The sequence below is a fragment of the Eptesicus fuscus genome, chromosome 6, assembly GCF_027574615.1.
Source record: "Eptesicus fuscus isolate TK198812 chromosome 6, DD_ASM_mEF_20220401, whole genome shotgun sequence".
Classification (NCBI taxonomy): Eukaryota; Metazoa; Chordata; class Mammalia; order Chiroptera; family Vespertilionidae; genus Eptesicus; species Eptesicus fuscus.
Genome location: NC_072478.1, coordinates 62,760,791 through 62,832,879, shown reverse-complemented (window position 1 = coordinate 62,832,879; position 72,089 = coordinate 62,760,791).

Here is a 72,089-nt window from a genome sequence, read left to right as displayed (position 1 = left end):
CTGGAACAAAGGAAATATCACCTTTTAATACAAAGTTATAATTTAATTTTCTTAACTGATGTAAACTAGTTTGCTGACTTTTAATGAACCCAGGAAAATGCTTAATGTGCATATATGTCTTCTGATGTTATAATGTTCATAACCTGAGCCAGTAAAAATGGGTTGCAGGATTGGATACACATTCAATAGGATTAGTTTTTCCTTTCATTTTATGTAAAGTATTTTAGATAAATAATATAAATAACGTTTATTGGAGGAAAAGGAGAAGCAAGAGTCATTTTTATCCTTTGCTAGACTATATACAAATTGATGTGGCAATATGGATATAGGGTACCAGCTGATTAAAAGTATGAGTCTGGAAATATCCACTGGAGTAATGGACCTAAATATCGTGAGATCCATGACATATACCATCTCCCTTGGTCAGTTTCAAAATAGTCTGTTTATTGCCACAAATATTTATATTAAAGTATGTATAAGTGCTTAGGTGCAGCCACTGTGGAAAACAGTATGGCATTTCCTCAAAAAATTAAAAATGGAACTCCCATTTGACCCAGTAATCCCACTTCTAGGAATATACCCCAAGAAAACAGAAACACCAGTCAGAAAGGATATATGCACCCCCATGTTCATAGCAGCACAATTTACAATAGATAAGATTTGGAAACAACCTAAGTGCCCATCAGCAGATGAGTGGATTAAAAAACAGTGGCACATCTACACAATGGAATACTACTCTGCTATAAAAAGGAAGAAACTCCTACCATTTGTAACAGTAAAATAAGCCAGTCAGAGAAAGATAAATATCACATGATCTCACTCATTTGTGGAATATAATGAACAACATCAACTGATGAACAAAAACAGAGAAGCATTGATCAGCTGCTCAAACCACAGAGGGAAGGTAGGGGAGGGTGGGGGTAAGGGGGAGAGATCAACCAAAGGACTTGTATGGATGCATATAAGCCTAACACAGTGGTCGGCAAACCGCGGCTCGCGAGCCACATGCGGCTCTTTGGCCCCTTGAGTGTGGCTCTTCCACAAAATACCACGTGTGGGCGCGCACGTACATTGTGATTGAAACTTCGTGGCCCAAGCGCAGAAGTCGGTTTTCGGCCTGGGCGAGTCTATTTTGAAGAAGTGTCCTTAGAACACTCAAGGGGCCAAAGAGCTGCATGTGGCTCACGAGCCGCGGTTTGACGACCACTGGCCTAACCAATGGACATAGACACCAGGCGGGTGAGGGCATGAGTGGGGGCGGGGGCAATGGGAGGATAAGGACACATATGTAATACCTTAATCAATAAAGAAAAAAATTAAATGAAAAGCAAAGCAAAAAAAACACTTTTTAGTGCTAGTATCTTATGCATAAAAAAATGCACTTCACACTTTTTTAAAAATAAGGATATCCTGTGCTAATTTTCAAATATTTTTTATTAAATTTTAATATTGTTTAGACATAAAATGAGTAAAAAAAAATCCTCTCCTATTCAGTAAACAAATATTGTAACACAAAATATGAAAAAGGATGGATATTTATCTTTATTCTTAATAAAGTTTATTGTTTTGGCAATCACTAATTTGAAGCACAATCCCTAGCGTTTTATCTTACTCCAAGAGAAACCACTCACAGGATAAAAGTAACAATAAGCAAGCAAAATTTATTTTGTATGAAAACTAGATATTTGTACATAGAATATGTGATATGAATTCTGGGAGAATATTACTTACATCCAGTGAGTATTAGCTTGTCCAATTAGAAATTGGCCTTGTTTCCCATTAAACACTTAGGGAAAACCAGATGAGCATAATGCCAGAAGAAATTGGGTCAATCAAATTCCAAAAGTAGGATTTATGAAATTTGAAATTAGTGTTTACAAAGACTCTGGGGTTCTTTATTATTAAGAATTACAGGCTGCTCCCTGGCTGGACCCTGGTTGGGGCACATGTAGGATACAACCAATCAATGTGTTTCTCTCACATCAATATTTCTCTGTCTTTCCCTCTCTCTTCCACTCTCTTTAAAAATCAATGGAGCCCTAGCCAGTTTTGCTCAGTGGATAGAGCATCGGCCTGCGGACTGAAGGGTCCCAGGTTCTATTCCGGTCAAGGGCATGTACCTTGGTTGCGGGCACATCCCCAGTAGAGGGTGTGCAGGAGGCAGCTGATCGATGTTTCTCTCTCATGGATGTTTCTAACTCTCTATCTCTCTCCCTTCCTCTCTGCAAAAAATCAATAAAATATATTTTAAAAAATCAATGGAAAAATATCCTCATGTGAGGATTAAAAAAGAATGATAATAAATAAATGTGATCTCTTTATAAGGATAAAGCCTACCTCTCTAACCTCTCTCCCAGGAAGTAATATTATTCATGATCACATAGAAATACTTGTTTGACAACTTATGCTGATTGGCCCTGGGGAAGTTTGCCAATTTTGATCCCAATTATTATTAAAATCATTTGTTCTTATTACTCTACTAATTAGCTTCCTATGATTGTTCCTTGTGCCTCTCACACTACCCCATGCCTTCTTAGAGAGACTGTTTTTCCTTGAACTGAGCTATAGGGAATCTTTATGCATATAGATATCGATATTTGAGACACTTTCTATAATACAGTGTGCATCAACTCTTACTCATTTATATGGCACTTTATGTGAATTAAGAATATTCTCATGTGCAGACCTGTGTAGTGGCTACAATCTCCATTTACAAAACCTGAAACTCATAGAGAGTAGGTCAACTTCTCAGTATCATACATCTATTGTATAAAGTGGCATTGAACATTTCTTATCCATCCCCACACTTCATGTACCTGATCTCCCCATGAAACAGCACAGAAATCATATACTCCACAATGTCACCTCATCTCTGTGGCTGCAGCAACTCAAGAGGATATACAGATAAGTAAGGGCTTCTAAGGTAAATTTTCACAAAATACCTGCTAAAAAGGGGTGTTCTTTACAAGATAATATTTATCAGAAATAATCAAATAATTTTCTATGGGTTTTGATTTTTTAAAATATCCAATTCAGAGACCATAGGAGTTATAGTTTAAATACACACTCCCACACATTTGGCAGGAGGTTGAGGTAGTTAAAATGGAGTCCTTTTCTTTTCTCTGTAAATTGGGAGGCACATTAATTTGCAAATAATAAGGACAAGGTGGCTGGGTCAAATATTTCAAAATAATAAATACTAAAAATATTGCAGAGAACCAGAGAGTTAACCAGTTAACAGATTTAGAGAATGCTTGTGGAATTTCTGAGCAGTTTGATGGGTCCTGTTAAACAGAATGGGATAACTTTATAGTTGCCTGGTTGAGTGATGATCTTTAGTAATCCCTGGCAGCCCAAACATAAGTGTGAACTAAGGAGAACTAGGGAATCATCTAGAATTCAGGTTTTAGCTCTATAGAAATGATTCATGAATTAAAAGATACAATGATTTATCACATTGATAAAATAATAAATGAACCTATGGACAACTTAATATAAGGATAATTCAATAGAAGCTGCAAAATTAGATCTAATTTCTCTCTGGATAAAAAAAAATGTCTAATTATTTCTTTGTTTTTTTGTTAATTTATTTATTTTGCCTGAAATGAGTAAGGAATTAGAGGGCAATGAATGACACTAAGCATGAAAATGTTTTCAGGCTTCCATGCCCCTATCAAATACATTGCACTGTAATACAAAGGTCCACAGTAGTTTCTGAATGTGTCTCATCTCCAGAGTTGGCGTGAATCTACTAACCATGTAGTCACATGTCATCTCTCTTTCTGAGCCTTTAAGCCAGTTCTGTTTAAGCTATTAGACATGGGACCAGGAGTAGCCTGAGTATTCACATCCATTTTATAGTTTACCCCAGGGTATACAATGTGGTTCCCTGGTGATCTTCTGTCAAATGTTTTATATATCCTTAGAAAAAGAAGGTATATTTTCCTTATATTTTATAGCAACTTGAAAAGTGGGAAAGTACAATTTGTAAAAACAAGGTTTTTGGCACTGAAATTTAAATAGCTTAGATGTTTCTCCTAAATTTTCTCAGCAAAGAAACATATATCTTGGTTGTCTGTGTCCATTGGTTAGGCCTATATGCATGCATACAAGTCCTTTGGTCGATCTCTCCCCCTCACCCCCACCCTCCCCTACCTTCCCTCTGATTGATGTTTCTCTGTCTCTGGATCTGTTTTTGTTCATCAGTTTATGTTGTTCATTATATTCCGTAAATGAGTGAGATCATGTGATATTTATCTTTCTCTGACTGGCTTATTTCACTTAGCATAATGCTCTCTAGTTCTATCCATGTCTTGAAGCTATCGAGATTTATGGTGATTCTTAAGATTTAAAAAAATATCTAAGCCAATATATTCATTGAGTAAATAAATGAATGAATGAATAACATAGCCATTCTGAAACTTCAACTGGGATGATATCAGCTGAATAAATATACATTTTATTTATTGAGTAACAAATATAATTAATTATCTGAATGATTCTAATAGCCTCCTAAATGGACTATGTCCAGACTTTTAGCTCTTTCCAACATTTCCCCAAGCTGGCATCAATTATTTTCACAATGTGCTTTCTTACAAGATGACTTCCTGCTTTCAAAAATAAAACAAATGCCCTCCACAATCTAGTTCTAATTTAATTTTCCATTATCATAGTCTCCCTTTCCTGTATCTCCATTAAACATCCATTACTTGTTCTTCATTCTCAGGGGACCAGGCAATATTTTATGTATTTTACACAATCTGTATCTTTGTCCTCCTGGTATTCCTGGAACATTCCTCTACCTGCATGCATGCATTCAATCAAATGTCTATGACATTCAAGTGCTCAACAATAAAGGTGATTACTTAACAATACAGATATTTCCAAGAAATAAGTAAAAACAAGTGAACAGATCAATCATTACTTATGATAGGGCCTAGCAAAAAAAATAAAAGAAAATAAAAGAAAGAAAGGAATCATTATATACACTATACCCACTCGCCACATTTGAAAGTAGTGATCTAGAGACCAAATTTTGGTAGAATTTTAGGAAAGACTTCTCACAGAGGTGAACTGGCTCAAATATGAAGCTAAGGGTATTTAAAGAGTGGGAATCAAGCGTTATGAAATGCCAAAGAAGCCCTGAAGAAAAAAGAGGACCTGAAAAGAATCTGATGATCAGACTGATAAGATGAGCTCAGGAGATGGCTGGTTTAGGAAGAGGCAGTTGGATTTTATTAAAATGGAAATAGGGAGTACGTGAGGTGATTTAACAAGCAATATGAACTGATTGACTCTTTTTCTTATGCTCCCTACACAGTGCAGAATGGATTGATAGATACGGGAGAGGCATAACCAGCCATAGCAGTGAAAAGGGCACATCTTCACTGTGTGGAGAATGGGCACGTTATTTGAAGAGCACATCAACAGTGCTTGCTGTTGCCTGATATGTTGGGGTTAGAAAAGGAAAGAATCAAATATATGTAGTTTCTCACTTGAGCAGCTGGATATCTAGTGGTGTCAATTAGTGAGAAAGTAAGACTGATGGAGGGGAATCTGTTGGAGCCAATATAACTCAAAGGCTCAGCTTGGACCTGTTAAATTTGAGATGTCTGTGAGCTATCTAAGCTATCTCCTGTAAGCAATTGGGAATGACCCTTTAAAGCTCAGAGGAAACACTGTATCTGGACATGGATATGGATATGGGATTTGTATATGAATATGAATATGTAAAGATATAGCTAAAGACATAGAAATAGGTACATGTACATACATATATACATACTAGAGGCCCAGTGCATGAAATTCATGCATGGGTAGGGTCCCTAGGCATGGCCAGCGATCAGGGCCTATCTGCAGGGTGACCGGCGGGGAGATTGGAGGGCCCCTGCTGGCTCCCGCCTTGGCTGGCCTGGCGCTTCCCGCTTGCCAGGCCTGCCCCTCCCCCCCCCCCCACTGGTCAGGACCTGTGGGCTGGGGGCAGCTCCTGCATTGAGCATCTGCCCCCTGGTGGTCAGTGTGCATCATAGAGACCTGTCATTCTGCTGGTAGTTCCTCCGTTCGGTAGATTTGCATATTAGGCTTTTATTATATAGGATATACTTTAATATAAATGCATTTACTGGATATGTGCATGTATATGTGTGTACCTATGTACACTATCTGTATATACATATGCATATATGTGTATATATGTATGTGTATATGTATGCATGTATGCATGTTAGTGGTCACCAACATTTCGGACCTCACGGACCACCAGTGGTCTGCAGACCACTGGTTGGCGACCGCTGATCTAGATGGCATTTATGTCCATGATATCTAACATTTCCACCTCTGTGCTACTATTATCCATTGTAACATTTTTATAGCACTAATAGCACTAATAGTTTACCTCCTGTGTAATGTATTGTATGCATGTTTGTTACCTCACATTATAACAAACTTCTTTGGAGAAAGTTTGACGTGCATTTATTTTCTCTATCTTCTATATTATTTAAACTGTGTTTTCTACACTACACATGACTGAATTAAGTTTCCTGAAACTTTCAGTCTTGAACACTTCTGTTTTTTTCTGCCAATAGTAAGATTTTTGGTGAAAGCCTAAAAAAAAAAGTCATCTTTGCTACTATAAAAATAGCCAGTTACATTCAATTTTTTAAAAAATGTATCTTTATTGGTGAAAGTATTACACATGTCCCTTTTGTTTGTTTGCTTGTTTGTTTGTTTCCCCATTGACCCCCTACCCCACACCAGTCCCTCCCAGGCCTTCACCACTCTATTTTCTGTTATGCATATATGCATGTAAGTTTCCCAGTTAATGAATCCCCAACCACCCTCCACCCACACCTTCCCTCTGAAATTTGTCAGTTTGTTCCATGCTTCTATGTCTCTGGATCTATTTTGTTTATCAGCTTATTTTGTTCATTAGACTCCACATATGAGTCAGATCATGTGATACTTGTCTTTCTCTGACTGGCTTATTTCGCTTAGCATAATACTCTCCAGACCACCAACTTACACCATACACAAGAATAAACTCAAAGTAGATAATGTAGGTCGTGAAACCATAAAAATACTAGAAGAAAACATAGGCAACAAAATCTCAGACATCTCTTGTAGCAATATGTTTACGGATATATTTCCAAGGGCAAAGGAAACTAAGGCGGAAATAAACAAATGGGACTACAACAAAATAAAAAGCTTCTGCACAGCAAAAGAAACCATTAAAAAAAAACAAGAAAGCCCATTTTTGCCAATGATACATCTGATAAGGGGTTAATTTCTAAGATATATAAGGAACTCATACAACTTAACAAAAAGAAAACAAACAATTCAATTAAAAAATGGCCAAAAGACCTAAATAAACACTTCTCCAAGGTGGACATACCGAAGGCCAAGAGACATATGAAAAATGTTCAGTCACTAATCATCAGAGAGGTGCATATTAAAATGACAATGAGGTACCATCTCATGCCTGTCAGAATGGCTACCATCAACAAATCAACAAATGACAAGTGTTGGCAAGGATGTGGAGAGAAGAGAACCCTCGTGCACTGCTGGTGGGAATGCAGACTGGTGAACTACTGTGGAGAACAGTAAGGAGTTTCCTCAAAATATTAAAAATGCAAAACTACCATTTGACCCAGTGATCTCACTTCTAGGAATATATCCTAAGAAACCAGAAACACCAATCAGAAAGGACATATGCATCCCTATGTTTGTAGCGGCACAATTTACAATAGCTAAGATTTGGAAACAGCCCAAGTGCCTATCAGCAGATGAGTGGATAAAAAAGCTGTGATACATTACACAATGGAACACTTTGCAGCTGTAAAAAAAGAAAGAACTCTTACCATTTTCATTCAATGTTTTAGAGTTGCAAAAGAGGAAAGTAAAAGTTTAACCACACTGTGCAAATCAAAGAACCTAAGATAGAATTATTGTCCTGGGTTATAGGGCACCAACATAGGTTGAAATGAGATAAATAAGATATTTTGGAGCAAATAGATCAGCAATAAAACAGAGGCTGTAAGTGATTTCTCTATGAGTAATGTGCACATGTTTTCACCTCCTGCCTAAAAAGTCTTTCCTAAGGAACAACAAAAGCAGTCCTACATCCTTTCTGTTATTTGGGGGGCTTTTTGTCTACATACTATCTCCTTGCATGCCACTCTCCTACTTAATAATTCAAATAATTTCCCATATTTTAGAGATACTTATATTGTTTACTCCCATGGCAATCTGCTTTTAATATAAAATATCAGTCTCTTTTTATATATTCTTCAGCTGCTTTCATCGGGTTTGTCACTCCATGACATGTAGAATTTGATCATGCTTTGGCAACCTTTATCTTTAACTAAATGACATAGAACATAACTGTTTAGGTAAATGACCATGAGAAAAAACCCCACAAACAAATAAACAAACAAAAACAGAGGTTCAACAACTTTAGGACCAAAGAGATAAACTGTGGTCATAAAACAATTTATCTTAAAGTAACTAGATAAATAAGAAATGAAAGTTTTGGATAGATGATAACCAATTTAAAATAACCCTCCACTTACAATAAGTAACACTAAGTTAAAAGCTTACATAAATATATTTATGCTTATACCAAGCACAATTATTATTAAACCATGTTCATGCATATCATTTTTCTCATCAAGGCATAACATATTCCTGACCTTTGCCATGAATGGAATAATGAGCATCAAAAGCACGCACATAAAAATAACAGACGTGGGCTGCTTTCTCTTCTCGCTAATATCACCTGTGAATGTGTCACACGTTGTGTATTTAAAGGATCTAAAAAGAAAGTGGTTATTTAAACAGAAAATGAAACCGGTGTTTCTAAGACATTAGCTTTCTCTATTGCTCAGCTTTAAAAAATGAAAAGAAAATATTAGAAAGGATGGCATGGTGGGTTAATGCTGGTCAGTCTCCTGGAAAACAAAATTATTCATAGTTGTTTAACTCTGATAAAACAAAGACTGTGGTGACAGGAAAATACTAACTGGGGTCCCAGAATTAGCAGGCTGAATTTTCTATACAGAGATAGACTTAATAGCACTTAAAATTTTTGCATCATCTAAAAGTGACAGTAATGATTCATGGGTGGATGTGTGTGTGTGAGTGTGTGTGGCCTTTTTTCCCTTAATTCATGTGATGAAATATTCCATTGAGTTACTGAATGTGATGACAACTAAGATCCATGAAAAATCATAGTAATTCTAAAATTTAATATTAGACAATTTTTATAAAATGATTTATATTTGTGATAGCTTTTCCAGTGACAGGTTTTTAAAGTTAAAATATAAGAAAAACAAATTATTGAAATGACCAGAAAGATGCACTTGAACAAATGAATATAAAACCTGATATTAGTATTATTTTTATCTTCTCATTTTTTCATTGAAAGTTGTTTTTAACCTGCAGACTTGTTATGCTTAAACTATTATAATATTATTTCATAGTGAATACTACTTTTGGAAATAATAGATTCAACTATGAAAAAAACACACACATGTGGTCACTATGCTGTTTCAAAATATCTGGGAAAATATTCTTTGCCTTTAAATCAGCCTCCATTTCGAATTACACAGTGGGAGTTAGAAATCAGGATTTGTTCGCTTACTTCTACCTTAACTATTTTTATCGGATGCCATACTTCACAGTCTAAGAAGTGTCCTTCAGGAGTCTGTCACCTCTCAGATGTCACCTTATACAGTTTGCTATTAAACCCAGAGCAATGTTTCTCTTTCATTGGTAATTTGCATTTGGCACTCTATCAGACATTGATTTTCACTTCTGTTCCCAATACAGCAGTAAGACCTGGAATGTCTAAGTTGTGTTTGATATTTCATTTGGGAGTTCTTATATTCTTTCATTGCTGTTAAAATCTATTTTTCAGAGGACTAGAGGTAACTCTTCAGAGTAAATCTAAGATCTTTAATGCTTTAATTTGGGAGTGAAAGGTACTGTAAAAATTAACTTAGCATATGAACTAGGAAGAAGGTTGCCCAATCCTTTTGATTAAAAAAACGTAATCATTATATATCACAGAAAGATTCAAAAACTGTATTTACATAAAAATTGGAGGAAGCGAAAGAAGAAAGGAATAAAGATTAAATTCTGGTCCTGGCCAGTTTTCCCAATGGTTAGAGCGTCAGCCCAAGGACCAAGGGTCTCAGGTTCGATTCCTGGTCAAGGGCATGTTCCTGGGTTGCAAGTTTGATCCCAGAGCCTGTGCAGGAGGCAATCAATCCTGTCTCTCTCACATCCATCTCTCTCCCCCCCCCCCCCTTCTCTCTCTTCTACTCTCTCTAAAAATCAATGGAAAAAATATCAGGTGAGGATTAACAACAACAATGAAAAGATTACATTTTGAAAAGTTATATTTTTCTTTTAAGAAGTTTTCTTAATGTGTTAACCAAAATTTAATACATTGAAAATGAGCTTGGGACAATGAATATTATTCTGTGTTTAACCTGTATAGAACTATACATTATTAAATCATACCTAATAAGTTTTCATAGAGATATCAGTGGTCACAACATAAGGTACCACACAGGAGACTGAGAAGTGTGAGGCATATATCTCCATAACTTCTGCAAACAGACATATATAGCAATTTCTAAGGCAAGATCAAGGAACAACTAATTTTATGAGTCAAACTTCAAAGCAAGTCTTATCACTTCTATTATAGATAATTTAATCTATTCAGATTTAAGTATACATATGTCCAATAATTATTTTAAAATGTATATTCACTGAAGGCTCAGACTAGATTTATAAGAAAGAACTTGGAAGCAAAAATGTATGTTAGGAGGGACTCTTATCTGAGTCTGCTTAAGGTAAGAGCCAATAAAATAGATAGGATTGAAACAAAGTATTTTCTGAGTAGATGTGTTTGAATGCTATTTATATATGTACTTCTAACATCACAATGCTACTCTAACTCCCACCTGCTTGGTAGAAACGTGTAAAATATTTTATAAAACACGAATAAACTTAAAAAAAACCTGCATAAAAAGGCATACAGTTCTGATTCCCATTAGAGTCCCTAATGATGCTCATTACAACCCTAACTGCATTTTAATGCTGAAATATAATGCCTCTATTCATCATCAGAATGGAATACGGATGCTGACAATTGACGAAACTTAATAATAGAAGAGTTCACAAAATTCAAAACTCCATGTGTATATTTTCAGCTTGAAAGGAAATGTGTGATGGATGTTGTCAGCTCCAAGGAAAGAGAAATGGCTTCTAAAAGAGAAAAAAACAAAAATTTGATGAAGTACTCTAAAAATGTTGCTCTTTAGCATATAGGTATTAGTGCTAAAGCCTTTCTGAGAAAGTTAAAGGGAATAAAAGGAACTTCTTAATAGATTTCTCATTTTAAGGATGTGATTATAAACCATGGTTTGATAGTCCTAAATTCTCAGTCATTTTCTTATCTATCTTAGAACCCAGCTTTGTTTGTAGTTTTGTTTCTCTGTGTGTGTACAAGTGTGATTCTCTCTCTCTCTCTCTCTCTCTCTCTCTCTCTCTCTCTCTCTCTCTCTTTTAGAAAAAGGAGCTCACTTTTTTAAATAGAATCTTGGGTATAGAGACAGGATTCAGACATTTGGATGAGCATTAGTCTCAGGCCTAGAGAAATCAAAAGGTTAGTAAAAGTCAGCTACTACACTGGGATAATATATGTGTATTCTCTATTTTAACAGTTGAAGAATTGTGTTAATATCTTATTACTAGGATGGAAGGTGCTACATTTTAATTGTCACTATTAAGCAAAAAATTTAAAGATTTTTAATATTTATACTTATAAATGTTGATGATAGACAATTTTGTAAATATAGGAGCTATTAATAACAAAATAAACATTGCTCGTTATCTCATATGCAGAAATAACCCTTGCTGGGGTCTGGGGGTCCATTCCCATCCTCTTTGGGTTTGAATTAGGCTGGTCCCACTATTGTATTCTGTAATGACTTTTTCTTACAATTACATTATAAGCATACTAGAGGCCCAGTGCACAAAATTCATGCATGGGGTGGGGGTGTCCCTCAGCTCAGCCTGCACCCTCTCCAATCTGGGACATCCCTCTCACAATCCAGGACTGCTGACTTCCAACTGCTCACCTGCCTGCCTTCCTGATTGCCCCTAACCGCTTCTGCCTGCCAGCCTGATCACACCCTAACCACTCCCCTGCCAGCCTAACCACTCCCCTGCCAGCCTGATAGCCCCTAACTGCCCTCCCCTACAGGCCTGGTCACCCCTAACTGCTATTCCCTGCCAGTCTGGTCACCCCTAACTGTCCTCCCCTGCAGGCCTGGTCGTCCCCAACTGCCCTCCCCTGCTGGCCTGGGTCCCCCCCAACTTCCTCCCTTGTTGGCCTGGTCTTCCCCAACTGCCCTCCTCTGCTGGCCTGGTCACCCCTAATTGGCCACAACTTCCCTCCCCTGTAGGCCATCTTGTGGTGGCCATCTTGTGTCCACATGGGGGTAGCCATCTTTGACCACTGGGGGTGGCTATCTTGTGTCTTGGAATGATGGTCAATTTGCATATTACTATTTTATTAGATAGGATTTTTCCTGTTTATATGTCAGTTATTTTTTAAAAAGCCCCAGACATTATGTGATAAAACTATACCAGACTAACATTAACATTCAAAATGTAAAATAGTCTATCCCAAAATTTGTCTTGAAAACATGATATGTCACAGGGTCTGACACTGTGAGGTTGTTGGAAGTTTTTAATTAGTCCTCTGTGAAAATATCTTGGCTCTGTCCTTTTTTTGATGGTAGCTTCTTCATCACTCTCCTTATTTTTTTCAATGTAAATTAGTCTGTATGAGTTTTTTTTTGTGGGATAATATTGATAAGCTCTATTTCCTTAGGAAATTATTGATTTCATCTAAGTCCGTGGTCAGCAAACTGCAGCTCATGAGCCACATGCGGCTCTTTGGCCTTTTGAGTGTGGCTCTTCTACAAAATACCAGGGCCTGGGTGAGTCTATTTTGAAGAACTGGCGTTAGAAGAAGTTTAAGTTTCAAAAATTTGGCTCTCAAAAGATATTTCAATTGTTGTACTGTTGATATTTGGCTCTGTTGACTAATGAGTTTGCCAACCACTGATCTAGGTTATCAAACTATTTGGACAGGCCTGCAAAGTAGCTTCTTGTGATTAAAAAAGAAAGTTCTGCCCTAACTGGTTTGGCTCATTGGATAGAGTGTCGGCCTGCAGACTGAAGGGTCCCAGGTTTGATTCCAGTCAAGGGCATGTACCTTGGTTGCGGACGCATCCCAGTAGGGTGTGTGAAGGAAGCAGCTGATTGATTTTTCTCTCTCATTGATGTTTCTAACTCTCTATCCCTCTCCCTTCCTCTCTGTAAAAAAAAAAAATAATAAAATATATTTTAAAAAAAGAAAGTTCTAGTCCTAGCCAATGTGGCTCAGTGGATAGAGCGTCAGCCTGCAGACTGAAGGGTCTCAGGTTCAAATCCAGTCAAGGGCACATGCCTGGGTTGTGGGCTCGATCCCCAGTGTGGGGCTTGCAGAAGGCAGCCAATCAATGATTCTCTCTCATCATTGATGTTTCTCTCTCTCTCCCCCTTTCCCTTCCTCTCTGAAATCAATAAAAATATATGTAAAAAAAGAAAGTTCTATATTTAAAGGGTCATTTTCACCTGGCCAACTTGGTTCAGTGGTTGAGCCTCAACCTATGAACCAGGAGGTTAATGTTCGATTCCCAGTCAAGGCATATGACTGGATTTCACGTGATCCCCAGTGTGGGGCATGCAGGAGGCAGCTGATCAATAATTCTCTCTCATCATTGATGTTTCTGTCTCTCTCTCTCTCCCTCTCCCTTCCTCTCTAAAATCAATCCTATATAATAAGAGGCTAATATGCAAATCGACCGAATGGCAGAACTACTGGTTGCTATGGTGCTCAATGCAGGAACTGCCCCCTGGTGGTCAGTGAGCTCCCACAAGGGGAGCGCTGCTCAGCCAGAAGCCGGGCTCACAGCGGGAGAGCAGAGCAGACGTGGTGGGAACCGCTCCCACTTCTGCAGCAGCACTAAGGATGTCCAACTGATAGCTTAGGCCTGCTCCCCTTGGGCATCCCCCAAGGGCTCCCAGTCTGTGAGAGCGATCCCTCCCCCCCAGTGCATGAATTTCATGCACCAGGCCTCTATTCAAAATATATTGAAAAATAATAAATAAATGGTCATTTTCTTTTTGTCATCTCTTTACTCTGACTCTGTCTGTCTCTCTTTTCTTCATTAAATCCAATAGTGATTTGGTTAAAAAAAAAAAAGCTTATAATAAAGTTTCTTTATCCATTCTCTAACTTTCTGCTTTTTAATATTTTCTTTCTTGTACTTTCTTTCAGTTTACTTTGTTGATCTATTAAGAGAATCTAACTCACTTTTTGTAATTCTTTTATTTGTTTAAAATATATTTTTAAAATATATAACTGGGGATCGAGCCTGCAACCTGGGCATGTGCCCTGACAGGGAATTTAAGTGTGACCTGGTTTATAGGTCAACTCTCAACCACTGAGTCACACTGGCCTGGCTAATTCTTTTATTTTTAATGACAAAAGTATACATAGCTACAAATGCTCTTCAGTTCACTGTTTAAGTTTCATAAATGCTATTATTCTCATTATGTGGATATTTGCTCTATTTTTCCTTCAAGAATTTTTAAGTAGAATTTATTTTTACTTTTGACTTGATTCTTTCCAATTTTTTTTGAAATATATTTTATTGATTTTTTACAGAGAGGAAGGGAGAGAGATAGAGAGTTAGAAACTTCAATGAGAGAGAAACATCAATCAGCTGCATCCTTCACACCCCCCACTGGGGATGCGCCCACAACCAAGGCACATGCCCCTGACCGGAATCAAACCCGGGACCCTTGAGTCCGCAGGCCAATGCTCTATCCACTGAGCCAAACCGGCTAGGGCATTCTTTCCAATTGTTATTCTTTAATGGTTTATTTAGATTTTGTAATACTTCCAGTGACATATTGAAGTTCTCAAAGACTAGCTCCCTTCATTTCTAATAATTTATAAGACCATCATCAGTAGAAAATTTAAATAGCTTCTGCTCATCAAATACTTTTGAGTGATTCCTATAATAAAATGTTTGGCTTGCTTCAAAAGGGGGTTGCTATTTTGCTTTCCAATAGCAATATTTTAAATATAAGCTAATCATTGGAGTCTAATCTTTTTGTTTGTTTGTTTCTATTGTTCTTCTATATACATGATTTATTAATTCCTGATATTTCAAAAGCCCCCAAAGCAGTTTTCAGATTATATTTACATTTTATAACATATGCTTATACACTTATAATATATTTATGTATTTTTTAAAATTTCTTGGTGCCTGGCCCAAGGATTCTTACTACTTTTCTTTCACCTTTCAGTTTGCCAACATGCATGTTATCTCTTGGAATTACATCCCGAAAGAGCAGCTTTTGTTTCAGTAGAGGCACTAGTACACATGTATTTTTAATTTCAATGATTTTACTCATAATAAAGTTTGGAAAACACAATTTATAAAATTAAAAACCTTGATGTATTATCAAGCTTGAAAAAAATGTTATCTATTTCCCTTTTTCCATATATATAATGTTTCCATGTTTTTATTAAGAGGCATCCTGAAGCCATGACTCAGCCCATCACTTATACCTGCCCCACCTCATGCAGTAAAAGATTTGCTACTTAAAATATATAGATTCAAACTTTAGAGATAAAATCTCTAATGTCAAAATTCTATATTTGTTGAGTATTTTGTTTGTTTTTTACTTTGGTCCAAAAGATAATATAGCTTTAATGATTTACTCTATACTATTTTCTTGAGCAATAAATTCACTTAAAGTGCAAAGTAATACAATATAGCAATTGGCAGTACAAAGCAGTTCAGTTGAAGCAATGTTTATAAGTTAGTTTTAAAAATTGATTAAATTTTATTCAGTTATAGAACATATCAGTTTCGTTTTCTTAGCCTAAGGATTATGCATGTCTACCTTATGCTTGTAATAACAGATTTTTCCACCATTTGCCACTTTACTAAAAAAAATATATGTTTAGATGACTGAAAAATACACAGCAGACATTTAACAAATTGCTATTAGTGAAATGATATTAAAGGTCACATGTTTCATTTTGAATAATGTTACCTGTTAATTAAAAGTGGCAGGCACTGAAGTAACATCCACAAAGGTAAATGATTCTTTTAACGTCATTAGGAAAATGTGAAACATAATTTGCTTATGAGAAAAGAGAACATTGTAATATTTCCTCTGTAGGTTCCTTTTTTCCTGGACAGAAAAAATTGCTCACCTGTATACAAAGCTCTGAGGTAAAACAATTGGGGGAATTATATATATAAAAAACAAGTTAGCATGTTGCATTAAAATTATCAACCCCATTATTTAAGAATAGTCCATTAAAATTCATAAACTCTTAAAGGTCTTTATTTGGTCCTAGCAGGTTTGGCTCAGTGGATAGAATGTCAGCCTATAGACTGAAAGTTCCTGGGTTCAATTCTGGTCAAGGGCAGGTACCATGGTTGTAGGCTCCTCCCCACCCTGGTCCCTGTCAGGGCAAGTGTGGGAGGCAACCAATTGATGTGTTTCTATCACATGGATATTTCTCTCTGCCTTTCCCTCTCTCTTCCACACTCTCTAAAAAAAAATCAATGAAAAAATATCCTCAGGAGAGGATTAAAAATAATTTATTTATTTGAAAGTAACACTTGCTTTAGAACAGATTGTGCTTACAATTTTATCCATATTCTTGTTAAACTTATTTCAATAAACATTTTTTTTACTTCTTTATCTTCTTTGCCTAATTATCTTCAGATTTGAAGAGGGGTCTATAATATAGAGCTTGATAATATACTCCAGATGTCATCCATCTGACGATATTGTTCTGAGTGTATGACAGAGTTAACACTTCTCAGTTACTTCTGCAAGAGCAGAATCATAAAGTAAAATACTCACTCTAGTGTTATATAATGGCTATAGATTGGAAGAATTTCAAAAATATTAATAATAATGTGTTGCTATTTGTATACAAATAAATTCATGTTTATAATTATACCTGCTCATTTCTATGATCATATAAAACTCTTTACACCAATAACATGAAAATCAAGCAATGATATTCAGGTAGTAGACAGACCATAAACTTGTCAAATTATTAAACAAGAAGGCTTTGATGTCATGGTAGCCTACATAGTAAACAAAGCAAAACCTAAACCTATGAATGGTAAAAGGTAAAAAAATTAAAACATAAGAACAACCAATCACATATAGACAACCAGGCTTTAAGCTATAAACTACAGTCAATCAATAATTTACTTACATTGCTTCAGTCTTTTCTCTATAAAAGTCTCTCTGAGATCCTGTGGGTGACTTGTTCCTAACCACATTGGTTTGGTGCTGGCTAATTAGAATCAACTTTTGCTCAAAAATTTTAATATATTTAATATTCCTTGGGGTTATCCTATCTAATAAAAGGGTAATATGCAAATTGTCCATACCTTCGCTACACCCACAAGCCACACCCACCAGCCAATCAGGAGTGAGCATGCAAATTAACTCAACCAAGATGGCTGCAGCCACAGAGCGAGCAGGAGGCTTGGGTTTCCCTGGCAATGGAGGAAGCCAAGCTTCCTGCACACCCTGGCTGGTTCAGGCCTCCAATCAAGGATACAAAGTTTCAATTATAGAAGATCAATAAATCCCAACAAAAATGGCTGCAGCCACAGAGCTGGAGAGAGCAGGAGGCTTGGGTTGCCCCCAGCGATGCAGGAAGCCAAGCTTCCTGGCCTGCCTTGGCCTCAGCACAAGGCTACAAAGTTTCAATTATAGAAGATAAATAAATCCCAGATACCAGGGCCTTCGCATGGGTTGCTGGGGGCGTGGCCAGCCTGCAAACCACCACAGGCCCCTCTCCCAGGCCAACCTATGCCCGAAGGGAACCCCCACCCTGATCTGGGACACCCTTCAGGGCAAACCAGCCGACCCCCACCCATGCACCAGGCCTCTATTCTATCTAATAAAAGAGTAATATGCAAATTGACCATAACTCCCACACACAAGATGGATGACCCCAGGTGGATACAAGATGGCTGCCATAAGATGGCCAGCAGGGGAGGGCAGTTGGGGGGGATCCAGGCCTGCAGGGGAGAGCAGTTGGGGGGGACCAGGCCTGCAGGAGAGGGCAGTTAGGGGTGACCAGGCCTGTAGGGGAGGGCAGTTAGGGGCAATCAGGCTGGCACGGGAGTGGTTAGGGGGTGATCAGGCTGGCAGGCAGAAGCGGTTAGGGGCAATCAGGAAGGCAGGCAGGCGAGCAGTTGGAAGCCAGCAGTCCTGGATTGTGAGAGGGATGTCCGATCGGGCCTAAACGGGCAGTCGGGCATCCCTTGAGGGGTCCCAGATTGGAGAGGATGCAGGCTGGGCTGAGGGACACACCCCTCCGTACACAAATTTCATGCACCGGGCCTCTAGTCTTTAATAAACTCCAATCCATATATTCTCTAAACCTATTGATAGTGATCATATGCTACATCCTTGGTGTACTACAATTATGGTATCTACATCACCAATTTCTAAATATGTCAGTAGTTTGTTTGTTTTTTTCTCATCTTGGTAGTTTTTCACTTTTCATGAATCACCCTTTCAATATTAACTTTATTTTAGATCCCTCATCTTGTTTTGTGACTTTCAGGAAATACTCGTCATCATCATCATCATCATCATTATCATCATCTTGCAAATCTCATTGTTATGCACAGATAATAAATTTTTAAAAGGCTATTCTTAGTCTAGTAGAAGTTGAGAAATATTTTAACAAAAAATAAACCAGATGTATTTGGGGAACAGCTAATCATAAATTAAAAATCGAGGTCATATCCTTTTACTTCTAAAACCTCTCCAAAGCTAAGAACAGCATTCATATCCTTATCATATCCTGGGCCACAAAACATTACATGATTGTCTCATTATCATCTCCCATTGCTATCTCTCCTTTAGCAGCATTCGTGTCCTTGCTTTTACTTAAACAATAAGACATACTCCTATCTCAAGGCTTTTGCATTTGCTGTTTCCTCTAAGGCAGTGGTTCTCAACCTTTCTAATGCCGCAACCCTTTAATACAGTTCCTCAGGTTGTGATGACCCCAACCATAAAATTATTTTCGTTGCTACTTCATAACTGTAATTTTGCTACTGTTTTGAATCATAATGTAAATATCTGTGTTTTCCGGTGGTCTTAGGCTCTACAGCAGTGGTTCTCTACAGCAGAGAACCACTAGCAGGGTCGCCTAAGACGATCAAAAAACACAGATATTTACATTATGATTCAAAACAGTAGCAAAATTACGGTTATGAAGTAGCAACGAAAATAATTTTATGGTTGGGGTCATCACAACCTGAGGAACTGTATTAAAGGGTTGCGGCATTAGGAAGGTTGAGAACCACTGCTCTAAGGGAAATCCCCTCTTCTCCTGCCATATAGCCTTAGCCATCTCCTAAATTTCAATCAGGACTCTGCTTAAATGTCACCCCTCTCCACAGAAAACTCCTAAATAATCCTGTCTAATTAGTCATTCCTTATGCTTTTGCTCTTATTTTTCTTCAATGCATTTATCATTAATTGACATTATTCTAAAATTTTTATATTTATTATTAGTCAGCCCTATGAGAATGTAAGCTTCATGAAGACAGATATTTTATTAGTTTTGTTTATTATTGTAGACCCAGGGCGAAAGCTTTTCTTTGCAAAATAAAAGCACTTAACACATATTTTAATAAATAGATGATTTATTCATTTTTATTCATTTTTTAATTTGTTGTGTTGCTTTTCTTTCTATCAAATACATTAAAATCATTTGAAAAAAGTGGGGCATATTCAGAGTAAGAAGATTAAACTGGATTGAAGGGTGAATATATGAATATATGGAGTGACGTTCTCACAATGCTAGGTAAGGAGACAATATAAGTTTAATATGGAAGTGGAAATTATCAAATTTATTTTGTAAAACTTTTACTTTAATAGATAATAATAAACCACTTATTCCTTAAGAGCAATACAAGCTTAAATTTGAATTTCCAATTAAGTAAAGATAGCAAACTCAAGGGTCAAACTATAGAGGACAAATCATTCCCCAAAATACTGCATGAAAGTCTGCACATATCTTCTACATATGTTTACCTCGTGTCATTTTCATTCTGGGTATTATACGTTTCCAATTGTTTATTAAGTCAGGGAATGAGGAGAAAATACTATCTTTCAAAGTAATATCTCCATCAACTCTATAAAGTTGATTGTTATGCTTCCCTGAGATCATTAGGGAACCTTCTGGTAAACATATCATATATTTCACTATGGCTCTAAATAGTGCCCCTTTTAGTCTTAAGGAACACAGATTTTTAGAAACTAATGAAATAAATGCCAAATAAATAGAAATATATGAAATATATATTTTTTTAAATTAAGCTTTCATTTTTAATAACACATTTGGTATCCAGCAATATATAGTGAAGCTCTATATTCTTATGCAGATTATGTAATAATGCTACTTGCATAACATTCTGGGAAGGAGATTTAAAAAGTGTTATCTTCTAAAGATCATTTAAATATAAGACTATGGAACAATTATCCATGGATGCTTAAAACATCAGATGGTGGAAAAATTACCTCATCCTGTTCAATGGGAGCAATCTGGAGGCAAGTGGAGTGTGTTGTAGTTGTTTTATTATTTTTGGTTGAAGAGAAGATGCTTGTCAGAATTTGATTACCTGCCTAAGCCTATAGAAGTAGTTATCAAGGGGGAAAAAAATACACCTTGGCAAATGCTGCCTATTAGTCAAAGACAGGCTTACATTCAGTTTGTGTATGATGTTTGAAGACAGTTTAAAATTAGAATCTTCCAGATTCTTGACATACTTTTTAAGATTCAAAGATTACTTGAACAAAGACTCAACAGTAATTCATATTGCATCTACTAAACATATGAACATGATTTGAGAAAGAAATGAGAAAAATAATTTTTATTCTCAAGCTGCTTTATCTTTGAAATAACTTACAACTCAAAATGGGAAATATTTTTGCAATATTTTTACACCAAATACATCACAAAAGAAAGGAAAGAAAGGGAGGGAGGGAGGGAGGGAGGGAGGGAGGGAGGGAGGGAGGGAGGGAAAGGCCTGGCATCCTTCTTAGGTTTATAGATATGGCAGAAAACACTTACCAAGCTTCCATTCTAAAAGGTTCTGGTTCTCTATCTTACTTTTTCCTCTTAACTATTCCACTTTCATGATTTATTTCTATTTGACCTTTCTGTTTCTTTTTATATCACTGTTTCTAACCTAGAGACCAGTTTGGCTAGACCTCCCTTTTAAGTTTTGGCTGATAGTGAAATGTTGAGAAATCAATTAAATTATCTAAATGGTCTAATCATTTTCTTGTTCTTCTCTAAGACCTGGAAATATATCCTAATATATAAAAACCCAAGGTCTGTAATGTCCAAAATGACCAAAGGCTCGACCAACCAGAAGTCAGTCTTGCAGTTAGTGCTGGGTTGCCGTGGTGACCCAGCACTGACTGCAGAGGGGGCTGCGAATCAGGCCCAGAGAGAGGCCCAAAGAGAGAGGCAGGGTCTGATCCACAGCCTCCGTGGCAGCTGTTGATCAGCCATTGCCTCTCTCTTCTCTACAGGCTTCACCAGCAGCTGCACCTTTGCTTCTCTCTGGGCCTCCATGGGGACTGTTGAACAGCCCCGCCTCTCTGAACAGGCCCAGAGATAGGCCCGGAGATGCTGACTGGCATAAAAACCGACCAATCAGAACCAAATCTGGATGAACTGTGAGGGGCCAATGGCTACCTAGGAGGCAGAGCTTTAGATGCTGACTGGCATAGAAACCAACCAATCAGAAACAGATTGGCCGGCAGGGGAGGGCATTTGGGGCAAGATCAGGCAGGCAGGGGAGGGCAGTTAGGGGTGAGATCAGGCCAGCAAGGGGAGGGCAGTTAAGGGTGACCAGGCAGGCAGAGGCAGTTGGGGGTGAGATGAGGCCAGAAGGGGAGAGCAGTTGGGGGTGAGATCAGTCTGGCAGGGGAGGACAGTTAGAGGCGATCAGGCAGGCAGCCAGAGACAGTTAGGGGCAATTAGGCAGGCAGTCAGAGGCAGTTTGGGGTGATCTGGCAGGCAGGCAGGTGAGCAGTTAGGAGACAGCGGTCCAAGATTGTGAGGTATGTCAGATTGGAGAGGGTGCAAGCTGGGCTGAGGGAAACGCCCCCCCCTCCATGCACTAATTTCATGCACTGGGCCACTAGTATATATATATATTCATTAAACACTGAGGTCCCTAACACTTAGATCAGTCTGACATGCTCTGTACTATTTACAAAGGAGGTTTAAGAACAGCAGTCTTCTTGGAAGGGGAGGCTAGAGGTCTTGCCTTTAACTTTAATTGCATTTTCCTTGTGTCAAGCCAATATGCTTGGGCTCATAACAGTAAGACCACTTTATATAAAAGTAAGGTAGTGTTTATAACCAAAATTTACAGGCAGGCATAAAACTGGTATATTTGCATATGGATTATAGAGGAAAGAAGGAAGGTAATGGGGTAGATTTCTAAAAAGTTAAATTTGCCATTAACTGTGAGGGGGAGACAGCATCTAGATTGGTGGAGAGGAGGGAGAGATTAAGTTTGGGGTTGGATTTTAAGCATGTTACATTTGAGGTACTATTAACAAAGTAAAATATTCTGCCTCTCTGACTCTGTCTTATTCAAGCCTGCAGTGTTCTTGCACATAGACATGCTAATCATTAGAGGAACTCTGCAGCTTGACTTAACAAAACCAGCTCCCCTCATTTTCCCTTCCCTTGGCATAAAAGAAGCCTGGATTCGTACTCTGGTAAGGTAAATTTAAGGATTAGGTTTCTTATATTCTCAGTTGTTGCCTTCCTGATCAATAAATCTTTCCTTTCCAAATGTTGACATTTTGAGTTTTGGCCTTTCAGAGCATTGAGCATACATACTTTGGACCTGTAACAATACCTGTTTTGAACCTCAAGTGGAATTTTCAAGCAGGTAGTTATATACAAATTTGGAGCTAATGGGAGATACCTAGGTTTTCGATAAAAAGTAAGGTCTCAGCAATACATAGGTGACACTTTTATGTAAAAGGACTACTAAGGAGAGAATATAGATAGGAATGTCAGACAGATCTTTCAACTGTTTAGAGGCTAGAAAACTGAAGGGAAATTAGCTCACGGAGAATGAAAGGATGATTTCCTTCTGTGATAGAAAAGGACCAGGAGATTGTGATGGCCTAACACGACAAGTGAAGAACTGTTTAAAGAAGGAAAGAGTGACCCACTGAGTCAAATACTGCTCAGTCAAGTAAGATAACTGAGAACTGATCTTTGGTGCTTGCGATGTGGAAATCTGATGACCCTGCCAAATATATAGTAGTCACCCCTTATAGTCAGTTTTGTTTTCCTTGGTTTCAATTACTTGGGGTCCAAAAATATTAAATGTAAAATTCCAGAAATAAACATTTCGTAAGTTTTAAATTGTGCTGCTTTCTAATATGACAAAATCTCCCGTCCCACACTGTTCTGCCCAGGATGTGAATCATTGCTTTGTCCAGAATCTTCATGCTGTAAAAGCTCCCAGTCCATTAGTCACAACATAGCCAGCTCAGTTATCAGATCAATTGTCTCGGTATCCCAGTGCTTGTGTTCAAGTCACCCTTATTTTACTTAATAATGGCCCCAAAGCCATTCATATAACTATGATTACAGTATGTTGTTTCAATTGTTCTATTTTATTATTAGTTATTATTGCTAGTCTCTTACTGTACCTAATTTATAAATTAAACATTTACATAAGTACACATGTATAGAAAAAACATAGTATATATAGGGTTCGGTACTATTAGCTGCTTAGGACATCCATTGGGGGTCGGTATTCCCCGCAGATAAGGGGGATACATATGTTTATGAATACAAGCCTGATTCAAGTGGGCTTAAGAAAGACAAAAAAATATATATAGAAACCAGCACATATTAGACAACTCTTCTTAGAATGTTGTAATAAACAAGGATTGGGGAGGAACAGTACAGCCATTTACACACAATCTGATTTTCCTCTGCCAGTTAGATTCAGTAAGAGTTGTTTCCTGGGTATAATATTCTAAGATATTATAAAATATGCCCAGGAATAATATTCTACATTTCTTTTACTATGGAACTCATTACATTTTGTATTTTAGAGAAAACATTTTCTTTCTAAAACAAATATGACTATTTTATGGGCTTTATGCTAATTGCAACATTCAAAGCAAGGTAGATTGTTGTCTCCAAAGAAACACTGTTATAACCTCAGGCTAACCAAGTATGTGAATCTCAGAAAAAATATACTTAACCTTTCTATGCTTCAGTTTCCTCATTTACGAAAAACTGCTGACAAAATTACTTGTACAAAACCAGTATGTAAATATCCGTTACTTGGCATCCATACAATCTTTTAAGAATTCTAAATGATATAAAAACAGATATTTTTTTTCTCTCCTGCTACTTTTTATTTCCTCTGAGTCTTTTTGATACTTATTTTGAAGGAAGACTTTCCTATTCAAAACTTTAAAAAATCAATTACATAACTGGGATTTCAATTTCTGAGTCAACTCTGCAATTGTAAAGAGAGTTGAATTTGGAAATAAGCTTGACATTCAAACCTCATAGTATTGGTCCCATTGCTGCTTACCACAGGGATGTAATCCTCACAGAAATACTATTTGATCCCATATAGGAGGGAAAAAAGATAATGGATTGCCCCTCCACACGAAACCATAAACCAGAATTCTGGGCTGCTGCCATTCAAATGAATAGAAACCGGCAGCAGTTCTAACACCTTTCCAGTTTCAATTTTGTAACATCTGCAGGCATCATTCTGGAAATGGTAAACATTTTAATGGTCAGCCCCTGTCCACTTATGCATGACTATTTCTAGTATTATCCTCTGTTTCTATCTGGAGAGAGAAACTAAAAGGTGACAGATTACTGTGAATGAAATGAAAGGAGATGCCATTTGCATTCATTTCAGCAGCAGCACACTCTTGACTTTTCCATTCCTTTGTTGTCCTTCAGAGATCTCCCTGATTGCCTTGGAAAATTCAAGAGTTAGACACTACATTTTGATAACGCAGCTGGAATTCCAAGCATTGGCACACGAATTGATTTAAGAGCATCAAACAACTTTACAATTATTGTCTATCTCTTCCTTTTAAATACAAAAGCATTCTGACTGAATGAATTAAGCTGGAAGCCGCACATTCTCTGAAAATTGAATTTTTATAAATATATTTATGTTTAAGTGTCCAGTGCACAACACTAAAATCCAGAAACTGAATAGCACTTTATTTACTTTATATAAATTGGACATTTGATTAACCAAAACCTTTGCATTTTGTTAGCATCCCTTATATTAAAAATATACATTGATTTTACTCATTTAGTAACCACCATTTAAAGTATCATATTTGGAATATACTTCAGTGTCTGTATTGAATGCATGAATATGATAATGCAGCCTATATGTATATACACTTACTCTGTTTTTTGTTGTGTTTGGTTTGTTTTTTATTTTCTTTTTTTGCTATTTCTGAATGCACCTTCAAACAGACATCAAATTTCACCCTGGAATGTAATGTGTAAGGCACTTTGCTAAAGGATCTCATTTAATCTGGTTGACCAATTAATGGCAAACCATTACTACAAAACAAAGTCAAATATGATACTGTTTATTATAATGTCAGATCAGTGTTATAGTACAAACTTTTCTCTGAATAAAATCACCTTACCGTTAAAAAAGACTATCACAACTACTTAAATACTATTTGGCCTTCCCTTTGCTCCCTTCCATTTATTTATAACTGGGTTTATTACAATGGTATCTCATATATAGAATATACAGTATATATACTAGAGGCCTGGTGCATGAAAATTCATGCACTGGAGGGGGGGTCCCTCAGCCCAGCCTGTTCCCTCTCACAGTCCAGGAGCCCTCAGGGGCGGGAGGTGACCTGGTGATCAGGGTAAGGCGACGCCCCATCACACCTCTGCTGCTGCCACTGCTGGCAGCACAAGCCTTGGCCAGCCCTGGTTACCTGAGCCTCGGGCAGCCCTGGGTGCTGGGCAGCCGCCATCCAAGGCTTGCCTGTGCCTCAGGCCAGCCCTGGGCGGCTGGTGGGGCTGAGGGGACTGGGTGCCACCATCTTGTGACTGTGGGCACCACCATCTTTGAGGGCATGGCATCCAATTAGCATATTCCCTCCTTATTGGCTATGGGTGCAGCTATCTTTACAATGGTGTGAGGTTCAATTAGCATATTCCCTCTTTATCAGATAGGATATATATATATATATATTCTATCTAATAAAAGAGCAATATGCAAATTGACCATCACTCCAACACACAAAATGGCTGCCCCCATGTGGTCAAAGATGGCTGCCCCCATGTGGACACAAGATGGCCACCACAAGATGGCCAGCAGGGGAGGGCAGTTGGGAGGGACCAGGTCTGCAAGGGAGGGCAGTTGGAGGCAATCAAGCCTGCAGGGGAGGGCAGTTAGGGGTGACCAGGCCTGCAGGGGAGCAGTTAGGCATCAATCAGGCTGGCAGGGGAGTGATTAGGGGGTGATCAGGCTGGCAGGCAGAAGTGGTTAGAGGCAATCAGGAAGGCAGGCAGAAGATAAGTTGGGAGCCAGCAGTCCTGGATTGTGAGAGGGATGTCCGACTGCCCGTTTAGGCTTGATCCTACCGGGATTGGGCCTAAACGGGCAGTCGGACATCCCTCGAAGGGTCCCAGATTGAAAAGGTGCAGACTGGGCTGAGGGACACACACACACACACACACACACACACACACACACACCGTGCATGAATTTTGTGCACCGGGCCTCTAGTGTGTGTGTGTGTGTGTGTGTGTGTGTATGTGTGTGTGTGTATATCTATATATATAGGGTGGGGCAAATGTAGGATTACTGTAGTGAGTACATGAAACACAGTTTATTCTCGTATTATTTAATTATTGTATTATTTTTCATATGAACAACTGTAAACCTTCGTTTGCCCTACCATGTTTATGGTAAATGGATACTTAGATATATAATAAGATATAGGGCACATAAAATATTTTTGGAAATATATTAAAAGCTTACATCTTCATTTCTACCTTGCTTATTTTTATGATTATATGGGAAAGTTTTATAATTTTTCCCAATGATAGATACTGTATTAATTTTCTAGGATTGCCAAAATACCATAGCTTAAAAAACAGAAATTTTCTCACAGTTTTTGAAACTAGAAAGCCAGTCAAAGTGCTGGATTAGATTTCTTCTGTGGTCTACCCCCTTGGCTTACAGATGACCACCACCTTCCCACTGTGTCCTCAATAGGTTGTCCCTTTGCCTTTGCCTTTGTGTTATCTGTGTCCTAATCCCCTCCTTTTTTTTTTTAGAGAGAAAGGAAGGGAGAGGGAGGTAGAAACATCAATGTAAGAGCAAAACATAGATTGGCTGCCTCCTGCACACCCCTACCAAGGATTGAGCCCACAACCTGGGCGTATACCCATGGGATTCAGATGCACATTTAAGTTTTGGAAGCTTTCACCTTTGTGGGCAGGGGGAGGGGTGTGCTATGTTCCTCTGTAGTTTAGCATTTCCTTGAGTCATCTCCTCCAATTCTGTTGTTTAACCCCTAGGTACCTACAGATGTTCTGTAACCATACATCAAAATATGACACCTGTTCTAAATTTCTGGTTCTCAATCATTTGAAAAAAATTATCAGATCTCCTTTAATTATTCTCTTCTCAGTTCAAACTTCTTTGATTCCTTCAACCATTTCTCTCATATAAGTGTCTGCAGACATCTTCAAACCTTAGCCACTGAGAATAGCCTACAGATGATTTCTAACCTGTCAATACCTATAGCAAAAGAAGGTTCCTTTTTTGCCTACTGCATAAAAAAAATACTGAGAGGTAAATATAAATGGGAGACAGGCATGACCAGTTGCACATAACCAGTAAGCTTATGTTTCAATAAAGTTGAAAAATCAATTCAATTTTTTGCTTGTCTCAGAGAATTTTTGCCCAACTAGATACAAAATGATGAATCTTAAAATCTTAAAATCACTAAGGTATAAAGTGTAACAAAAATTATTAATGCAACCATGTGATTAAGTATGTCTTTATCAATGAATCACATTGACAGAATTATTCTATATTTTACCTGCAGGAATGAAAAATGAGCATATTAGTAAAAAAGTAAATGCAAACATCCTCAGATTCCAGAATGTTTCTCTTTATAGATTACAAAAGACATTTACAACTTGCAGTGATATACACACTTCAATGTAAAAAATATATATATCTCCATGACAAATAAAGTTGTTTTAAATAAAAATAGCCCAATATTTGACTGCTTACAATTAATTTTTAACTGTTTGAAACATGCATGGCTACTTTAACAATAAGTGAAAATATCCTAGAATGAGATTTAAAATAAGAGGTTTATTAATAGGGACATTTACAATTAAGTATTTTCTATATATGTAGTTGATTAATCGTAACAGGCCAACTGAACAAATACTCTAGATTTCAAAAATGCCTCCTTTTTCTCAAATATTGTCATTTTTTCAGTGGAAATGTTTTGGTATTAAAAATGTAATTTACATTTTCAAAAGATATAAATATCTGTATTCTTCACACACACACACACACACACACACACACACACACACACACACACCTTGAAAACCAAATAGAGTAAGTGAGTTATTTGCTTCTAAAACATGATTAGGTTTCATCACTAACAAAGTACAAAGAAATGACAATTTTGAACACTTGTGTCTATTGGCTAACAAGATATAATAGTTAGAATCCAAAAGGTGGGCTGTGGAAAGTCTTGAGTGAATTTTTCTATAATCAATGGTAAGTCAAATGAGGTTTCTGAGAAGGGACATTATGTGACCTAAAATTTTAAAAGTTAACTTTAGAGGAAAAGATGAAGAGGCTTTTAAATAATTCAGATCCAGAAAGACTTGTCAAGAGACAGTTGTAATTATCCAGTAGATAATCTTTGTATTTCCCTGGTCATAAATTTTTCTATATAGTGATTCAATCCTTCTCCAAAATCATGTTATTCCTATCCTGTTCCATTTTAGGTATATTCCTTAATTAACTCAATGCCCTTATTGTGACATAATTGATATTGACTCATAACCTGGTACCCAAATTTTACTGAAAGCTATGACTATTCAAGCCTTGTAATTTCTACCTAAATTTAATTCTCTTTAAAAATTAGGATGTTCTGATATAATTTCCACTCATCTACTCTAGCAATAATGGATATTGTGTTTGGCCAATTTCCTGATAATTGCATATTTTAATAGAATAATTCTAATGAATGAATTAAACTTAATTGTAAAAAGGAAAAGGTAAAGAATATCAGTTCATTAATCCATACACTCAAAAAGGAAAATAAAGTACTCTATGCCAGAAACAATTAAAGGAAATGTAGAATATCTCAAGAATAGAGATAAAAGATATAACCATTGATTTTACTGAATTTAATAATTAGAGAGTGTGAAAAGCTGGAAAATAGATCATTATAAAATTTTAATGTGTTATAATCAATAGGAAACATCAGAAAGGAACTTAATTAAGACTAGGGAGCGAGAAGTGCTTCTAGGATGATTTCCGAGGGAGATAACATGTATGATGAAAATTTTCAATGAGGATGGATTTATGGGACTTTTTCCAGTCGGATTCTGATACTCAAAAAATGCAGCCTTTATTTAGGCGTTTAGAGAGAAGATTGCCTCCTTTTTCTTGTACTATCAGCAGAGGATTGTTCAATTCCATAGTCCTCAAATACACCAAATGGGTTACTGATAGACAGTGTTAGGGATGATGATTGTACAACAAGTTATGTTATGGGACATTACTCTACATCTTTAAAATTCTCTTTATGTGAGAAATTGTTGCTTCTTATTAATTACTTAAACCAGTTGCTTCAAAAAAGATTTTCTCCTTTCACTTGAACATAAATCTGTCCACAGAAATGGGGAAATATGTGACCTATGACTATTTATGTTTAAATAGTTTCATATATTAAAATATTATTTGAATTTTTAAACATTGTATTAATCCAAATAAGTTAAAAAGTCTGTGCTATTAGCTTTGACTGCAGTGAGTTGAAGGGATTTGGGGACTAATCAAAGTAAAAGGTAAGGCGGGATGTGACAATAGCACATAATGAGCTTTAACTTTGATGCCACTTTGAGAGGATGTATGTGAGGAGCAATCCCTGACAACCTGTGACCTTTCACAGGCATCAACTTGGGCCACCAACTAAAACGGGAAGAAGGCAAGGGACCTCGGGGGGTGTCTGAAGGGCATCAGTGTGTATGTATGTGGGTGAGGTGTCTTTCACAGTCACAAGGTTTATCTTATTTATGGCTTAGAGATGTTGGGTGTAGTTTATAGAGTATGCAGAGCAGGAACGATTTAAATGTCTAAACATCTGCTTTTTCAGCTATATCTAAAGCAACTGGTCGTGTAGAAATTTGAGGTTGGCCTTTTGAGCTAAGGGTCCCAGCTTGCCTTGAAGAAGTAAATAATATAGAGCCGACAGGCAGGGTCCATCTTTAATCCCTTTATACAACAGGCATAGAACAGTGGGAAATATTTAGCACTGCTTCTTGCAAGTCTAAGGAGTAGCTTGGTTTAGTAAACTAAGTGGAGAATTCACCTAGTAGAAAAATCCATCATTTATTGACAATGACAGATTCCTTTTTTGTGACTTAAAACTTTTAATGCATTTTCAAATACTGTAACTTTTTTGGAGCTTTATTGCAGTCTTCCAAGTTTACTGTTTCCCACTTTTTGTTTCCTTTATATCTCACAGAATTAAAAAGATCTGCCTACAGTAAATACAAAATTCATAAACACAAAATGACAGCAAAATGATTTTGGAGAGATTATTTCACCATTATTTCTTCCTCTGGAAAATAAAGTAGGTAGACATGATCTCTAGGGACCCATCCAAAGTTAGGTACTATGATTAATATTTTAATATCTTCTTCACAAAGCATCCTAATGTTATAGTCACATCATTAATTTGTTTAATAAATCCTTTTACTCATAGAAAATAAAATATTAAGTCTCAACTTAGTTCAAGCTGGCTTAATTAAAATAAATAATGAAAACATTTCCATAAAATGGCAGGTTAACACTGGATGAAGAGTGTACATTAAATTGTGGGCACTGTCACTATTTGTAAAAGGATACAAAAATAAAATCACTAATTTTTATTGAGCACCTTCTGTTTACCAAGCATTATTCTACATTATTTTGTTACTACAACCTTCTTCAGTAGGTAGCACTTACCTAATTTAATAGATGAGGTAACCAAACCTCTAGTGGATCAATAACTTATTCAAGGTGATTTAGTTTATAAATGGCATAGTCTGGATTCAAGTATCTCTTCATTAAAACCTCATAATTCAATACATTATTTTGGATTCTCAATACCTAATATTCAATTAATATGATTTGTTACTTCATCTTAAATTAATTTTTTAAATATTCTTAATATTAAATATTACATGGTTTCTATCTAAATATAGCCTCTAATGTTTCCAAAATACCATATAAATTTATTCTACCCACTTTTGAAATAACACAATTATAATAGAAGAGATATGACTTCATATAAAATGCTAAGTAAAATATTAATATAAAATCAGGTACTTGCAAAAATACTTTATTCACATATGATGAATAATATGGACTCTTAAATCTAAAAAAATAAGAAATAAATAAAAATAAAAACTATATGGCTCCCTGGGTAACATTTTTTTTTCTTACAATATGATTCAGAAAAGAGCTTCTTTATTCTTTAATTTATACAGCAGCTGTAAATTAGGGATGAATGTCTTAAACTCTATACAACACACAGAGAAACATGCTCTGAATTTCCTAATACTGGTGTTTTCTTAAGTACATTTCTTATTTCGATTTTGGATTAGTCTTTAATCATACTTATCTAACCTTTTTTTTTTTTTTTTAACTAGAATTCAAAGACCTTAGTGGCTTGAACTGTGTCTTACTCATACTTTTATTTCCCATAGCATCTTCTAGTGTCTTATGCATAATATTCATTGAATAAACATTGTCTCATTTTAAAAAAATGGATTGATTCAAGCATTAATACTCAGGTTCTGTTAAGGTTGTAAGTTAATTTAACATGTGCTGTTTAAAATAAAATTCTAGTTTACAGCTTATTCTATTTCTCAGTTTACTTTAATAACCTATATTTGCTACAAATACCATTTGTCCTTAATCTAATCCTTTCAAAATTCAGATTGAAAAAAGAGGGAATTGCAAGACAGGTAACATTAGTCATAAATATTCAAATAAGCGCTATGCCTTATATATATACTAGAGGCCCAGTGCATGAAATTCGTGCATGGGTAGGGTCCCTAGGCCTGGCTGGCAATCAGAGCCGATCTGTGGGGTGACCAGTGGGATGACCAGCGGCCCCCACTGGCATCCACCTTGGCTGCCTGGGGCCTGTGGGCTAGGGGCAGCTCCTGCATTGAGTGTCTGCCCCCTGGTGGTCAGTGCATGTCATAGCGACCAGTCGTTCCACCATTTGGTCGATTTGCACATTAGGCTTTTATTATATAGGATTGCCAGTTCTAAAAACTATATGTTATATCTTATATCCCAAGAGTCAAAAAACTTTTTCTATAAAGGGTCAAATAGTAAATATTGTAGCTTTGCAAACCATACATTCTTTGTCTTAACTGCTCAACTCTGGTTGTACCATGGAAGCAATTGTAGAAACTACATAAATGAAAATGGCTGTGTTTCAACAAATCTTTATTTATGGACACTGAAATACACATTTCACATAATTTTCATGTATCATGGAATAATTTTTTTTTTCATTTTATTTTCAACTACCCACATGTGTGAAAATATTCCTAACTTATGGGCCACAGATCTAACTCCTATTGTATCAAGAAATGTCATTCTTTATTAGTCACACACATCTTCAAAACCAAATATACTTATAGTTATGATTGGGCTAAATTACAATTATGAAGAAAAGTATTTTTATTTTAGCCACTGCATAAGAACATAGGATTACAAACATCTGACATCAGCATGTAGTGTTATATGTGTATACATTAAAGCAGTCCTGGTGGGTAACTACCAGAATATAGATTATCTTTCATTTAATTTAATCCAAAGTGTAAATGTATGTTGCCACCCATAAAATTAACTTTACAAAGAGACTTTCTAGCTCAATTGAAAATGAAGCTAAAAAAGACCTGCAAAGATTCTTTCCATGTTACAATAAAATGCAGTAATACTATTTTTCCCTTCTCAAAGATCTTATCTATTTCAGCCAATTAAAGGAAAGAGACACAGTAATTAATTTTTCTGCAAAGAAGGAACTGATCATTTTAATTCAGGTTCTTCTCTTAATATTGCCTAAAATTTTATTTCTCTTGTTTACATTTGACACTGGCAAAAGCCTCTAGTCAGGTTTAATAAAAATCATACTGTAATAATGAAAGCTGAACAGAAAACTAAATACTAAGGTCTATTATTACTTGCAGTGGACTGCAGCGCAGCTCACATCTGACCACTTTAAAAATAAGAAAGAAGGAGTGCAGAATCCATGAGTGATGCCTAGAAATATACTTAGTAATTCCTGTCCAGAACAAATAACTTGAGGTGTCAGACAAATTTGCCCTATTGTCTTGTGGGATCTTGACTGAGAACGGCTTGTGATCTTAATCATGAATCCCATGTATGAACTTTGATGTTCATTGACTCTTTCCTTTGTGTGTTTTTTTTTCTTTTTTTTCCCCTGAGGTTAACTTTCTGGGCTGCCTCATTTGCCATGAGCTAAACATTTAACTGATTTAAGTCTGATTTTATTTCTGACTCTCCCACCCCCCACCCTTAATTGAGAATGGTATTTTCACTCTATCTATAAAAGACCATTTTGACATGGTCAGTTTGTACAAATATAAAGGCACTGAGGAAGACATTTTTAAATAACTGTTTAAATAAGTTTTAATGGACTAACAATATATTCAACAGAAATCCTTGACACGCTTCCAAACCATTCTGAAACTTAACCCCACTAACATTTCCCTTTTAAGAGGAATGAACCAGTCCAAGCTGGTTTTGCTCAGTAGATATAGCGTAGGCCTGCAGACTGAAGGATCGTAGGCTAATTTCCGGTCAAGAGCATGTGCCCAGGTTTCAGGCTCAATCCCTAGTAGGGGGTGTGCAAGAGGCAGCCGATAAATGATTCTCATCATTGACATTTCTATTTCTTTTTCCCTCTCCATTCCTCTCTGAAATCAATAAAAATATTTTTTTAAAAAGAAATAAGAGAAGTAAATGAAAGTTGAGAAATAAACACTTGTGCCAGGCAAACAGTTTGATATACTGAGGGTTACCTGCATCAAAATGTTTTATGCAAACATCAACAAAAACACCTACTTAAGTTGACTTGTAAAGTTTGTGTTTTCCATTTGAAAGGCAAGATGCAAAAAGTATATATAATAAAATTTTTGTTTAAACACAGATTATCATTTTCATATATGTTCTACTATATTTTTATATACACAAAATGCGTCTATATATATTCTATATATATATACTAGTAAAAGCCTAAGCAACAGTCTGATCATCCCACCATCTGACCGGTAGCTATGAAACGCAATGACCACCAGGTGGTAGACACTCTGACCAGTAGCTATGATGCATGCTGACCACCAGGGGGCAGATGCTCCACACAGGAGTTGCCAAGCTATGGTGACTTGGCAGCTGCTGATCTCGGGTGATACACGCAGAACCAGAGAGGAGGGAGCCCAATTCTGGGGTGCATCACCCCAGAAGAGCCAGTTTCGGCCCGATCCCCGCAGACCAGTCTGAGGGACCCCACTGGTGCATGAATCCATGCACCAGGCCTCTAGTATATATATATGGTATATACACATACAAACATATTTATTTAAAAATATGACCTTCCCACAAATAAATTTGGTAGCTAGTGAAGAGTGATTATAGTTGAGGCCTATATGGGAGGCTTTGGATATCAACTAGAAACAATAAATATAAATAAACAGGAGGGGGCTGATGAGAATCACAGAGAAAAAAAAATGAAAAATAAATCCAGAAAATCTAATATGCAAATAACAGGAGGAGAAAAAGAAATTAATGGAGGTGAGACAATAATTATTCTAACAACAACAAAAAATAACTTCCCTAAGATAATAATGAATAATTGTTTTGTCATCAGTCCCATTATGCTGGGTGGGACTGATGACAAAACAACACTAACTTTGAGAAATTTAAAAAAATAAAAAGAAATTCCTAAAAATTCCCAGTCAGAAAAAAAACACAAGCTATTTAATAAGTAAATTAAGTATCTCTTCACCAACAGTGGAACCCAAAGGCACCATATAATATTTTCAACTACTGAAAGAAAAGAGCTGCTCTTCAGAGTCCTATGGGCAGCAATGATGTCACTCATTTCATAAAGTAAAGGAAGTTAATTTGTATAACCAAGAAAATAGATCACTCTACTATCTGAGAGAAAAACTTGATAGGAATCTAGCAAACCAATAAAACAAATGGAAGAACCACAAGGAAGCTTTGAGAACACACAAAGGAATATAATCAGCATATATACCCTATATAATAAAAGGCTAATATGCAAATTGTCCCCTTGACCAGGAGTTAAACCTGGAGTTCGACCAGGGGTTGGGACTGGCTGGCCAACTGCCCTCGGCCCCTCCCCCCAGCCAGCCTCGCCCCATATTTGCCCCCCATCCCAATAGGGCCAAGCCAGCCAGGGAGAGGGGCCCCAATTGGGGCAGGCTGGCCAGACCCCACCCATGCACGCATTTGTGCACCGGGACTCCAGTATATATATACTGGAGTTTACCTACTCAGCTTATATATATATAACCATATATATATATATATATATATATATATATATATATACTGGAGGTGCATGGGGGTGTGTGTGTCCCTCAGCCCAGCCTTCACCCTCTCCAATCTGGGACCCCTCGAGGGATGTCTGACTGCCCATTTAGGCCTGATCCCAGTGAGATTGAGCCTAAACGGGCAGTCAGACATCCCTCTTACAATCCAGGACTGCTGGCTCCCAACAACTCGCCTGCCTGCCTGCCTGATTGCCCCTAACTGCTTCTGCCTGCCAGCCTGATCACCCCCTAACCACTCCCCTGCCTGCCTGATCGACGCCTAACTGCTCCCCTGCCGGCCCGATTGCCCCTAACTGCCCTCCCCTGCTGTCCTGGTCACCTGTAACTGCCCTCCCCTCCCAGGCTGGTCACCCCTAACTATCCTCCCCTGCAGGCCTGGTCACCCCCAACTGTCCTCCCCTTCAGGCATGGTCGCTCCCAACTGACCTCCCCTGCCAGCCTGGGTCCCCCCCAACTGTCCTCCCCTGCCGGCCTGGTCCCTCCAACTGCCTTCCCCTGCTGGCCATCTTGTGGCGGCCATCTTGTGTCCACATGGGGGCAGCCATCTTTGACCACATGGGGCAGCCATCTTGTGTGTTGCAGTGATGGTCAATTTGCATATTACCTCTTTATTATATAGGATATACACTGAGTGGCCAGATTATTATGACCACCCCATTAGTACTTCGTTGGGCCACCTTTTGCCTTCAATACTGTGGCAGTTCTTATTGGCATTGACTCCACGAGATGTTGAAAGGTGATGCAAGGAATCTGACACCATGCCTGATGAATAGCACTGTCCAGTTCCGTGAGATTTGATGGATGTGGAACCAGCTGCCTGATGGCTCTTTTAACTTCGTTCCACAAATGCTCAATTGGATTGAGATCTGGTGATTGTGGGGGCCACCTAAGCAAGGTAAAGTCTCCCTCATGTTCTTAAAACCACTCCTGCACAATACGAGCACCGTGGCATGGTGCATTGTCTTGTTGGAAGAAGCCATCTCCATTGGGATACGCCATTAACATGATAGGATGAACTTGATCAGCAACAATACTTAGGTATGTTGTGCTATTCAGACGTTGTTCCACACAAATTAAAGGGCCCAAATCATGCCAGGAAAACATGCCCCAAACCATAGCACTGCCCCCACCAGCTTGAAGGGCTGTACTCATGCATGTGGGGTGCATGCTTTCATGCTGTTTCCGTGAAATTCTCACTCTGCCATCTGCATGATGCAACTGGAAATGTGATTCATCGGACCACATAGCTTTTTTCCAGTGCTCAACTGACCAATTCTTGTGTTCCTGTGCGAATTGGAGATGTTTTATCTTGGTAACTGCAGACAGCAAAGGTGTTGAAACAGGCTTTGGCTTCCATATCCCATACAATGTAGTGTACGGCTAATTTGCCTACAAACATCAGGTGATCATAATAATCTGGCCACTCAGTGTGTGTGTGTGTGTGTGTGTGTGTGTGTGTATGTATATGTGTGTGTGTGTGTGTGTGTGTGTGTGTGTATTGGTATGTTTTACATGTATATACATATGTGAGAAAGTATCACATAGTAGTATATAGATATATGTTTTATAAATATACATACACACATTTTTTTAGTCTCTTTCTCTGGTGAACCCTGACTAATATGTTGGCCACAAAAAATTTTTGATAAAATTTTCACCTTTTCTCTAAGAGTAACATCGCTTGCCCATCATTTGGCTTTTCTCCTTTTTCACTTCTGTGCTCCATATGTTGTTATTGTAATTAGGTTATATAGAGAAGTCTGGTGACCTAGGTGAGTTTACCTACTCAGCTTATAATAATTCTTTTATTTTTAAATGACTCTTTTTACAAATAGAGGTAATTTTATCCAAGTAATTACTACTTGGATTTATGTGAACACCAGCCAAGTCAAAAATGGATAAGCTCTCTGAAATTTTTATAGTAATTTTTTCTATAGGAATTTAAAAATATAACTCAGAAAAGCAAATAAGTTACTCTAAATACCAATGAAGGGGTGTAAACTGGGAGCTTTGCAGTTGCCACATGCCCCAGAAGCATTAAAAACCCAGCAGTAAAGAGGGAAAGGGCACAAAAAAGAAAGAGACGCACAAACAAAAAACAAAAAAACAAAAAAAAAGTAGCATTTCAGGTTCCATTTGTTCAACTTATACTTGGATTCTCTATAATATTTTAATTTACTTCTTAAGTAAAATTGGAATGGATTTCTATCATTTGCAACCTAGAAAACCTGGACTAAAACTACAGTATTCAGTCCATAGCCTGTAATGCATATACTACACCAGTTCCGGATTTAAGTACTCAGGATACATATATTCAGAGAAATTTCAGTGTCTTCAGTAAACGGGTGTAGTAGAAGACTAGCATTTTACAATAAGAGCCCAAAATATTATAATGCAGAATTATTATAATGAACATATATTAGAAAATTAAAGAAGAGAGGTAAGTCATCCAGTTAAAGGGATTACAAAAAGCTCCCAAGCTGAGACGACATTGGAACTGCATGTTTGGGCATAAGTGGCATTTAACCAAGTGAAAATGTGGGAGAAAGTCATGCTGGACAGCGGAAACCTGTATAAAGGCCCAGAGGAGTAAGAGAGAAGGTCATTTTCAAGCATCGATAAATAATCAAAAGTGTAGGGAGAAGAGGGAGGCATAATGGAAAAAGGAATATAAATAAGACAGGCAACAAATTATACCCAACCTTTTCCTGAGTGTGACGGGAAGCCACAGAAAGATTTAAAGCTAGGTGAAATGATAAATTTTAAGTTTCAGAACACTCTGGAAGTACTTTGGAGGATATGGAGTGGCCAAGAAAGCATGTGAAGAAATACGTGGAACCTATTTGAAACTTTTACTGAGAATAGGATAAGTAGCTGACCTAAGTGGGGAGACATTGTGAGGAGGCAGAGGATGGACTCTGGGGATAATCAGGAGTGGCCCTCCACAAGCATGGGTTGGGGACACTTTCAGAGACTCTTTCTGCACTTATCACACAGGTAAAAATGTGAAACTCATTCATATTGCTTGTGTGAGGACAAATTAGGTAGGATGTGTCAAAGCACCTTGCAGAATTAAAAAGCTATAGTTATCTTTGGTAATAATCGCATTAAGCTCAGATTTATTATAAGAAACTGAACAGTTATAGCTCATGTTTTATTTTTATTTTTAAATATATTTTATTGATTTTTTACAGAGAGGAAGAGAGAGGGATAGAGAGTTAGAAACATCGATGAGAGAGAAACATCGATCAGCTGCCTCTTGCACACCCCCTACTGGGGATGTGCCCGCAACCAAGGTACATGCCCTTGACCTGAATCGAACCTGGGACCCTTGAGTCCGCAGGCCGACGCTCTATCCACTGAGCCAAACCGGTTTTGGCATAGTTCATGTTTTAATATTGGGGACAGACCACTGATTATTTATCTTAACTCTCTCCCCAATCATTTCTCATTCCTACACTACCCTCTACTTCTACTTTTTTAATTTTTTTTTTGTATTTCCTTAATTACTCTCTTTCTCTTCTTTCCCATAGAGCCTTTTTCAAAATGTTGATACAGGCTATGAATAGGGATTATTATTAAATAGAGGCCCAGTGCACGGAATTCATGCCCTGGGGGGGTCCCTTATCCTGGCCTGTGCTCTCTCACAGTCTGGGACCCCTCAGGGGATGTCCACTTGCCGGCAGTCACACATCTATCTTGCCGTCCTAGACCCCTCGCTCCATACCACCTGCCTGCTCGCTACTCCTTACTGCTTGGCTCACTGTTCCTTAGTGCTGCCGTGGAGACGGGAGAGGCTCCCACCACTGCTATGTCTGCCTCCTGGTGGTCAGTGCGCATCATAGTGACTGGTCATTCTGGTCATTCCACCATAATGATCATTTAGGCTTTTATTATATAGACTAGAGGCCCGGTGCATGAAAATTCGTGCACCGGGGGGGAGGGGGGTGTCCCTAAGCCCAGCCTGCCCCCTCTCACAGTCCGGGAGCCCTCAGGGGATGTCCTACTGACAGCTTAGGCCTGCTTCCCATGGGAGGCAGTCTGGCCTCCCTCTGAGGGAGGCAACCGGACGATCAGAGGAAGGCACTGCCCCCATCACCCCATTGCTGGTGCCACTGCTGGCTGCCCAACCGGCCCTCACAGCCGCCAAGGTGTTTTCATCAACATGGACACCAGTCCCTTCACCATGAAAAAATGACAATTTTCTTTAGGCATTTTCAAGATGTCTCTTTCATAGGATATGACATTTCTTTTTTTTTTATCCTCACCTGAGGATTTTTTCCATTAATTTTTAGAGAGCGTGGAAGAGAGAGGGAAAGGCAGAGAGAAACATCTATGTGAGAGGGACACATTGATTGGTTGCCTCCTGCATGAGCCCTGACCAGGGCCCCGGCCAGGGAGGAGCATGCAACCTAGGTATGTGCCCTTGATCAGAATCAAACTGTGATCCTGCGGTCTTCAGGCCGAGGCTCTATCAACTGAACCAAACCAGCTAGGGCAGGATATGACATTTCTTAGCCCCTCCAGCAGCAGACCTCCATTTTTTCCTCTAGGAGTGAGGTGGAAAAACCCTAGATCACCTTTTTGGATTCTTATTACCCAAGTGAGTGGCATACCGCAAGCTTAGTCAATGAGTTGTCAGCAAAGGTGTTTCCTGTGCAGCTCGCTCGCAAAGGTGGGACTTCCGGCTCGCCATGGCTCTCTCTGGATCTCACAGCTACGGTGGCTGCCAGACCATCTCTCTCAGGGCCTCGCAGCCGCAGCGGCTTTGTCAGGAAGGATGTCCGGAAGGTTGTCTGGAAGATGTCCAGTCTAATTAACATACTACCTTTTTATTAGTATAGATAAGGTCAAATGTAACCATGTATTGTTTATTCGGTATTGACAGTGGGCCAGGCACTGTGGTAATGAGACTAACTTGGTCTCTATCCTCACACTAAGCTTACAGTCCACCTAAGATAGGCGATTAAAGAAGTGATGGAGCCTGGCTGGTGTTGCTCAGTGGTTGAGTGCCAGCCTATGAACCAGAAGGTCATTGTTTAATTCCTGGTCAGGGCATATGCCTGGGATCCCCAGTGTGGGGAGTTCAGGAGGCAGCCAATCAATGATTCTTCCTCATCATTGATGTATCTATCTCTTTCTCCTCCCTTCCTCTCTGAAATCAATAAAAATCCTTTTTTTTTTTAAAGGAGTGTTGAAGTGTGTGTGTCTGGTGAAGTGTGTGTGTCTGGGTGTATGGAAAGGGTGTGTGTGTGTGTGTGTATGAGAGAGAGAGAGAGAGAGTGAGAGAGAGAGAGAGAGAGAGAGAGGGGGAGGAGAGCAAGAGAGAGAAAGGCATTGAATTTCTATAGGATCACAGCACATGAACTTAACACACTGCTAGGAATGTCAGTTTTCACAGGATAATAATGTTTAGGAGAACTAGTATATGAGGAAGGGTTATTTAGGCACTACTGGCCACTGGGGGGTTTGGGATATAAGAATTTTTCCAGAATAAGAAAAGGACCTCCTTTAATGTCCTGATGCTGAAAATAACACAATTTTTTACAGGAATAAAGAAGTTCAGTTACATGAAAAACAGGTCATGGAGAGAAAAATACTGAGAGAGTCATGACTGTGGAGAATGTCAAAATTAGTATTGTTACTACAGGAAGAATACCACCTTAAGAAATGCATAGTGATAGCAAGATACATTTTAAAGCAAAACTCCATCTGAGAAAGAACACCTGAATCAGAATATTTCTAATTATCATCACATCTGGGAATATAGGGGATATGAAACTGACTTGAAGAGAAAGAAGAAAATGGTATTTTTATACAATTAATTAAATATTATTTCTATAAAAGAATACCACTCTCTGATTAGATTTTTAAAAGATAATGTGCTAACTGAAAAACTGATTAAATGGATTGAAATTGCTTGCATAGGGAAAGAAACACACTTGAAAAATAGATATAATCATAGCATAATTTAATGCCATAAAACACTTCAAGATTGTGTTATTATTTTCTCATATACAGAGGGTCCCCCACTCAGCAATAACAGCGGAGAAAACAATTGATAGGCAGAAGCTGCCTCAAGGACTGTAAGGCAGGAGACATCTCCACATGACCTCCATTATCAGCAGACCTGTCACTCACACCCACTCAGGAAGCTCCTGGGAGCATTCAAAGAAGTTGAGGATTATAGAGGCAAGTGGAGGAATCACCTTGCAGGTAAGTAAATTGCCTATCAGCCTACAACAGTAGAAACGTCTCAAGAAATGATGCAAAGGTCAAAAGAAAATAATAAAAAGCCCACTGACCAACAATGCTTTAAGACATAGTGTCTATTTTAAGTTACAGCTTTTTGATGCCTTTTAAGGACTCAAAAATGCATTAGAAAATACACAAACCCCTTTGTTCAGAAATAAAGGCAACTAGAATCACTAAAACTCATTCTAGTGTAAGTGAACTGAAATTTAAAATTGTGTGGACCCATCCATTTATTTATTTTTTTCAAATTTTCATTCATTTATTGTATCTGTGCTCATAATAAAACAGCTATTTTTGTTTTATTCAAACAACTAGTTGGTGTAAATCAGTGTTAGGTATGAACAAAATAATGCTATGCTACTAATGGTTGAAAAAAAATATAAAATAATGGTAAGATGTATTAACTTATCTTAAAATTAGGAGATCCATATCTTATTTTTATATGTAAACCATCCAATCATATTTCAATCATATTTAAATGTTTTTCAATATTTTATTAGTTTGTTAGTTACTTCATTGATATGAACTTATTTGATAACTATACTCTTAGAATATGAATAAAATAATTAACTATATGTATCCACAATAAGATAAAATATACAGATATAAATATCTGTATTTTACAGTTTTGCATTATTACTATCATTATATTTCTATGATCTTTAGGTTATTGTTATTGTCATTTCTTCCTTTTCTCTTTTGTCTTTCCATTTCTTTTAAAGGTTCTGTACCCAATTATCCCAATGTGTGTTTGTGTGTGTGTGTGGTGGGGGCAGTTCCCACAACACCAAGCAATTCTCCAATATGAGCTGGGTATCCTACAATTCAACTTAATTCTGACGCTACCTACACGGAGACAGCATCAGATTCAATAGGTTCAAGACTTAGCCCCACGAGACTGCCCTCCACTTCAGATGCCAGTTTCAGGCCAGGTTATCATCTGTGCTTCTGACCAATTGGCCATAAATCAGAGGTGTTCATACCCCACTCCCTCTTGGGTTCCATTAATTTGCTAGAGCAACTCACATGACTCAGGAAACCAGTTTACTCACTAGATTACTGGTTTATTACAAAGGTCATTGAGGGATACAAATCAACAGCCAGATGAAAAGATACACAGAGGGAGGTCTCAAACAAAGGAGCTTCTGTCCCTGTGGAGTGTGGGCCCAGCACAACAAAGCATTGTTTTCTTAAGCTACTAAATGGGGTGATTTGTTACTCAGCAACAGAGAAGCAGAGGAAATACTAAGTTTATGTCAGTGTCTATAGCTGGTAAGGTCACAAAAATGAGGGAACTTTTCTCTCCATATTTTCCCAGGTTAGTGAAAAAAAATTAAACACATTGAAAATGACAATACAGTGTAAACAATAAAACAACAGAGTGAAAGACATGATGCTTGGGAAGCCCAGAGAGAGGCCATGGGCCCGGAGCATCCTTGAACGTTCTTGCTGAGCATGCCAGGCATCCATTTTCCAGGGTTGTGTTTATAGCACTGACAACATGATGGGCATGCTGCTTACTCTGCTGAGAGTCATACGTTCTCTGTCTCTGAACCAGCAGTGTCATGCCTTCTGCCACCACCCAAGAGACAGTGACAGTCTGGCTCATTAGTTAATAAGTAGATTATGAAACAGTTCATCAGTAATCACAGTTGAACTTTTGTAGCTTCTACGGTCTAGGATGGGATAGCACACTCCATTTTCATGGTTGCATAGGCTGCCTACTTGACTAATGGGAAATTAAAACTAACTGCTTTAAAATATAATTTTCAGAATTATATTTTTAATGATAATGGAAGATCATGATTGGAATCATTGATAGTCTAGGACAACACTTAGATTACTAGATAAAAATTTGATTTTACGTTGTTTGATCAAGAGTGTCAGATAGCTAAAAAAATCAATTTTACCTTATTGCTCATTTTTAAAAGCTGGTTTATCTGCAGCTGGATTCCATCTGTTGGTGCTAGAATTCAGAGGGCCTTCTCTTTTTTCTTTATTTCATTCATTTTTACCTTCTATTTGAAAAGTGTACTTCCAAGTTTGCCTCAATGGATTGGAAATCTCTCAATTACTAACTGCCAATTACCATAGGCTTTTAAAAAATGTGATTCTCTTGTGTGTCACAATATGAATCATCAATTTAAAAATAGAGACTGGGGGAAAATAGTTAAAGACAGTTATATCAAGTAAATTACTTGTGTCTTAAGAAAAATATGAAGATAGTTTCTTATTCTGCAGAATCTTTTTTTCTTAAAATGGCTGAAGTTTCTCCCAATTAAGGTGCTAGGTATAGATACAACCATTGTTACCTATAATGAATATTACTTTGTACATTATTGATCCACTAGTGGCCCGGTGCATGAAATCCATGCACATTAAAAGGGAATTAATTAGAGGAAATATTTTAATATTGCTATTTGCCCTTTCTCTATAATAGAAGTGTCAGAGATGAAAGAAAATCAGTAAAATGTATATGAAAATCTTCCTCCTGTCAGAGTCTGGGGCACTGCGGGACCCAGAGTCAAGTCACTACCCACCACACACGCCTCGAAATTGCTCGAGACCCAGACCCGACTGGCCCCACCCCCATTGGAGAAGATCCAGACCGGCAAGCCCCACCCTTGGCAAGCCCCACCCGGTGTGGGGGTGCAGACTCAGGTCCCCTGTCAAGCCCCGCTGGGCAGAGGTTACAGCCTCAGGTCCCCCAGCGCACGCCGGGTGGGCAGGGCCGCGACCTGAGGTCCCCCAAACCCGGCGCCGGGGTGGGGGTGTGGCCTGAGGTCATCCATCAAGCCCCACTGGGTGGGAGGTGCAGCCTGAGGTCCCCTGGCCAGGCAGCAGGGTGGGGGGCGCAGCCTGAGGTCCCCCATCAAGCCCCATTGGGCGGGGGGCACAGCCTCAGGGCCCCTGCTCCAGTCAGGCACCACGCAGCCTCAGGTCCCTGCTGATAGCTCGTTATGGAAATCCCGCCTCCACTGTGGGCACAGCTATCTTGTGTTATGGGAACCCCGCCTCCGCTGTGGGTGCAGCCATCTTGTGATGTTGTGACGGTTAATTTGTATATTACCTCTTTATTATATAGGATGTGGTGACACTATTTTTTTGAGATTTATGCTTGGATTTTCAAATATTTAGTTATGAAATTTGTCATATGTTTCGTAAACATTGCTACGTAATTATATAAAGTTAAAGGAAGAACTATATTTAAAACACCAGTAACCTGAATAAAAAATAATATAATTTTTACAGTTTATTTTTTCATATTACAGTTTACATTAAATATTATTTCGTGTTAGTTTCAGGTGTATAGAATAATGGTTAGACAATCAAGTGCTTTACAAAGTGTCCCTCCTGATATTTCTAGTACCCACCTGGCACCATATATAGTTATTGCAATACTTTTTACCATATTTATAATTTTAAATGATTTTTAGTAGAAATTGAAATGCTCTTCTTTGCTTGCACATTAAAAATTTTTTTTAAATTTATTTTAGAGAGGGAGAAATAGAAACATCAATGAGAGAGAATAACTGATAGGCTGCCTCCTGCACGTCCCCTACTGGGGACTGAGTCCGCAACCCAGGCACTGAAATCTAACCTGGGACCCTTCAGTTCACAGATCAATGCTCTATCCACTGAGCCAAACCAGCTAGGGCTGCTTGCACATATTTTATACATTGGTCTCATATAATTATTTCTGGTGATGTCACTACCAGCAAAAGAACAATGGTCTTTAGAGTATGGGGAGGAAGATTATAAGAAGGAAGAGAATAAGTTTACTTCTTATAGAAGAATTAACTAAAATTATGGGATAATTTACTTACTAAAAATATTACACTATTTTATTTTTATGTAAGCTTTTTATGTCAAAGTATAAAGAAGAAAAGTGCACTAACCTTACATTTACAGATCAATAGATTTTTTACCTTGCAAACACACCCAGTAAGCATCACCCAAATCAATATTTGAGATATTATTAAATACTCAGAAAGTACCCATATACTTGTTCACTCTTATTATGCTTTTTTTATTTTTGGTCTCAGGGATATAAAGTATAAAAGCATCCCAAATAACTCATACTGCATCACCTCTACTATAATATAATAAATTATTGAAAGTCACACAGGCCATCTGACCATGTACTAGTATTCATTTGTCTTTTGTGCGTATCGGAGTTGGAAGTGTAAAGATTAAAGAACATGACCAGTATTAACCCTAAGGTATTAAAGTATATTGCTGAGCACAGAAACAGGGGTTTTGAAATAAATGTTGTACAATCATAAAATAGTCAAAGATACAGTCAGTTTGCATATATTTCTAGCACAAATGGAGAATACTAAATAAAAAAAGGAAATCTTGGTGGAAAAACCTAGAGTTTTATATTTGAACCTAATACTCACTCTAATTTTGTGTGGCTGCTTGCCTCTGGTGCTTCTATATATTTTCCTTCAAAAATTAACAATATAATCCTCTTAAATATGTAGTGTGAATTCTACATTTTGTAGAAGTTTATATTCAAAATCTTTGGATTTGCATTTTGCTCTAAACTGGTATCCTGGTTTAAGAAGTTACATGGACATTATAGTTTGTGGTTAAAAATTAAACAACTTCTAAGGCCATTATTATATGAAGAAATATTATCCTACCTAATAATAGACAAATATGCAAATTGACCGCAACTTCGCTACGCCCAAGCCATGCCCACCAGCCAAGCCACCCCCACCAAACAATCAGGATGAGGATGCAAATTACTCCAACCAAGATGGCGGCTAATTTGCATATCAAGACAGCGTAGAAAGAAGCCAAGAGCTGCATAAGGGAGCAAAGCTGCAGAGAAGCAAGCAAGTCGGGGGGAGGAGAAGGGAGGAGCGGAGGCGGGGTCGGGGGAGAAGGAAGGAGAGCAGGCGGGCTGGCAGAGAAGGCAGGGCGGAGGAGAAGGGAGCAGAGCAGGCGGGGTGGGATAGAGTGCAGCAGGAAACCCTATTGCAGGATTTTTCCTGCAACAGGAATGCTAGTGTTGATATATCAGCAACCAAGCTGTTCTATTAAAATTAAAACATAGATGATTAATTTTAAATCATTGACTACATATCTAAAACTATTGTTAAATTCTACTAGTCATATCCAAAATGTGTCTTTAAAATGTACATTAATAAAATAAATAAGTATTGGATATTACTCTCTCAAAAAGCAAGAAAGGTGTTTAAAAGTAACAGCTAAATTGACAGTCATTCCTTTGATACTTTTAAAACTGTTTAATTAAAATGTTAATTTACACACACACAATCACACACAGAGCCATTTATTGCTTTCAAGTGCACATTGGATTAAACACATACTTTAGGGTCATTACCTCAGGAAACAGTAAATAACTTTCAATTCACTATGATCAGGAGCATTTCAGTAGATTGCTAAATATTGAGCCCTGAATACTAAAAATATTGGATATATGTAGGCCTGATTATCAGGTACAAATAATTTGATACAATCATGTGTTGTTGTTTTTTTATATACATGCATGGACAAAAGGGGGGGGGATAGAGAGAGAGAGAGAGAGAGAGAGAGAGAGAGAGAGAGAGAGAGAGAGAGAGAGAGAGAGAAAATGAATGAATATGACTATGACAGTCCCGAATTTCTCACCATCTATGTGCCTGTGAACAAAACATTTTCTCTTGGATTAATACTAAAAATTTCCTTCTACAGCCAAGTTGGTATATTTGGGGTTTAATTCAGATTTGCCCTGTAGGCCTCATGTGAGAATTCAACTTGAACTCTCACATGAGAGTATTTTGAATACTTCAAAATGTATTCATTGTCTGTGATGATTGGGCTTCTCTGGTCAAGTCTCAATTTCAGGTTCTGTGAAGAGGAGTCTATCTCTTTGTCTCAGCTGGTAGAGGCACTCCAACTCAGAACCTTGAAACCACATAGACTTTTTAAAACATGTATCTTTATTGTTGAAAATACTACAGATATCCCCCTTTTTCCCCCCATTAACCCCCTCCACCCTGCACCTGCTCCCCCCCCCCCCCCGCCAGACCTTCACCACACTCTTGTCTGTGTCCATGGATTATGGATATATGCATATACTAGTAAATCATTTGGTCAATCTCTAGCCACCCACCCAGTCTGGTCCATGCGTATATGTCTGGATCTACTTTGTTCGTCAGTTGATTTTGTTCATTAGATTCCACAATGAGTGACATAATTAACTTTTAATAGGGGATGCTTGTCAAATCTGGAACCACCACAATGGCAGACCATGCACAGTGCTCCTGTGACTTTAGCAGTCTCTTTAGTGCTTTCCCCCAACCCCTGGGGGGCTACTTACACTGAGCTGCACTGAGCCACACTGACCCAACAACCTGGAAAACCTAAGACCAGACCATGAAATGAGGTGCAGGCCTAGTCTGACCATTGCATTCTCACCTATCACGCTCCTTTGAAATATGCCTTGATTCTTTACTACCAGAGTAAGGACCTGTGTATAACACCAAGAAATGCTGTCCTCTTCAAGTTTCTTGCTGTTTTCTATGCCAATTAAATAGGAATGGAGCGATACTTTGTTACCTGATGCATTCAGATGCTTTTACTGAATTCCAGGCAGTCCAATTCTACTTCTGTTTAGTTTCATATGAAAATTCCAATTTGTAATACTTTTTTTCCCTTAAGACTATTAGAATTTCTTTTGATTGGGAAAAATCCATTGTTAATTCAGAGCTCTCAGTGTAATTATTAGCTGTCAAATGTAATTTTATTAAGGTTGTCAAATAGATTTAAAAAAACAGTATGATCTTAATATAAAAAAGATGCTATTCTCAAATTTTAATGTAAATGCTACACTGAAAGAAAAAAAACCTATGTTGCTTATTTGAGCCATTATGCATATGTCATTGATAAATAATTTTAACAATATAAATGCTATTGGAAATTTAAATGTGGGACTCTAATTATAATTTAGTTTTTCCTATATTAAAATAAGAGATATTTAATTTTTCTTTCTTGTAATTATCTGATTTTAATGCTAACTACCTAAGTAGAACTGTGAATTTAAATCTCATTCTTAACAGGTAAAGCATGTAGCCTAGTGTTATATTTTTATAAAAACTATTTCTAATAAATTAGTCTGATTTTTAAAACATTAATACAAATTGATCCTAACATAGAAGTCAATTACAAACATTTTTCTGTTACATAAGAACTTGAATAACAAAATAGATTATTTCAAAACTAGGATAACATACATGATATATAATTTTAGATCTAATAAGGCACTTTTTTTAACCTGAATAAACTAAAATAATATTTAAAGGTACTAAGTTTTCTTTTTAAAACCATAAATAAAATTGTGGCATGTCATAATGTGTAGATAACTAAAACAGAAGGATGTTGACTGAAGTTTAAATGCGCTGTAGAAAGAGAACTAAATATATATGGAATAATCTAGTCAACAAAAATAGCAATTGCATTTTCTTTTGGGAAAACAAACTAAAAAAGTGTTTCTTCCTTGGCAGTTGGATAACTTTGCAGAGGATCCAGTATGACAGGGTGGTATTAAATTCAAAGACAGATCCTTAAATCCCAGGTAGGGGGGGCAAGAAAAGGAGATGTGGCTTAAATTTAATACTCTCAAGAGTGGTTTTTTGCAAAGAATGGCATCCAGAAAGAAATGGGATCTAGATAATTAGTACAGTTACTGAATAAAATTTGCAGCAATGGAAGTAAACATGTAGGACCTTAATAGATTAGGCTAAGCACTGGCAAGACACAGTGAATTAGCTAAGTAGAAATACATTTCAATAGAAAAAAAAATTTTTTTTAAATACATTTCCTTTAAGTGGGAAATACACCAAGGTCAGAAAACACACCAATGTTCTATCACGTTTTTGCTAGTGATTTTCAGCCTATTCACCAATTTAAAGGGATAAGTGGGCAAGGTTTCGGGTATTTTCTGATTTTATTCTACCATTTGCTTCTTAAATGCAAATTGTCATGTCCTTAGGTCTCTGTCCTCAGATACTCAGTTGGCAATTTTCTAAAACAATACCCACTCTGTAGGTTTCATTTATCATTCCAGTCAAATCCTTATCAAATCTGTATCTCAAAACTTGACCTTCAGTTCTTATTCCAAGATGCCTGATAAGTGTCTCCCCTAAGTTATCTTAAAGATACCTCAAACTTAACATACCCTTCACTAAGTTTTCTAATTTTTCAAAAAACTTCCTAGATGTCCTTAAAAATAAAAATACAGGAAAGCAAAGAACAATATCCATTTTCCCCGCCATCCAATTCAATCTGTATTAATACCGTGGTGTAGTTGCTACTATTTTTTCTCTTTTTAAGCAAAATTACTTGTTCTGTACAAATGGTATATTATTATAAAACTTTCAAACATTATCAGAAAAAGCATGAAGAGATACCTGAATCCAGACTATGCCATTTCTAAACATGACTCAGATTAGGAACATTATGTGAATATCAAGGCAGAGAACTTCTATTGATTCAAACTTTACCACCAGTTCTTAGACACAGCCACTCCTTTACCAAGTTCAATATTTAAATTCATTTTTTATTTATTAAATGTAGTGGTCAAGTAGGCAATTTCCCATTTCACCCCCAAGAAGAACTCAACAGTTTGGCTATGTTTATTGAATTGGTTAATATTTAAGAAGTCTGTCTGCTATTCCTGAATGGCCTATATGCTGATGATACATTTTTTCAAGGCATTCTCACCCTCAGATTTTGTACTAGACCTTCCTACATTACCTTTGACATTCACTACATTTGTTTACCTTTAAAAAAAGAAAAGAGAACTGAGACCAGTCTGATTATTTTCACCTATGTAATAATTTGCTTTTCCTGCTTACCTTTTTGTTTTCTTTTTTTTTTTTCATCTGGTATATAATTGCTATATTGATATATGTCTCATTTTTATTGAATTCTTTAGAACATAGGTCCTTTTTTGGTATTCAGTTATTTTGTCATTTTAAGAAAATGCATTTTTTCCCATTCTGTATTGCTGCACTCTAGAAATACATTATGACATCCCATTGTTTAAGTGTTTTGTTTTTAAATTCTTTGTAATAATTAGGATTTAAAGCCTTTCCACTATGACAGCAATTTGATTATTGGTGGTATATATTCTCTTTCTCGTTCTTTCTAACTTAAAGTCCAAATTGGTGTGTGTTGATTTTGAATATTCTTAAGTCTGAAATTCCCTTTTCATCTCATTCTGATGTTTAATCATTTAGTGTTTGAGCTCTTATTTTACTAAATTATATTCTTAATATGCTGATTTACATAGAAAGAAGCAATTGAGGGAAAATATTTGAACTGACTTTTTAGACTTGGGGATACTACATTTCTAATATTTTATTTAACTTTTTTTCATTTATTGGCATAGATATTTCCTTCATTACCTGCTATTATGTATGTAGGCTTTCTTATTCTGGTCTAGTTCTGTCCAACACTGAAATTTGCTTTGATGACTGTGTGTGAATTCTTGTCATTCTTCCCACTATATCTGAGGATATTTTGTTTTCCCTTCTGAGCTATAGTTTGAGGGCTAAGCATGGCCTGAGTGGATGGTCAGAGGATGTGGAAACAGCAGCTAAGTAGATAAAGTTGAAGTTTATTTAAGAATAAATGGGCTATGCTCGTTTCTCTGAGTGTTATATATGCTTTAGTACAATATAGTTTGTCATACAAACTGTGAAGTTTTATACTCTGTCTTTAGGAAGGAAACAGACTTAATGAATCTCATTCATTTATGTAAGTAGTTTTTGAGGGACTAAGGGTTCTGTGGTCTTTTATGGTTAGCCTGACTCACTCCTACTCAATGCAAGGAGCTCAGTGAGCTGTGCCAATAAAAATTATCTTAGATTTGCAAATGGATTTGCCTAGACTAGACAATACCACACACCCAAGGCTCCACAGTGTTGGGATAAGAGAAGTTGAACCAGCTACAAATAATTGTGTTAAGGGAAGAGCTATTGCAAAGGCTTTGTGTTAACATGCCATTTAAAAAAAATATTACTGTCTCTTCATTGATAAGTTTTTCATAACTGAATCAAAACTTCCTACTGAAGGAATTCTTACTAATTCAGTAAGAAGTATGTTTGAATATACATACTAGTGAGACTATATCACTTTTCCTAAGCGATACTAGCAGATTATGTATTTCTTAATTGAACCAATGATTGCTTGGCATACATTATGGTTAGTTGTGTACATGTCCTGTATCTTCCATTATATTGTAATTTCTTGACAACAGAGAGCATGTAATACTATAATAATTATTATTATTAACTTTAGCAGTGTATCAAAGATTGTCTTACAAATAATACACTAGAGGCCCAGTGCATGAAAATTCACGCACTCCGGGGGTCCCTCAGCCTGGGAGTCTCAAAGTCCAGGAGCCCTCAGGGGATATCCGATTGACAGCTTAAGCCCGTTTCCTGTGGGGAGCAGGCCTAAGCCGCAGTCTGGCCTCCCTCTGCGGGAGGCGAGCAGCCGGCCCGGCACCTCCATCACCTATCCACCACTGCTGGTCAACACTGCCCTCCCCCCTCCCCCAATCACCACCCCCTCCCTATGCCGCTGGCATGCGCATTGGCTGGCCTGGCACCGCCTGCTCACCAGCCCCACCCCCCACTGACCGCTTGTTCTGCTGTTCAGTTGATTTGCATATGATGCTTTTATTATATAGGATGACCAGAAAATGTTTAGTTAGATCATTCTTTCTTTTATATTACAGTTGATATTAAATACTATTTTAAATTAGTTATAGATGTGCAGTGTAGTGGTTAGACAATTATATAAATTACATATTTGAGCCATTCTTACATAGAAATCTTAATGGCACCGGATGGATTTGCCAGTTTTGACAATTGCCAATTTGGGGTTCTCCAAAGAAACAGAATCCATAGGTTGTATATCTTATAAGGAATTTGCTCATGCAATTATGGAGGCTGAAAAGTAGTTGGCAAGCTGGAAACTCAGGAGAACCAGGTCCAAAAGCTGGTTGTCTTGAGACCCAGAGCTGATGTTACAGTTTGAGACAGGAAAAAACCCACAATCTTCCTATTCAGGGCAGTCAATTAGTAGGAGTTCCCTATTACTCACAGTAGGGCCATTCATTGGTTCTATTTAGGCCTTTAACTGATTGGATGAGGCCCACCCACATTAGGCAGAGCAATCTACTTCACTTAGAGTACCTATTCCAGTGATGGTGAACCTATGACATGTGTGGATGAAACATTTGCTGCTCCTGAGGATGAAACATTTGTGAAATGATGTTTTTTCCTCAAAGTGACACACTACTGGAGTTATGCTCAGTTTTTTGGCGAAGTTTGACACACCAAGCTCAAAAGGTTGCCCATCACTGACTATTCAAAGCTTACATTTGTCTAAACCACCCCCCACAGAATGTTTGACCAAATAGGTGGATACCCTATGGCCCAGTCAAGTTGACACAAAATTAAGCATCTTGCCAAATAATTGATATTTTTAAAAATAATCCCCACTGTTCACATGGATTATGATGCATAGATGATCTCTTCCCTGAAAAATTATATGCTTCATCCCCTTTCATTATCTCATGCTGATGACTTCTTTGTTTTCATACTTTGACTATGACTAGCCAAAAGAGATTTTTATTTTTTTTTAAATCAGTAAATCTGGCTTTTGTGTTTTGCTTAAAAAAATCATGGTGTTTTCAAAATAAATTATCTGTTTTTGGTATTGGATAAGAACTAAAAATAACTGGAAAACTTGGGACTATTTAGATCACTTAATATATCTGAGAGTTTCCTGTTGCATATAGGGATATAGTTTTACTCATTTACCTCACTGTATTCATTTTTATAAATTCACTTTTTCTTCTGCAGAAATATGAAATGTGCCTTTTAATCCACATTGTGTATCTTCTCCTTTTATGAAGGCAGTTGTGAGGGTGAGGAGAGACAGATAAGTTAGACAGCTATATTTCAAAGAAAGAAGTGACAGTCTTTTGTTCTGGAATGCCATTTGCATTTATGAGATATTTTCTAATGTGTCTTTCAGAGCAGGTTACCAGTACAGTGTTCAATAATTCAGAATGTGCCTGTATTTATCATCTCTAATGACCTTTTGACATTGTCTTTATGTGATTAAAAGGAAGGGCTCTCAACCATTCCATCACCCTAAGGTCTGGTATTTATAAAAATATGTAAACATGGGAAAAACAAATCAGGCAGCTCTAAATTCACCAGTTATTTAAGCCTTTGACTGTATACAAGGTATATATATATTAAAATGTAATGTCACTGCCTTTTACTTGATTAGTAAAATAATTATTTTTCCAATATTTTCTTTTATGGTAGGAGTGCCAAGTAGGAAATAATAATTTTCTCATCCTGGAAAATTATTATTGACTAGAGGCCCGGTGCACGAAATTCGTGCACGGGGCGGGGGGAGGGGTGTCTCTCAGCCCAACCTGCACCCTCTCCAATCTGGGACCCCTTGGGGGATGTCTGACTGCCAGTTTAGGCCTGATCCATGGGATCGGGCCTAAACTGGCAGTCAGACATCCCTTTCACAATCTAGGACTGCTGGTTCCCAACTACTCGCCTTCCTGCCTTCCTGATTGCTCCTAACCGCTCTGCCTGCCAGCCTGATCACCCCCTAACCACTCCCCTGCCAGCCCGATCGATGCCTAACTGCCCTCCCCTGACACCCCGGTCACCCCCAAATGCCCTCCCTTGCATATTCCCTCTTTATTAGATAGGGTTTTTTCTTTAGCATATTGGACAGTCCTAACTGGTTTGGCTCAGTGGATGGAGCACTGGCCTGCAGATTCAAGGGTCCTAGGTTCGATTCTGGTCAAAGGCATGTACCTTGGTTGGGGCACATACCCAGTCGGGAGTTTGCAGGAGGCAGTTGATAGATGTTTCTTTCTCATAGATGTTTCTAGCTCTCTATCCCTTTCCCTTCCTCTCTGTAAAAAATCAATAAAATATATATTATAAAAAAAGAAACATTTAAGATTCTTCCATATCTGCCTGGCTGGTGTGACTCAATGGTTGAGACCCCAGGCTGCCACCTCTGGAAGGGGTTCGGGCCCTGGCCAGGCTGAGACCCCAGCCCAAGGCTGCCACCTCAGCCCAGCCAGATGACACCCCATCTCAGCCTGGCTGCGGATAGCCCAGTGGGTGCCTTCCCTGGCCTGAAGATCTCTCATTGGGGGTGCACTGCGCTGCCGGCCTGACACCCCTGCCCCAAGCCCCATGGCCCGCTTTGCCCCAGATCGCGCGGGTCGTTGCTGGCCTGACACCCCGGCCAAAAGCCCCGTGGCCCGCTTTGCCCCGGATGGCGCGCGGCTCGGGGCGGGTTGCTACCAGCCTGACATCCCGGCCCCAAACCACGTGGCCAGCTTTGCCCCAGATCGCGTGCGGCTAGGGGGCGGGTCGCTGCCGGCCTGACACCCTGGCCAAAAGCCCCGCGGCCCGCTTCACCCCAGATGGCGCGTGGCTTGGGAGCGACCAGCCGGACACCCCGGACTGCCGCCACTGGGCAGGAATTGCTGTGTGTGGGGCAGGCACCTCCCAGCTAGACACCCTGGACTGCCACTGCTGGCAGACTTGGGGACTCCACCGGGGCTTGGGGCTAAGAGGACTGGGCGCCGCCATCTTGTGGCCATGGGCGCCTCCATTTTGTTGCGGAGTGATGGTTAATTTGCATATTACCCTCTTATTAGATAGGATCATTAAGATAAATGGGTGGGGGAAGGGGAAGCATAGGGCTTTTTATTCTTATTTTTAACTTTTCCTCTTGTTTTAACCTCTTAAATTTTGGTAGTTTTATTACTGGGAATAACTTTGGTTACCAGCTCTATTTCAACCCACCATACTTCAAAAAAAATCCATAGGGAACAGTTTGTATCATCTGCTCATGACTTAGGGGTACTTATTCTTTTGAGGCTGCCTATCTTGGACCATCTATATTTTGAGTGGTTTCAATTATGTCCCCTTTTCAGGAAAATTATGTAATTCAAAGGGATACTTGGCCCTAATGGTACAATGTGGTTTTCCATTGGCTCATTTCCTGCTTCCATGAAGGATGAAGTTAATCCTTCATTCTCACACTCTTCTTAAAAATAAAATACACACATCCTAATTTCAAATCTATGCTTATTTGTTTTACTACATAAAACTTTTTGTTTTAACATTTATGATGGAAACAATATTATACGATGAAGCAGAGAAAACTCTAGATAGATTCATAAAATCTGGGTCACATCTTAACCTAATTCTTTCTAAAAATTTATTTATTTCTAATGATTGATAGCCACAGATAACCGACTGATACCATTCAGTCAGCTTGCAAGTGCATTCTATTGTCTAAAACTGTGTTCAATACAAGCAAACTACTCGAAACATCTGCATATTGAACCAGTGTATAATTATCTTTGCAAATAAATGAAAGCACATAAATATTGTTAGTGTGTTTATGCTCTAAATTATATACCAGCAACATAGAGCAGAGTTTGATAATATTCTACTTGATTAAAAGTTCCTACATGTATCTGCTCTTTTATGAAGCAACTAATTGACAAGTGATGAACATTAACTCTGCCCCTCATCATTATGCAATACAGTAGTAAAAACAGTCAAGTCATTGAGGCTGAAAGTCATTAGAGTGTGCTTCACACCATCCTGTTTTACTAATGGTTAAAGAGAAATGCTACTAAGGACTGATTATTATGAATATTTTAATTTCACCTTGGATTTCAGTCTCCAAAAGTTATTTAAATTTCAGAAAAAGCACTAACATAATCTATAATTACTTGTGATGCTAAAATTACCCTTACCTCTTTTTTGGCTTTCCTATAAACTAAAGAATAAAATGGACAGTGTAAAAACAAGTTATATGCTTTGTGTTTAAATGCATCACCATACACAGTTCACAATTGTCATATTACTCTGGTTGAAAATGAACTTTGTCTTACAAGAAGCATCCTGCATTCTTGAGAGATCCAATTTTTATGCTGCATAAATGCTATAGAAAACTGAGCCTTTTCACACCATAACACCCTTGTGTTTAGTATTGTATTAAAATTAATAAAGGTTAAGTCCACAAAACATTACTGATAAAGCATAGTTTTGCTATCTGTTTATGTGTGACTCTACTATATCCATATTTTTTTACTTAGATGATACTTGAACAATAAAAAAAGACATTACCTGGAAAGCTCATTACTGAGTATAGTTATGATGTTTGCCCTTTGATGAATGAAAGATCCACGGTTTTTAGATCTTGTTACTATCTGTGTCTCTGTCTGCCCTTTCACTTACAAGCTGGTTGACACATTTGCACAATTATAGCTACCTTGTTTTTAATTGCTGCATGTCAAACTGATTGATGGCTGTCAATTTCTAGCATTCAACAGCAATGCTTCATTGCTTCATGTCATGAATCACTATACATTTATTTGATTTCTTCCACCCACCATAAAGCAGCTGCTTGGAAATCCTGTTATGAACCACCCATTATGGGACTCAGTATATCTGGGATACAGTAAATATCACTTCAAGGTCAAGTGACTGGCACTGTTCTAAATGTAAGGAACAATTACTCATACTTTCAAAGCTCTGAATTTGGAAGCAGCAAAACCTTTTTAAATGGATGCAGCTTATTCTAAGAAGAATGTTTTTGTCTTTGTGTTTTGTACTTTCCTTGTATGCTTCTGCTAAACTCTAGTTCGCAGCAAAATTCCTGCACATCTATGAGTGATAACTGTCTAGTGGGTGGATGGAGGCTTGTTTATGCCATAGAATGTGGGAGGGAGTCCTGGAGATAATATGTACTTTGGGGCCCTTCAGAGCTTAGCTGTGACACTCGCTCCACCATGTAGCAGCTGCATTACTTTCTAATATGCTCTGTGAGCTTCTGCAGACACATCTATGAAGTTGGAATACAATGTGACTACAGGGTTGTTGTTGTTGTTTTTTTTTTCTTTTTAAGAATCAAATGAGATTGCAAATGTAAAATGGGTACCATATTGTTTGCCATACATTGACTTTTCAGTAAAATTTATTTTCTTATTAAAACTTATTTTCCTTCCACAGTTATCTAATAATGGTCAGTTTGTATTTAATGATAGGAATTTGATACTGAAAATTCAGTATCTACAGCAAGGTTAGTTTATATGATAAAAAAAGTTGATTTAGAAGTTTATCATAATACCTACCTGCCTTCAAAGAAAATCATTGCTCTTCAAAAGATAAGAAGGCAGGCTATACATGAGGATATTTTTTTTCCATTGATTTTATAGAGAGAGTGGAAGGAAGTGAAGGAAGGGTAGAGAGAAAAACATTGAATGTGCAACCTAGGTTGGAGTCCTTGGCCAGGTGTGTGGGCCGACGCTCCAACCACTGTTCCACACCGACCAGGGCAAGAAGTTATGCTATTCCTTTTAAAGAATAAAAATTATTTGGTATACCCAGTAAGTCACAGAACACATTACTTACACATATAGGGGACCCAACTCTGGCTGACTTGGTGCTTTAAAATTTCAAAGGAAAAAAAAATTAAATGTATAATAAAATCAAACTCCATTGAGCTACTGAAAAACACATACAACTCTAAAGCATGGATTATCAATTCCCTACAACAGTGAAAAATAATTTATATTAAATTTAACTTAGGTAAAAAAAAAAGTTCTGAAACATTTCAACCATACTTAAAAAAAAAAACTATAATTAAAATGGCCCTATTCTAATGATACATAAAAGTAATTTGATACTCGTCGGAGTGAGTGGGAGAAATGGGTCCGAGGAAGTGTTCCCTAGGATATGGTACTTAGATGTCCCATTAATTTGATTTTAAATGAAAATATGTAGTTGTAGCAAAAGGAACAATTTTATTTCCCTTCATTTTATGTTCATATTCAATTGATTAGGGCTTCTTAATATCAATACATTTCTAATGATGAAATATAGTTATTCCCTGATTTATGTTCTAATACAAAATACTAGTGCTTGGTAATTAGTAGTGCTTGGTAATTAAAGTCAGGAGGCACACACAGCAAGACTTTATTTTTACTGAGATATCCTAGGGAAAGCTGCTTTTGAAAATATTGCCCTTAATGCCTTTTTATGTCTATATTTTCACAATAAATTTATCATCCTGTCAAAAACTGAAAAGAAGAATGTATTGATTATGTTTTGTTTCAAAAAATGTACATCTACAGTCATAATTTCATTGTTGCTTTATCCTCTATTATTTCAAGTGAGATAAAACAAAATAAGACAAATAAACTATAAGAAAATAAACCAGCACTACAAGGCACTCTTGAATCAATCAGAGTTCATAAGTAAACTACAAAGATGTATCAATCAAGTAAATATAAGGGGAATTATAGGTGTTTTTAATATTAGATCATGATAATTAAATATATGAATTTTTTTTTTCAAAAGTGTCTTTCATTGCTTTTCTGGAATTTTACAGACATGGCTAAAATTTCTTTTCAACAGTGATTCATGTTTTCTATTCCTATACAAATATAAAGGTCTGGGTACTTAATGTCTCCAGTTTTAATATTTTTATATTGTACCTGCTTATTTTGCTCATGGCAACTGAAATATTCAAAACAAAATATGCAAAATAGGTCTTCTGAGAGCAACTGGTTTTATTTGAAAATATCATGGTTTAACCCCTAACGTTAACCTAATCTCTCAGTCAAAGGCCAAAGTAGTACAAGATTTGGATTCCATGTTGTATAGGAATCCAATACATTTTTTTTAAAATGTTATGTTTTCATTGTCTTTGTGGTATTCAAAATCATTGTGAAATTCCCGTGCAAGTTACTTATATTTGACCGTTAGAATTCATTTCACGTGGGTTAGCAACAACTTCATAAAAAAAAAAAAAGTGAAGAGAATTGGGTTAGATTGAACAATTGTAGTAGGCAAAACAGTAACTTCCTTATCATTATCTCTACACTTCCCTATTTTCTAGCACATAAAATTGCAGCCCTTACTTGAATTTCCCATAGGTAGAAACATCTATTAAATAGTTTCTGTGTATTTATCACGATCTATCCAATTGGTTATACAAACTACACTTTAAAGATGCAAATTTACTTTTAATATTTATCTGTTGATTTTATAAATCATTGTATTAATGATTAAATTGTCATCTAACTGAGGCAGGGACACAGAAAAACAGAAATAGCTTATAGAGCCTTCTCTAAGCCATTGCCCACCAGCTTAAAAAAGCAGTTTAGCCTTGTTTACATGAAAGAAAAATACTTCCTTAGACACACTGTAAACTGTGGATTAACAGTTATAATTATTTTTCTCATTGACTGTGCTCTATTATACTAAGGACCCTATGTGATTCAGGATGTGCTTTTCGATGCACTTTCATCAGACAGTTTTCAAATTATATTTGCATATCTCAATTCAATTACATTAAAATTATTTTTAATTTAAACTGCATCTTTTCCTTCTATTTCCCCCTTCTTATCTGAATAATTCTGCATTTATTTTATAAATTTTTTTCCTGTATTATTTTATTTCTTGTCTATGATTTGAGAAACATCTTTAAGCCATCTAATTAAAACTTCTGTGAAGGACAGAACATAAACTCACTGCCAGAAGGCCATCTGAAGTTATTTGAAAAGATTTGAACATCAATGCTCTAACTTTTCATGGCATCCTCAAGTGTTTGCAGATCCAGGTAAACAAATTGCATGATCTTTCCCAAGTATAATTAGTATTCAGTTATATTATACTCTGGTGTCTCAATGAGCCTATCCAACACACAGCCATTCTACAATGTTGGCAAAATAATTCCAAAGATAGGCTATCAATATAAGTATTGTTTAGATGGAACAAAGGACTTTAAAAGAAAGGAACCGGGATAAAACAAATTGCAGACATTATTTCTATTTAAAAAATAAAAAGGAATAAAAATAACAGGAGAAATGCAGGCTAACATAGTCAATGAAAAAAGAAAAATAACTAAGTCCCAAAGGAAGTTTATAGAAATGAAAATAGACATTTAAAAAATGTAAATGTAGAGCTATTGCTTAATTTTCCTGTCCATATATAGCTTGTTTCCGCCTTAGAAGCTCTGCAGTATTGCTGAATGAGTAAGCCAAATGTAAATGAGTCTGTTGAAGCATAAATGGAGACCTAAGAGGTGATAAAAATGTTAGGCTAATATACAAAGAGCTCTCTGAAGGTCCTGAGGAAAAAAAGTACATAAGGTCCAACATAGAGTTATCCATTTTATTCCTGAGACTTGATAGACATTATACTAAAACTAGAGGCCCAGTGCATGGATTAGTGCACCAGTGGGGTTCCTTGGCCTGGTCTGCAGGGGTCAGTGGACCTCCATGCTGCCACAACCCAGCCTTACCTACTAGATCTAGCTCGTCAGGCTCCAGCCTGCTGTCCATGTCAATCCCACACAGCACAAAGTAGTGCAGGAAGTGGCAGGCCACTGGAGAGGAGCGCGGCACCAGGCTGTTCCTGCTTATCCCAGCCCCTACTGCACCTGCCAGGGCTGTCACTGAGGCGCACAGGAGGAGTGTCCATGGGAGAGGATTGCACCCTTGCAGCTGCACTCACCAGCCATCAGCCCGTATGTCAGCTGAGCAGCGCTTTCGCTGTGGGAGTGCACTGACCACCAGGAGGCAGCTCCTGTGTTGAGCGTCTGACCCCTGGTGGTCAGTGTGTGTCATAGCTACCGGCCGGTTGTCTGGTTGCTTAGGTTTTTATATATATACTAGAGGCCTGGTGCACTAAATTCATGCACTCGGGGGAGGGAGGGTCCCCCAAGCCTGGCCTGTGCCCTCTCACAGTGCAGGAGCCCTGCGATCGATCGGCCCAAAGAGGTAGGCCCCGCCCACCCATCCAGGGCTCCTCAATGGTTTGCCCCAAAGAGGTAGGCTGGAGCTGGGGGTCCTGCCTCCATGGCAGGTGTGGTGCCGCAGGAACCCCAGCAGAAGCTGTGCAGAGGGGCCGCCAGGCCCCACCTCCGCTGTGCATGCAGCCATCTTGTGATGGCGACGCCGTGAGGATCACCTAAGTTTTTATTAGTAAGATAGATTAAGCAAAACAGATTGTTAGTACTTTTTAAAATGTTTTTTTTTCTATGCAGTGATTAACATGTTTTTTTTAGAATAGCATTTCACAAGCAGTATAATTATTTAGTCCTATAATAAGTATTCATATGTCCATTATATCAAACAGGCATATTCCTGTTATTAGACATTTGCAAGCATTTAGTTTGAAAATTTAAACTCAAATGAAGAAATTATTAGAAAGGTGGTTCTAAAATAACAACCATTTCACAATGTGTTGAATATGGCAGTAATTATGGGATTTTTACATATCCAATCATGGGTTAGTCAATATCTAAAACTTTCTAAGACATAATATAGTTACAGATTTATATTGTATTGGGAAATGCTTTTTATTTGGATAACAAACTTAGTAAAATGTACACATAGAGATAGACACATTTTATTCAGTTATGTCAGTCGAAATTCTGATAGTTTTTATTTTGGGTTTATCTTGGCTTCTTGTATCATTTCTTAATTTGGCAACAACACTCCAAAGGTTATATTCAGAAAATACAAATTACTAAATAAAAAATAGCTGATGAATTCTTTTGAGATTACTGAATCATTAAAGCAGATTAACTGCATAGATAATATAATCAGGGTAAATGCATTTTAATGCAGGTTAAGACATTCTCATGTCTAATGACCATAACATTACTCATGTAAAATTATATACATAATTTCAATTAAAATGCAATACAATTAAAAGAACAAATGAGCATATTTCTTCTATACAAGAAATGCATTATAAAAAATAAGTGAAACTCAGGAAATTAATAATCAAAGTAGTGAAGTATGCTATACTTTCATTTCACCTTGATAATGAGCACAACAAAAACATTATCATTACAAAATAATACAGTTTTATTCCACTCATCAGGGTTTCTCACATAAACAATTATGCTATTTATTTCATTCATTTGAATTATAAACCCCAGATTGTGTCAGACAGAAAACAAGTCATAACTCCATATTTTAATCACATGCTGACCCAATCTAAATATTTGAACATACTTTTTCAGTTTAATTTTTAAAATAATATGAAATAAGTAGTAAATATTCTTGTTTGAGAATGATTCCTAGTTTATATTTAAAGTAAAGGCAATGTCCATCACCAAATATACCAGGTGTTCAATTAAAATTCTTTTAACTTCATCCCAAAACATACTTCTGAATCTATACAATTTTCCCAGGATTTAACTATTTCATTAATATTTATTTTTCAGGAATGAAATCTGACAAATTTATCTGGAAAACTAAGGTCATGTAAGTAATCAAGATAACCTTATCACAAAAGTTTGTTATATTATATTGGTAATAACATTTGTATAGATTTATGTAAAAAATATGTTCATTGTATACATAATCTTAAACTAAGAGACAAGGTAATTCAATTTGACCTAGAAATTTGAACATTCTATCATGATCTTTATGATCTTAAAAATTTATACAGATGACCACCACTATATATAACATGGGGATTTAGAAATTATCCCCTTCTATGGCACCCAGTTGTCAGAGATCATAATGTGTGTGTGTGTGTGTGTGTGTGTGTGTGTGTGTGTGTGTGTGTGTGTGTGTGTGTGTGTGTGTGTATGGGGGGTGGATTCTGAGATATAAATGAGTGCAAATAACTATTTTGGAGTATAAATGTCACTGGAGGAGATGTGAGAAAACAATCAGGAAGAAAAGGCAGTAAAGGGTGTATTACAATCAGCTATCAGAGTGGGCAACTAGAATTTAATATACTGGAGAAGCACTAGAAAATGGTGAAAAATCACACCTCAAAATTCTCTCACTTGAGAGGCGAGAGAGCTGCATATTTTTTTGTCAACTCCCAGAGTGGTATGATGTTAATGTTACTGCTTCTTAAAGTCTGGTCACAATTTACACACACACACACACACACACACACACACACACACACACACACACGATGTCCCAAAAGAAATGTATACACAGTTTGAATAACTATTAATTCCAATGGGTTAAATCTGAAAAGAAAGAAACATTAATTAAGCTATCTGCTATTAAAATGTATATACATTTTTTAGGGGAATATGTATGTATGTATATGTGTGTGTGTGTGTGTGTGTGTGTGTGTGTGTGTGTACATATACTAGTGTTCCTGTTGCAGGAAAAATCCTGCAATAGCGTTTCCTGCTACACTCTACTCCGCCCCGCCTGCTCTCCTCCCTTCTCCCCTGCCCCACCTTCTCCGCCAGCCCACCTGCTCTCCTTCCTTCTCCCCCGGCCACACCTCCGCTCCTCCCTTCTCCTACCCCCAGCTTGCTTGCTTCTCTGCAGCTTTGCTCCCTTCTGCAGCTCTTGGCTTCTTTCTACGCTGTCTTGATATGCAAATTAGCCGCCATCTTGGTTGGGATAATTTGCATACTCGTCCTGATTAGTTGGTGGGCATGGCTTGGCTGGTGGGCGTGGCTTGGGTGTAGCAAAGGTGCGGTCAATTTGCATATTTGTCTATTATTAGGTAGCATATATATGTGTGTGTGTGTATATATATATATACACACACATATATATATATATATATATAATATATAAACAAAAACCAACAAATTACAAAATGATGGTTCATAAGCATGCCTGCTGCTGCAGTTAAATGGTCCAGAAGCTAGCCAAAGCTGATAGTCTTTATATTTCCCTTCTGTTCATATCATATTTTCCTCTACTTGAATCAGCACTTCAGCCAACAAAGAGTACTTGTTCAGTGTGATAAATCATACCTTCATGCCTGAGGGTTCCAATCCTTTGGTTTCAATGTCTTAATTAGATTGTGTTTCTGCAACTGGTACTTAAGATTTTGTCTTTCCCTAGCTGGTTTGGCTCAGTAGATAGAGTGTCGGCCTGCAGACCGAAGGGTCCTGGGTTCGATTCCAGTCAAAGTCATGTACCTAAGTTACAGGCTTCTCCTCAGCCCAGGCCCTGGTCAGGGAGCATGTGCAACTTTAGCCAAATCCTTCTTCTGGGCTTGGTTCAAGTTGCACATGTAGGCAGCAACCAATTGGATGTGTTTCTCTGGCATCAATATTTCTCTCTGTCTCTCCCTCTCTCTTCCACTCTCCCTAAAAACAACGAAAAAATATCCTCAGGTGAGGATTAAAAAAAAAAAAAAAAGATTTTGTCTTAAAAAAGCACTAATGTTAGCATAGGCAGCTAGATGTTAACAAAAGAGAAGGGAGCTAGACTAGCTGGGACTGATTGAATCAGACTTAAATTTGAAAGTCACAGCTTCAGACACCCCAGGGGATAGTTGAATTCCCCACCAAAGGATTAATACAACTCCATTCCCCTGTTAGGGAGGAAGGACCAGCTTTCCAATCTTCCCTGGTAAACAACTAATTCACTCACCCGGACTATGTTGGGGAGCGATAAACAATAAAGGGGAAATTCATTGGCTGGGCATGTGTGCAGTAGAAGCTAAGATGGCACAGCGGGGGAGGTGAGCAGCTGCGCAGTAGAAACCAGATGAGGAAACAGAACTTTGACACATGTGCAGTAGAAGCTCAGATGGTTTAGGGCAGTGATGGGAAACCTTTTGAGCTTGGTGTGTCAAACTTCGCTAAAAAACTGAGCATAACTCGGGTAGTGTGTCATTTTGAGGAAAAAACATTATTTCACAAATGTTTCATCCTCAGGAGCAGCAATGTTTCATCCTCGGCATGAGGCCGCCTCAGCGACCGCGTGTCATCAGAAATGGCTACGCGTGTCAGTGCTGACATGCGTGTCATAGGTTCGCCATCACTGGTTTAGGGGAAGGTCTTTCTACTATTAGATATGTGCAGTAGAAGCCAAGACAGTTTAGGGGAAGGTCTTTCTACTATGAGGCATGTAGAGTAGGCGCCATGATGGTGACCATAAAGGGGAGGGATCTAGCCTGGGAAAAGGATCAGATTAGATGAGGGCATGGAACCCTGGAAGATCTAGGAAAGGATGGAGCACAACAAACCCATGAAAATCCAGGAAAGAAATTGGTTAGTTTGAAAGAAAGCTTTCCCCTTCCCAAGCCTGAGGTAATATAACTGAAGCTTAACATAGGCAAGTCTCAGTAGCACCTGTGTGTGTTTGTTCACCAAGCACTGCCCAAACGCAGCCAGGAACAGAGACTAAGCTAGCTGAATGGGGACAGAGACTGAGCTTTGGCCTGGACTAAACTGAATGATGCAGCTTCAGATGCCCTGTTGATTCCAGGTAATGGCAGGACATCTCTGAACCCTGGCCCTTCTTCTGGGCTTGGTTAAAGACAAGGCTGGACTTGAGCTGGGCCACCTGGTTTTGGATGAGACAGAGCTGGGCACCTGGAGACAGTGCTTTGTTTCTACGCCAACACATCTTAGCACCACATCTCATCCTCCTATGCATGGGTCCCCAAAATGCTTTCCTTATGTCTCCGTGAAAGAGCCCTATTGCCACTGGCAGCACTAGGAAGTACCTTAAGGAATCTCTTCAGTTCCAAGCATACTTTTTCCTGCCCCCAGTGCACAACAGTAATCCTACCTCCTCATGATAATCATGGTCATCTATTTTTGCCAGTATAGTAACTCTTTTTATGATTATTGTTTTACTGGAATGAGGGGTGGGGGGCTCAAAATACCTAAGTTGAGTCAATAATGTTAAATTTAGTGGGCTCCTTAATATGGTTTTGAGTAAACATGTCCCTCCCCTCAGAACCAGGACTTCTAGTTCAGAAGGCCAAACGTTGCACACTGAAGCAAACATTCCTCAGATGTGTCACTGGGGACAATGGTGAGAAGGTACTAAGAAAAGATATTCTATCTACTGAGGATATTACAGGTATTAGGGTCAAAGGATTCCATGAACATTGTAATCATGTTGTTACCGATTGGGGTTACCAGCTGGAACATCGGTTCTTCTCATAGACACAGAAAATATTTTAAGGTCAATGAAAATGAAAGTAAAGCAAAGTGGGATTTATTGAAGATACACTCCAAGCTAAGAGTGGGCCAGGCAAGAGAGACAATGGCCCAGAACTCCTGGGTTATATGGTTTAAATGAAGGATTTTCTGGCTGGAGATTTTCATTTGCATTCAGGGATGGCTGACAGAAAAGCGGTACATAACTATATTTTTTTCTGTAAATGCCGATACCCATAATTCAAACAGAAATATCTATTAGGGAGGTGGAGGTCAAAACTGCAACCCAAATGTTATTATAATTAGTCCAGGACCCTAATAAGGTCACATCGAGGTCATGTCATTTTCTTCTGAGCTTGTGCCAAGAATGAGCTGGTTCCGAACCTGCCCACTGCCCCTGGCAGTCTGCTGGCTGCTGGGCTGCCCACAGAGAGGAGGTCTGAAGGCAATGTTGGTCCAAGCCCTGTTCAGGACCCCAGGGCAGGCTCCACCCCAGCCTCTCATGTCTAACTTCCTACCTAACAATGTTGCACCAACTTTGCCACATTGTGGATTACTTTTCTAAGGCCCTGGTCATGATCCCGTTATAATAAATCAGCCAATTTCTCAGCCCTTGGGTAGACTTGGTAGCCCAGACACTGCAGACAGAGAAAGAAAACCAGAGCCACACCCATGTCAAAGCAAAAATTGCACCAAAGTTAAAAGGCAAGAAATACGTTATTTAAGATTATTGCAATAGGGAAGCAAATTGAATTCTACTCCACTTAAACAAAAGGTGGGAGAGATTTTAAGCACTGGAGTGAGCTAGTGGAAAAATATTAGAGGACTACGAAGTGAGGTTGATTATTGTTACTAGTATGTGTCTAGCACACTGAGTTATTTCTGAGTTTGCAATGTTTTTTTCTAAGTAATTAGGTGATGGTTAATTCTTGCCCATTGAAGTTACGTTCCCTCCCTTTCTCAGAGGGTGTTATTTCATTTGATGTCTACATTCCAAAGAGATGGCTTCCAGGTCCTTGGGAAAGACAATCCCTGAGTCATAAAACTGGCAATAGGTTCTGAGAAGATTTACATACATTTCAAAGGGACGGAAACAGAATTTACAATTGAAAATTTTCTGAGGTAAATGCTCTAAGAAAAGGCAGATCAGAAACCTACAGTCAGGGAGAAACTTGTCTAAAGTTTAGTGTAGCTAAGGGGATCTTTAAGGTCATCTTAGTCACCCAGAATGTAGAAATCCCATATGGATGAATTATTTATCATTCAAGGGTGAAAAGAACTCAATGTGAGTCATCTGTCACATGGTGGCTAGCTGAACTCCTGAAAAGATAGAGCCATACCAATAACTTAACTTTAGTCTCTCCTACTTATTTGGTTGAGCATTCAGCATTATCAATATCTACTACAGGCTCAGTGAGGGGGGAGTCCAAATTGCTGGGCCCAGGCATATTATCAAGCCTGTTAGTATGGCTATTCTTTTCATTTGGACAAAGTGTAAGCATTCTGGAGGCAAAGGACATAATATAATTGCTGTTTTCCGTTTTATTTCATTATTTAGTATTTTAGCATGTTACAATTAATAAACATGTACTATATCACTGTTTACTTATGCAGGCCTATCTGTATGATTAATTTTGCTTGAGTTATGTAGTCAATTATGCTTGTACTGATATTTTGTAGATAATTTTGATCAATTAATACAATTAATCTAATTTCAGGGATGGTGATGCTTCAAAGCTGGGCTAGCTACAGTCTTACTGATGGTCATGTGTTTTTTTATGTTCACTTTGACTCCTGGCCCATAGGTCTTCAAAGTTCCAACCAAGTGTACAGAACCTTCTGATCCTTGGAATTTGTGGACTCCTGGGATTTCTGTTAGAGATAGCAGTGGGGTTTAATTAATTAAATCCTAACACAACAGCAATATCTGCACATGAATGAAGATTCACATTCAAGAATGTTTTTTGATGTTTTGTAACATTCTTCATAATAGTCTAAACTCAAAAATAACCCAAGTGTCCAATAAGCAGCTGAAGTGATAAATTTTAGTATATTAATAAATGAGACATATAGCCATGAAAATGGGGATGGATACATAAACATCATGTTAAGTAACTGAAGTCAGACCCAAATAAACACATACTATTTGATTCCATTTAGGTAACTAAAAAACAGCCCAAACTACTGTATTATGTTGAAATTCAGGATAGTGTTTACTTTGGGGAAAGAAAGAGAGGGCTGGGATTGGAAGGGACATGCAAGGGACTCTAAAATGCTGACAAAGTTCTATTCTTGACCTGTTTGTGATTACAAAGGCACTTGTGTGAAAATCATGAAGCTGTACAGTGGTGTTCTATATACTTTAATGTGTATTATGACTCACAATAAAAATAAAAAATAATAAAAATCTAAGATCTCACAGTTGTGTATAGAAATGATTATTTCCCAAAACATGCTTAGACTTTGCCCAGTACTTCCTAAAAATTGTTTCACTTGAATTTTTTTGTTGTTCACCAAAAAGAACATATTATAATCCTACCTAATAATAGAGTAATATGCAAATTGACTGTACCTTCACTACACCCACTAGCCACGCCCACCAGGAAACCATCCTGCCGGGGGCTTTTCCGGCCTTGGGCACTAGGAGATCCATCTCCGGGACGCTGGGGTGCGGCCGAGCCCAAGGCTGGGAAAGCCTCCACAGGAGGCTTTTCCGGCCTTGGGCACCAGCGGGGAGCCTGTGATGGATGGCAGGCAACTGGCGGTTGGCTCCTGTGACAACCAGAGGCTGACCAACTGGAAGTCAGTGCTGGCCCCGCCCCCAAGCAAGCGGTTAGGGGCAATCAGGCAGGCAGGCAGAGGGGTTAGAGGTGATCAGGTAGGCAGGCAAGTGGTTAGGGGAGATCAGATAGGCAGACCAACAGTAGGGGTGATCAGGTAGGCAGACAGACCCTCACTGGGCTAGCCCCGCCCCCAAGCAAGCTTTCAGGGGCAATCAGGCAGGCAGGCAGAGTGAATAGGGGTGATCAGGTAGGCAGGCCAGTGGTTAGGGGTGATCAGGCAGGTAGTTGAGCGCTTAGGGGCAATCAGGTAGGCAGACAGCCCCTTTCATGGCTGACCCCACCCCCCAGCAAAGAAAGAGGGAGGCCCAGGCCAGCCAATCCATTGCACCCCAGCCTGTCACCTGCAGAGGGGGGCCACCGGTGGCAGGGGAGGGGAGACAGTGCTACACAGATGGCAAGCAGTGGCAGCATCGGGGGTGGGGCCAGCTTCCTGCAGACCTGGGAAGGAAAGACCCGATAGGCCCTGATCTCAGGCCAGGCCTAGGGACCCTACCCGAGGGGTCCCGGATTGTGAGAGGGTGGTTGGGCTGAGGGATGCCTCCGAGTGCATCTTCATGCACTGGGCCTCTAGTAAGGATAAAATAAACAAATGTAGAAAATGTCTTCTGCTATTAATTAAATATTTTTTCTGATAATCAAATTTTTTCCTGGTCACTGAGGCCTTTTTATTTTGCACACAAAACCACTAGAGTTATTGCCTGAGGACACCTGGGAGGTTACAATGTGGATACATTTAGCTGCAGACACTTGGTGACAAGCCAAGTGAGACAAAAAATGATTTGGGTCAATCCAAGGATTACAGAACTAGGGTGTCCAACAGGGCTCTGGATCGTTAAAGCTGGATTCTGTGGCAGCTTTAAAAGAGCAGTGAGAGAACATCACAGGGATGAGTGAGAGGTGTTAACTACCAGAAGTCCCTTCTAATATCAACTGGACCTTGAACTGTCCTGGTGAACATCAGAAGTAGAGGTGACTCAGGGCTCAGCTGACCATAGCTTACTGTACTATGGGATTTCTAAAGTACCTGTTGACAAACTTACCTTTTCTGAGCAGTTCCTCTTCAATTTTGAGGAGCTGGTTTCATTGGCCAATGCTCAGATTATCGAGGTGCACCAGTTGGATCTGACCAGGGAAGAGCACCAGTCTCCCCAGAATGATGAATGAGACAGCATCATGCCCCACCCACTGGACAAGGCCAGCTAATACAACTGGAGAGACTTGGTCACGGAGCCAGTGTGGTTCACATTGAGTGGGAAGCAGTTGAATAATTTCTCTCCCATGGCCTTGAAAATATCTGCTAGCTTGTCAGGTGATGTATCTGCTGGAGTCATTGGGTGACTTGAAGTTTAGGTCAGACTTTTCCCAACTGAAGAAGTCACAGCCAGCCACATACATGCCAGGGGCAATGTTTTCCATGTAGCTGCCTATTCTCATCACATTTTTCAGCAGCTCCAGGGCTTCTTTATTCTCCAGGAGCAAATCTGCCTTCATCTCCCACATTGGTGGCATCTTTCATGTATTTTTTCTTGATGACAGTTTTCAGATTGTGAGAAATCTCCTTTCCAATGCACATGGCTTCCCTGAAGTTAATTGCACCAACGGGAAGGAATACAATCTCCTGTATGGTCACCTTGTTGCTAGCATGAGAACTGGCAAGATGACTTCAGATTATCAGCCAAGTAGTCTAATATCTATTGTTTGCTTATTATTTACTATAAGACCTAACTGATGTTCCCTTTTCTTATTCCCGATATTTTCAGTCTGTGTTTTCTTTCTTGATAAGTCTTATCAAGGCTGTATTAATCATATATAATTTCAAAGAACCAACTTTTGGTTTTGTTGATTTTATA